The following is a 72,089-nucleotide window of genomic DNA, read 5'->3' as shown; positions in this document are numbered from 1 at the left end:
TTCAGCTAAAAATGTACTATGCTGCACTTGCATCTGCAGTGTCGACTCTGCCTGGGCACCTCCACATCCACATAACTGAGAGGAAGTACCAGGAGATAGTGCTGGGAATGTTTTCACTAAAACTGAATCTGGACCATTGTATCTAGGGTAATTCCGTTGTCTACTATGAATTAGACATCACAAGTACTCATCTCACCTCATTCTCCACTGGATGATAAAACTAAGAAGAGGGAAAAAAAAATCACAGAGGTAATTATAAACTCCAGCCAGAAAAGAGAAATAAACAAGTGAGCAAGTATACACCCATCAACAGGAGTTTAAATGCACTCCTGACTAAGTACAGAAATCACTCACATTCCACTCCCAGATAATGGTCATAATGTTACCAGGAACCAGTACCAATTTATCAAAATCTCATTATTGTCATGCCCATTTTTCAGTTTTCAGAGCTGCCACTGTAAATGTTGTTAATTAACTGCAAGATCATCATACTCTATAAATAACTGAAATCTTTCTACTTCCAAAGAATAGTTTCCCTTTAATTTCTTGTGACTGTTGGTGACACAGTGGTGGCTCTGCCCAGTACAGTCTCATGGCTCAGATATGTGCTGATGTATAAAACCATGACAGACTTAACTGGATTTCCGTTTTGTTTCTTCCCCAGTGCCAGTTTCATAGCATTACACATGGGCAGGTTCAGTGCATGTTCATTCCCTTCATCTCAGGTGGAAAGGAAATAAACAGAAAAAATAGAGTAACAACACCTCGGCTCCCCCCTTACAAAAGGACAGGCAATTGGAAAGGGCCAAAAGCAAATTATCTCCTCTTCCAGAATCCCTTCCTATGGCAGGCAGTTATTTATCATGACAACATAGAGTTGTCAGTTATAAAAATTTATCCCCTGAAGGATTTAGGATTTTAATATGTACACTAAAAATACACTACACTGGATATTTTGGTTAAAAAGCACTGATATGAATGATAATGCTGTTAGGAATATTGGAGATTATTTAAGATTATTAGGTTATTTAAGATTAGAAAGTATTTCCATGTCATACCCCTGTGTTCTGAAATGTTTTAAAAATGGTTTCAGAATACAGAGATATTTCTGTGACATTACAGGGATTGAAAAGCATCCAATTGAGACAGCCAAAGAATGTTTTCAAAAGCTGCATCTTTTGAATCTGGACCAACCAAAATACATTTCTTTCTCATATTTGATATCAACTTAGATGAAATGTTATGTAAATTTGTGGCATAAACTTTACTTTTCCTTTATATTTTTGAGGGATTCTGTGCTATTTATGTAGTCAAATTTTAGTTTTCCTGTTTTCTTACACAGAAAGTAAATTAGTTTAACAATTACGGATATATTATATATATTTTGTCATGATTTGTGGTAGGAACAATTCTATAATCCAAAATTTTTACCGGAAAGTTCAGAAATTATGGGGGGCTAAGCATTGAAAGGTTTACTGGTTTGATCATAGAATTGCATAGGAAATTAGGCTGGCACAGAAATCAGGCCACTATCTGGTACAACCATTTCTCAAATCACAGCTGAATTCAAAGTCTGATCAGGCTCCTTAGGGCCACATCCAGATGACTTTTGAATAATCTCTAAGGCTGGAGATTTCACAGTCTCTCTGGGAATCTTGGGCTACCATTTGATCATGCTGAACTTTCTTTTCTTCATGCAACTGGAATTTCCCTTGTTGCACTTCATCTCCCTCAGTCTTTCACTGTTCACCCCTGGGAAGAGTGCAGCTCCATTTCCTCAAAGATGCATCCATAAGGTAGTCAGAGGCAGCAACAAGAGCACTATGTAGTTCTCTTTTCCTAAGGCTGGACAAAACCTGTGTCCCACACCACACACCACATGCTCCACAGTCCCAACCCTGCTATCAGCTTTGCTCCAGACTCTTCAGTTTTTCAGTTCCTCTCTTCTACTTCAGAGCCTCAGGACACTGCATCTCAGATGTAGTTTTAAGAATACTACATGAAAAGGAATAATAACTCCCCTAGACCTGGTATCGTGATTAAATGCAGCTTTTTTCATTAGTCTGACTCCTGGAATAAATATAGGCCAAGAAGTATTTGTAGAATAAACTGCATGAACAAAGAATGGCCACATATTTAATGTCAGGGTCACGATATCAATGTGTAAATTTTTTAGGGCAACATATATGTTTTTAGCTCCATAATATCTAATTGTGACAAACCAGAATTATTGTACTGCAATTAATAGAAATTAGATTTCTATTACCAGTGCTCTGTGTAAGGAAAGAGAAAAAAATAACATCAAATCAAAGTAAGATAAAAGATGATACCTATATGTCTGACCCAGAAATAAAGAAAAATGTAAGTTATTGGTTAAAAAGGCCCAGGAATGTAATGAATGCAATTAACAGCATTGCATGGTAATAATGTACAATCATTAGCAATATAGCAATCTTCAACACAAATACAGGATTTTAAATTTCTAAATTTCTAGACATGCATTTTAAATTTCTATTTCTATATTTTTAAATTTTGAATTTCTAGATATGGAAACTCTGTTGTACAGATTGAGCTATCTTCATTTGTTGCTTTATCATTGGATCAATTATATTATCTATCTTCAGTGATTTACTTCCTGAAAGTACCATAACTGTGACTTATTTTATTGATTCCAAGGAAAGGTTATGTGAGAAGTCACGTGTATTAGCATTATTTCTCTTTAGTATATTTTCTATAGTCCTGTTGGTGAAGTTCGTCTGCAAAAGTTTGGAGTTTTTTCCCTTGAAAACTACCAATATATCTTTACCATTCATTTGTTTGCAAGGACCCTTTTCTCAAGTCACTGTTTTATTAGTTTTTAGAATACCCTTAAGAGAACTTCTCTTAAGAAAACCATCACAGTGCTGCCCTACCCCTTATTTAGCAAGTCAGATTTCCAATTCAACTCCAAGTACAATTTGAGTTTTTGGCTATGTATTAGAACTGTAAATAAATTTATCAGAACTAGGCTGTCTCCAGCTCTGTGATTTCAATGGCATCTATGTGAATGTTCTTATTTTAAGACAAACAGTGTGATAAATATTAAGTTTGATGTGGCACTGTTAAAGAAATCAAACATTAGTCTGCTTAATAAAAAATCAAAAAAGATATCATAAAGACAAGTGGGCATTTAAGGTGCAAAATAGGCAGGATTATTTTGCTTAAGGGAGAAATATGGAAAGTCTGTGCAACCTCAAAACCCATTTTTATGTAATTTCAAAACATGTGTCAGTGTATTAAGTACGTTATCATCATTTAGGACCAAAAATTTCTGTGTCTCACTCTAAACATCAAAGCCAAGGAGAAAGGCAGAGCAGGACAGAGTTCTGAAAGAGTGTCAGAATTTCAGAGCTATTAATTACTATTCACTGAAAATTTAAAGCTGGAAAAAAATTCCTAATAATGATATTTTTATTTTATTTAGCAGAAAATATCCCCAGACTGTTAAGTTCATAGAAAGTTCTAGATTTTAAAAAAATTATGTTTATACTTTTGCCTGATTTTAAGCTTTAATAAATGAATTAATTTAATAAATTATTTGCTACCAAATTGCTCCAATTAATGTTTTGTTTTGGTTCTTTTTTTTTTTTTGGGGGGGGGGGGAGGAGGGGCAAGTCCCCAAAATGTCAAGACTGTTAAGAAAAACATAAATCTTCAAAACAATATTTCTCGCTGAAACAATCTGGTTCCAATTTTTTTCTTCCTTTTTTTTTTTATTCACACATTTTTTGACTAAAAGGACCTGGTACACAGCTTGACTTTCAGTCTTGCTATTTTTGAGAATTCACAGCATCTTTTCTCTGTGTCTGTTGACACTGCAACTGAATGTGCCACTACAGGGGACAATGGTCCAAGGAAGCATGAAATACACTATTTGAAGATGATGTCAGAGTAGGAGAGGAACCAAAGCATGTGCCTCCGGTCCCCCATGCAGTTGCACAATCCATGATGAAGTCTGTGCAATCACCTCTTTCCTGTTTACCCATGGTAGCCACTTCAAAGCTACTGTGCTTATAAACTTGCTTATATTCAATACGTATTTATATTCCGATTTCTATTTTGCTGGATAAGTGCTCCCAGAGGCATATCGTTATTTGACAGTGCTATATTTTGTCAATTACTTATTTTTCTGCCTTTTAGGATTTGACTATTCTCACTATAAAATATACCTGATAAGACCTGATAAGTTTGGAGGTATTGCACATTGTGCAATTCCTGAAGTGGAGGAGGGCGGAGATGAACAGACATGGAGAATGATAAGAATTAGGCAAAGCAAACACTTCAGGACTCAGATCAACAGATAATGCTCAGTTTCAGACCACACTGACCTGTTCATCTGAAAGATCACCCTGACACAGAGCACATGAAAGAAAATTATTCGCTTCCATGAACTACTATGAATGTGACCCTCAAGCTCCTCCTACTTTTTCCAGTTCCATTATCCCACTGAACAAAGAAAATTGCAAGAAGAATGAGTAATTTCCATTTTCAATAACCCTCCTTTTACATTAGGGAAGTGACGATGTAGTTTGTCCAATGAAAAACCACTCTGTGCCATTTCTAGACAAAATGAAGGCAGATTCTTAGAGCTTCACAATAGCATTATTTGAGAAATAAGATATTCAGGATTACTGTTCTGATTAAGATATATGTTTGAATAAGATTCTCATTAAATATAAAGTATTTGTAATCTGTGGTCTTAAAGTATCCATAACAGCATTGCAGTATTCCATTCATTCTCAAAACCAGAAAGGTTTTGACACACAGACATCAACAATAATTTGATGTAGTGAGATCTGAAAACCTCCACTTGTAATAAATACAGACCTGCTTTTCCTACACAGATTAAGTATTAGTTTGTGCTAATTTAGTAATGCATTGACTAAGAGAACAATAGCTTCTATTAACTGGAAGCTCTTAATAAAGCAGAAAATATACTGCAATCAAACATAGGAAAGGAAAACTTTTCACAAATCTCACCTAAAATCCAGACAGAAAAGGTATACTAAAATTATAAATATTATTATATTTTGTCTCTGATGGAGGTAGGTTTTGTAATGGTGCTATAAAAGTATGAATTTCCTTTAACTGATAAGTAATTGAAATTAATTTTACTTAATTTGCTGTGTTTTAAACAAAATTAAATTTAATTGTTCCATTAATGCAAATATCAAGTAGGGTAAAGATATTTTATCTCACACCAAAAAAAACATTTGTATCTGAACATTTCAAGAAAACCAGCAGAAGAAAATAAAAACCGTCAAACCAAATAAATTTCATATGATGCCTGTCAAGTAAGAATTGAGTCATGTTTAAGACAGCTGGTGAAAGCAACGGACTAGATTTGATAGATCAGGAGGTCCCTTTCCATGTCAAGCCTTTATTCTCAGAAGCATTTGTTATCAGTACTGTATTTCCTTCATTCCTGAAGACTGAAAAAAACCTCAGTAAAGTGTAAATGCAGTTTGTAGATGTGCTTTTTTTTTTTTTTTTAATTGAGCTTATATTTACCTCCATATGCCATGGATACAGCAATAGCAATCTTAGCAGATCATCACCATTTACTACTTAAGACCACACTGGCTATCTTAAATGCCGGTCTCAGCACACGAAGGATTTCAAACTGATATATTCAGCAGCATGTGGGAATTAGAGAGTGGCTCAATTTTGTGCACACAGGGGTTATACATGAGCTGTGGATAACTGCACCTTGAAATTGCACTCATTTTGAAGATGAGGAGCTGCCTCAGTACTTGGAATCTGTTTCTTAACCTACAAGTGAAATGCTTCGTTAACAACACCCAGTAATTCCTTAGGACTTCTTAGTTTAGAACATTCCCTGTTACTATATAAAGAAATTTATACAGAAAAAAAAAAGTATTGTTATAAGAATTAACATGGAAATCCAGGGGGTAATATTTGGAACCAGGTTTGTTCAGCCTATTTTAGGTAACCCTCACAGCACGTCTATGTAGAGTATAAGGGGACTCGGTTTTGCACTGAGGCAGTTGAGCTGGTACCAGAAACTTACTGTGTACAAGGTCCGAATGTGTTTTACATGGCTTAGACTGCAAGGAAAAGTAACGTATTTGAAGCAGGAATTTCTACCTGCCCAGAAATACCACTTGACATGACAGAGAAGGGAAAACTTAAGAGTAGACTGAATGCCAGGAAAAGAGCTTAGCACAAAACCTGGATTGGGAGGTGCAATTTACATAATCTTCTGGATGTGGCCAAGCCCTGGGTCAAGCAGGAGTGAGTTTCCAAAGAAAAAATTATGCTACTGAACACATTCTGTCTTTCAGCTCTGGCACTATCATCCTTGGGGTGTTGATCCTACAAACAAATTCACAGCTGAAAACTTCAATGAGATGCTGACAGGCACATGGATGCCCTCGTGTAAGTCTGCCTGTGCAAGCAGACACCCAAAGTGAAAACTTTCTTGCTCTGGGGTCTTGAGAATCAAAATCAATCTGCAGCACAAACAATGAAGGGACAGACAGACACTGGAAATCTGTCTGCTTTTACTATCCATGCAGTATTAGTAACACATGTAATACTTTTCTTGTTGCTTAAATACATGGAGTGAAATCCTTGCCCCAGTGAATTTAGTGGGAGTTTTGCCACGGACTTCAATAAGGACAAAAATTTCTCCCAGGGCTGGTGTGATTTTCAGCCAGTCTTTTACCCTTTAATACATGTGATGACAAAATCCTGTACTTCCATTCCAAGGATGGATCAGCACCCTGCAGTAATTAAAATTGCTGTAGTATATCACACCCAGTATATTGTCTGAAAGACCATAGTGAAGAAATATTTTTTACTTTATGTGCTATAAATAACTAAAATTTACCAGAAAAATACCCTAACCCAAACAGTTTTAAGATATTTTAACTTAAAATCTACTTCTAAAGGAGTCTCTAAATGGATGAAAATATGTATGCAGGTATCTCAGTATGCAGCATGCTTCCTCTGTCTATCTGAAGGTAGGATTTGATCATTCATTAAAAAGAGAACTAGTGCTGAAGTCCAGACATACACAAATATGAACATCTCACATCCTAACATGAAAGAAGAGGTTGTGCTGGAAGCATGAAAAGCAAGTGTATGTAGTCATGAACATTGCTGAGATTTGCTGGGAAAGGGGAACCTCAATTCATTCCATTCTTATCAGCCAACAAAAGATGCCAAGATGCTGGAGAGCAATCACAGGTCAGCAGAAGAGCAGCTGAAGAGCAGCACAAAGGAATTTGTGCGACTCCAGTCAGTAAATCTGCTTCACCAGGGTCTCATTTTAAAGGCCTCTACGAAAATGCACATAGGACAGGAGGAGTAAGTAAAGAGGAGGAGCTGGAGATGTACATACAACTGCAGGCTGTGACCTCACTGGCATCATGGAGATATGGTGGGATGGGTCCTGGGACTGGAGTGTTGGCATGGAAGGATACAGGCTCTTCAGGAAGGACAGGCAGGGGACATGAGGAGGGACTGTCACCCTCTATGCCAATGATCAGCTGGAGCGCACAGAGCTCAGCCATGAGTCTCAGATGAGGAGCCACCCAATACTTCAGGGGTCAGGATTAAAGGGAAGGAAGGGACAGGTGACATTATAGTGGGAGTCCGCTACAGGCCACCTGACCAGGAAGAGTGAGTGGATAAGGTACTCTACAGACAGGAGCAGCTTCACATTCACAAACCTTGGTTCTCATGGAGGACTTCAACCACCCTATTATGTGTTGGAAGGACAGCCAGCAGGGCTTAAGCAATCCAGGGGGTTCCTGAAATTCATTGATGACAACTTCCTTCTCCATGTGACAGAGGAGCTAACAAGGAGAGGTGCTGTTCTGGACTTCATTCTCACCAGCAAGGAGAGACTGGTGAGCAATGTGAAGCTCAAGGGCAACTGGACTGCAGTGACGAAGAAATGGTGGAATTTGAGCCTCTTAGGGCAGTGACGAGAGTGTTCAGCAAACTCAGTACCCGGGGTTTCAGGAAAGCAGACTTTTTCAGGGAAGCAGTCAACTCTGATAAAATCCGACCTGGAGTCCTGCATTCAGTTTTGAGGCCCTCAACATAAGAAGGACATGGAATTGTTGGAGTGAGTATGGAGATGATCACAGGGGTGGAGCACCTCTGCTATCGAGACTGGCTGGGAGAGCTGAGATTATTCAGTTTGGAGAAGAAAGCATTGGGGAAACCTTATTGTGGCCTTCCTTGTTGTATACTTGAACAGGGCCTATGAGAATGAGGAGGACAAACTTTTCAGTGGGGCTTGTTGTGACAGAACAAGGGTTAACAGCTTTGAACTGAAAGAGAGAAGGTTTAGATTAGATATAAGGAAGGAACTCATTACTGTGAGGGTGGTGAAGCACTGGAACAGGTTGCCCAGATAAGCTGTGGATGCCCTACCCCTGTAAACAATCAAGGTCATAATGGACAGGGCTCTGAGCAACCTGATCTAGCTAAAGAAGTTCTTGTTTATTACAGGGTTGGACTAGTTGACCTCTAAAGGTCCCTTCCAACCCAACCTATCCTATGATTTTGTGATCTTTAAGGTCCATTCTAACACAAACCATTCCATGATCTTATTGTTTTCACTATGATTTCAGATTTCATACAAATGGCCCATGATAAATATCAGAAAAGAGTTTTAGAGAACTCATTCTGTTTGTAAACAGAGACAAGATGTAAAATATTTAACAAGCTGGATATAATGATTAACGTTGCAGTCTAACATTGTAAGGCTTTTGAGAAAAAGCTAATACTGGACTAGCTTAAGCCGTGGTTCTAAATCGAAAAAATTTTGACCCCTGCTAAAGTAGGAAATTGAGACATTCAACATTCCTGAACAGAAAGGCCTTTTACAGATTATAGACCTGCACTCTCAGATGGAAAAACTTAAAAATACCAGAGTCGTCTTCTTTTCTGACTTATGCTTTTACATTTAAATGAAAACTGTGCATAGAGATTCCAGGTAAGACTACATTCCTTAAACATTATGTGTCCAGTGCACAGATGCATGGACAGTGTCCTGAGCAAAAAATTATTCTTTTCTTGAAAGGGTGGTAAGTTTGATTTTCCTTGAATGTCTAAAATTCATAAATAGATTTAGTAAGATTTTAAGGGAGTATGAATTAGGACCACTCACGTGCTGTCAGATCTGCATAATCCAAGATGTGTACCTGCACAGACACGCAGTGTTCATTAACGTCTGCAAGATGCTGTGGCTTTTTCTTCACATAATAGCTGCAGGTTTGGGGCCAGAAGTTAATAAACTGATATGAACCATAGAAATGAATAATGTTACAAACCTGTAAGATCATTGAGTTTGTCTCTTCAGAGACAACTAGATGAGTTAGCAGATTTTGTTTCCATCTCTCAGCTCCTATTAAACAACCAAACTTTTTGATCTATAGATCTTCACAAAGTATTTGCAATACAAAAGGGAACTATATGAACCTGAATAATTGAAATTACTACAGTTCTATTCTGAAGATGGCTACTACTTTTTCCTATATGATCATTCTATTGTTCTATTAGCCCTACTCCTGCACTGCCATGCTGAAGAAAGGGGAATTTACCCATGGAGTACCTAAGTCTAAGCTTCCCTCCAAGGTGCTTTTACATTAGTTTTACTTTAGAACAGGAGGTGACTCTCCCTACCATTCCCACTTAGCCTGCTTTGGTTAGCACTGCAGCACACAAATTCTTTGCAATGAAACTATCTCAAATGCTAGCAGGCATGCAGGCCATGCGACTACACTAGAGCTAGTCTTAAATAATCCTCCCTCCCTTAAAACCTATTGACTTGGATATTGGGTCACCAGCACCACCCACTTAACTTTGCAGATGTGCTCTGTACAGATTGTGCCAGGAACTGTTGATGTGGAGGAGTCTCTCGTCCTGCACAGCAGACACAGGTACCAGGGCAAAACTGTAGTGCAGGGTTTTCTTAAGCTCCACTCTGCACTATGGGCCTAAATGATGTTTTGGGTGACAGAGTGATGTGAACTTACCCCACAGCCCCATTCATACAAAGTGCACAGCAGAGGAACTCATCTCACCACTAATGTGGGTCTGTATCTGCACAGCAGCACTGGTGTGGTATAATCTGTATGGCAAAACTCATCTATTTTGGAAGGCCCCTGCTAACAGAATTTCTACCTTTTACTTTGTCCCACTACTTAACAACTCTCACTTTGTTCTTTCATCTGTAAAATGGACACATCTTCTGATGCAAAGGGCAAACTTCTCTGCTCTGACACTTACTGTCACTGAAATGTGCAATGTTTATTTTAAGAAGCAACAGTAAGTACCTGAAGGGTGAAACTTGATGATCGCTCTGGTGGTTTTCTTCCAACCCAAACTATTCTATGATTCAATCATCTGCTACTGTAAGTGTTTTGTAAAAGTTGTTTCTACCCTCTGCTTTCTGATATGTAAGCTGCTGAATTACTGGCCAATTTCATATAAGTGATGATATTAACATAGCTTAAAAGATGTGGAGATGGTAAAACTGACCTGTGATTTAGTAAACCATCTGAAATGAAATCTTGACTGTGTATTGAGTAAGTAGGTGCTGCAAATAGATTGAAAATATTTCAAGAGTTACTTTAGGTTACCTGAAAACACTGAAAGTGGCTTCAGACCTTGTGATAGATGTGATGACCCCTCTGGTGAAACTCTCCAGCACATGCAACCTCATATCTCATGGTGGGTCAACCTGAATTGACCATTCCTGTGCTTCTTCCTTCTACCGAAGGAACCCAAGTGAATTTCCAAGCATCCTGCTGAACTTGTGGCTGCTCCTGCCACCTCGTGGCAACTGCTCAGCTTAACAGAAACACAAACTAAGAACATATCAAGGACACACTTTCAAAGACAAATTAGGAAAATGGGCGCAAACTTTTGTTTTGAGATGACTGAATCCCCTGGTTTTTCAAGTTTGTTGAACTTTTCAAATCTGTTGACTACTACAAAGAAACAGCAAAACTTTCAGACTGACTTCAGGAAAAATAAAAGTGTTTATATAGGTCTTGATAGATAGATAATAGAATAATATGATTATTTTTATATACCTAATTTATAACTGTAAATGATACTGTTTAAACAATTAAACTGGGGTGATCTGGATAAAACAACCCATTTATTGTGAGATTTATCTTAGGCAGAGGTGCCTTCACTCTTCATTTTCAGAACACTGAAATGTCATGAATTTCTGCTGTCACCACTCTGTCAGAACTCTGTTACCTACATCTCCCCTTTCAAAGCAATTAATTTAAAAGACAAACATAAATGCTATGACAAGGAATGCTGCAGTGCCTTTAAGAAAAGCAAATGGTTCTATACAATAAAAAATATTTTTGGCAATCAGGACTCACTGATGTATTTGTAGGTTTGCACAAGAATTAAGCTGAGAGTGATGGAACTGAGGCATGGAGTGTTTCCTCTTCTCATACACTTCAGTATGTCATGAACTAACCCAATCCCACAGGAGACAGTTTCAAAGTACTTTATTATGACAGACAGTCCTTCCTAAAAATGAGGAAGTGTAAGTTATATGTTTTAGAAACTATTTTGACATCAATATTCAGAAACAATCTTAGTAAAACTAAGGACAGATCCCAGAATAGTTTTGGTTTTTAAAAGTGGGATATTGGTGTCGCTTAATTCTTCTCTCCCTGTGGGGAATGAAAGCAGTTATGATCACTACATTATTATTTGTGAAGGTCAGGTGCTGTAAATGGGATTCATTTCAGTCAGCACACAGAACCAGTTCCAGCTCAGCTATTTAGTCACCCCAGAAGGAATCATTAAGGAGAAGATTAAGACCTAAACCCTTTCCTGTTTCTACACTGGGGAGATACTCTCATCCTCTTGTAGTTTGTGCCTCCTGCCTTCCTTGGAAACAGGTGTTTACCTGATTTTGGGGTTTTTTCCCCCACACAGAATTCAGTAAGACTCACTTTTAAAACAAAACTCTCACAGAAGAGAAGATGCTGATAATTCCTCTCCTCCTTTTTATATGGTATCCTACAGATTGCAACTTTTATCTGCCATTTTTCTACTGCTCAAATCAAAGCAAACTCATATTTACCACCTACCAAGAACAATTTAAGAAGTCTGCAGACTAATTTTGGTGTTTAGACTGGATGATGAATGTCCACACTATCCAAAACCCACCCTTTGGGTACTATTTTCAGTATGCCCCTAAGTCTTCACAATAAATAATAACTTTGCCTTATGTTCCCTGCCCTCAAAACCAGTTTTCCTAGATGTTGGAAGTTAGCTAGAATAGTGATCAGATATTACCTGAGTTCAACAACGTGCTCACTCACACAGTACTATGTTCTACATCCTGGCAGGCAGCTGGCAGCAGAGCTTCATTTATGATATTCTGAAGAAAATTTTTACTTTCTTAATATTATACTTCATCCTCCCATGAGCACAGAAGGCTTTTTTTCATTTTAGGTTTTCATTAGCTATTTTAAAGCATAAACAGAGTCACAGCAGAATCTTCCTGGTAAGAAAGCATTTCTGAGTGGACACAGATATATTTTGGAAGAAATCCTATTCAGTAGTTTGGTATAGACAAAGAACAACCTGAGGTTCACTTTTGGGGTTTTATCTTAGTCAAGATTTGTTAAGAGAGTAAAGCTTCATATAGCAAAATTACTTTTCAATTGCATTTATTTTTTATCAATGAAATATAAAAATTACTTACTAGATTTTGTTAACCTTTCATACTGGATAAAACAGGAAAAATATCTAACGAGTGCCTCACAAAAATAACAAGGAAGGAAAACATTGAGAATAACAACAACAGAAAATTTTCAAAGTTCAAGAAAGTGAAAAAGATGAAAACTCAGAGTTAGCCACATTATTTTCATAGTACGCAACACTGGGAAAACCCCCCGAGATCTAGTATTAATCAATGTGGATTGTGTAGTTGCAGCAGCATTTTAAAACATCTCCAATTCAAATGCAAACACTGAGTAGGTTTTGCAAGTTTGCTGAAGTTTTTGATAAGGATGTTCTGGGATATTGCAACACTGATTTCTGCTTTGGGCTATTGCATGCTTCCTGATTGCTTCCAGTGACCTATAGTCACGCTTCATGGCTCAAATATTATTGAAGGACCTAACTTCTGACATCTGGCAGTGTTTTATGCCTACTTGACACTTTCCAATGTGGTTATCAAGCCTGGGAGGAAAAAAAAAAATCATACATCTCCTGAGCAAAGTGTATCAAACACCACCCCCACTCCAGTGTCAGAAAAGACATGTTCTCTCACTGTCTGTAATTACGTAAATTTCAAATAAATTTTGGAACAAACTCATAACTAGCAAAAAAGTTCTTTTTTTCCTTTCAGAAAATGCAAGAAAGCTCCAGCATCCTAACGTACCTATCAGATGGTCTGGTTCTAACTTCTGTTTTTCCTTCCCCCCCACATCCCCATCCTACATCCCAGCACAACCTGAGGCAAGCTGGTCACGCTGTGCTCCACCATGAGTAACTGCCCATGGCTATGGCACACTGAAGGGAAATGGTGCACATTTTAAAAAGCAGATCAAGCTGTAAGATTACATTTCTGAGTGCTCTAACCAGAAGGTATTACAGCTGCCATCATCACTGTAATTTTAGTAGGAAAAAATGTAGGTGCCTTTAAAAAAGCAGTGGTAGCATTTAGGACTGACTTCAGCCTGAATTACCAGGAAAAACATAACCATACCCCACAGCCTGTTGTGATATTCTGTACTCAGAAATTCTAGATCGATCGTTCCTTATCTAGTACCTGAGGCTTCTGAACTGCCCAGTCTTAGGCAACAGTTTCCCTTCAGAGGGTACAGAATGCTAACACAATATAGAACCTTGGGTTCCAGGTTTGCAGTCTGACATTCCAATCTTGCAAGAATCTAACTTCTTCAAAAGATCTAGTTTTCTCTTCCCTCTCTTAATATGGTACAAATGAAGCCAAATCTTACAAAACTCTGACTAACTAGGCTATGCATATAAAGTCTGATCATTGACACCAAGCAAAATACATAGATAAACTAGACATTTTATCCAGAAACATGAAATTGAAGTTCCGTCAATGATAGCCTTCTATAACCTTTGTTCTAAGTAGCTCTTACAAATTCTTGACCCTGATAAACACGATGGTTTACCCACAAAATCAAATTAAGAGTTCCTGTAATTGTCAGGGTTAATCCAAGTAGCTACATACCACTTTAACCATATATTATACAAATTTTAATATAATAGTTGTCTTTGGGACACATGGCCAGAGGACTGGCCACAAAACCTGACAAATTATACTACACCAAAAAGAGCTAAAAGTGATGTTAAACTGCATTACCTCAAAATTATTGTGATTAATAATAATTTGCAAAAGTTAACACATAACAGTGAAAACCAATAATTCCACAGCTACTTACAGCATTGGGGATTTCTACATCTCCAAGTATTGCAAACCAGCTTTTCTCTCTTAACTTTGCGAAGTGTAACTGTGGTGCAGCAATGCTGACATTTTGAGAAAACAAAGCACAAAAACTTAAGACAAACCCTTACAAGTTATTATATAGAGCTGAACTCTTTCTAGAGTGCAGTTATGGACATACCATCATGTTGAGATTTACAGGATTATACTCCATATCAAGCTTTCTTGTTGAGACCACCTCAGCTTATACTCTTTGTAAAATAACCCCAAATAAAATAAACAACACTGCCTCCAACCCCCTCAGAAAAAAAAAAAACAAGCGAGGCAGCACTTCGCCCTCTGTTAAGATGTACTTTTCTCAGCCTAGAGAATTTCCTTCTGCTAATGGAAAAGACTAAAAGCTCTCGAATCCTCTTCAGGCAGCTCCAGCAACCCCTGTGAACCACGGGCACTGTTCTCAGGCGACATCCTAAAAGTACGACACCTGCACCGTGCACACACGAAGGAAAAACAACGAGAAGCAAGCAGGTGAACAACCAAATAAAGCACAACCGGAGAAGGAACGCGAACCAAGCCACAGCGCCCGCGGGAAGGCGGGACCGGGACTCGAACCGGCGCTCCCGGGACTCGAACCGGCGCTCCCGGGACTCCCCCGGGTCCTCCCGAGCCCCACGCCCGAGGCGCGAAGGCGCCGGGCGGTGCCGCTGCGCACGCGCGGTCCCGGGCAGCACGTTCCGGCCGCGCTTCGCGCCGCCATTTTGGGCGTGCGGCGCTGCCGGGTGTGGCTCGGCGCTGCAGCCCGCGGGCGGTGACGCGGCCGCGGCGGCTGCTGGAGGGTGCTCCGCTCCCCGACAGCCCTGGGCGGCCGCAGCCTCTGCCCGTGCCCGCAGCCTCTGCCCGTGCCCGCAGCCTCTGCCCGTGCCCGCCGCCTCTGCCCGTGCCCGCCTGCCCGTGCCCGCAGCCTCTGCCCGTGCCCGGCTCCTCTTAGGTGAGTGCGGTGTCAGCGCCGGCCAGAGCGCCTGCTTTGGAGCACAGGCAGCCTAACGTGAATTTCGTGTTTTGCATTTGGTTGCATTTAAAAGTTCTTTTGTTTTGGCATGAGTTGTCTTTAAGTTAGTGGTGCGTGATAGAAGTATGCATTTTGGTGGCTGAAGAGTTGCAAGCAAATACAAATGTGTGACCACTCCTGCTTAGGAAGTAGGTGGTAGGTGCTTGTGTGGTGTTCTTCTGATTGGTTTGGTTTCTTGAGCTGCAGTGATGGAAGTATAGCCAGAGCGTGATTTTAGCAGGGTAGATTCAGTTTTTTCAGTTTTGTAATTTTGTTTTTTGTAATCTTTAGATTGTAGTTCAACTAAGCGTGAGGAACTTTTCCAAGGTGTGTTTATCAGGCAGGAGAAGGATTTGGAGAATTGCAGAATGGTTTGTGTTGGAAGGAACTTTGAAGTTCATCCAGTTTGACCCCCCCTGCCATGGGCAGAGACCCCTTGTATTGGACCAGGTTCCTCAGAGTGCCATCCAGTCCAGGCTTGAGCACTTCCAGGGATGGGGCATCCATAGCTTCTCTGCATAACCTGTTCCAGTGCTTCACCACCTTCACAATAAAATATTTCTTTGTAGTATGTAATCTAAACCTACTCTCTTTCAGTTAAAAGACATTCCCCCCATTCCTATTTTACCATGCCCTTGTAAAAGGTCCCTTTCCATGTCCTTTAGATATTGTAAGGTCCCTATGGAACCGTCCCTTTTTCAGGCTGAACAACCCAGCTCCTTTAGCTTGTCTCCATAGGAGAGATGCTCCAGCCCTCTCATGATTTTTGAGGTCCCTTCTGAGCTTGCTCCAACAGGTCCATGTTCTTCCTGTGCTGGGGATCCCAGACCTGGATGCGGCACTGCAGGTGGGGTCTTGGTAGGGTAGGGCAGAGGGGCAGAATCGCCTCCCTGGACCTGCTGCCCAGGTTGTGTTTGGTTTCCTGGACTGTGAGTGGGCAGTGCTGGCTCATGTTGAGCTTCTTGTCAACAAACAGCAAAAAGACTTTATCTTCAGGGTTGCTCTCAGTAAGAGAAGTAGTACAAGAATTTAGGTGATGTGTATTTTTCTAATGATTTTTCTACCGTTCCTTCTCGTAGAGAGATACATAGTTGTCAATTACTGGGCTGTGTTTCCTTTAGAAGACGTGTTACTAATGAAGGTGGAAAGGTGAGTAAACAGGAAAAGGCCATTTTGTCAACTGTAGAAATGTGGCTGTGTCGCTGTGATGCTGTTACTCAGGCTATGATAACAGACAAGCATTAATGCACAGATTGTTTTATTTTGTTATGTGTTAGTGCAAATAGGGCATAGTTTCAGTGAAGGGGGAAAAAAAGGGATCAGAGTCAGGCCCCTTCTAAAGTTTAAGTCTCTGTAGTGATCAAATGTTTCTTCCAGGCAGACAGAACCAGTTCCTTAAGGCTGTTTTCTTTTATTAAAAGCACCCAGATTTTCACTTTCTGTTACAGGGGAAGGTAGGAAAAAGGGGCCATGTTTTCAAGGAAAAACAAGCAGGAATTTGCCAGATCTAGGTTTGATACTGCTTTTGCTGGGAGTGTTTTTTTTTTTTTTTTTTTTTTTTTTTGGTTTCAAGTGGTTTTCGGTTTTTTGGGGTTTGTTTTAGAAGTTATGCATCCTTCATCCTTCTGCCCTACTGCTTTACAGTAGGGGTGATCATTTATTTATTAGAGGGGGTTTTTGGGTTTTATTTGTTTTGGTTTTTTGGGGGTTTTTGTGGTTTTTTTGGGGGGGGTTAATTTTTTTTTGTGAACTAGAATGATAGGGATCAATATTTTTTTCTGAAGACAGGCTGTGTATTCACTAACTACTTCATGTATGGTTTTGATGAAAACTGTCATGACAGTTTCACTGAAGATTTTTTGCAGGCTAAGGGGACCTTGCCTTAAAACCTTGTAGTTGAAACTGAAAGTTTAAGTTCCAGCTTTACATAAAAATAAATAAATCAAGGTTATCTTTGTCCAGACTATCCTTGAGTATTTATCTACTGTCTTTGCATTTGATGTTGTCTACCTCAAATTACTTTGTTAGAACAGCAGTTCATTTGGTGGAATTGCTTGATTCAATTATGTTCATACACAGCCTTTTTAGACAATGTGAAGTCACAGATTCACTGAATCCTTGACATATGAATTAAACTAGAAGTTGAGCTTCAAGACTGAATTATAGATCAGAAAAGTATCTGAATGTTTTAAAGATATTTAAACTGTCAAAATGGGTGTGTTGAGACCATACGAAACACACCTGGCACAGTTGTTACTTGATGAGCAGTGCAGAAATGTTGCACATAGATGATAATATCAGTATGTCCTTGCAATTATGAGAACCTTAAATATAGTATTGGTACATACAGCCAGAGTAAACAGTAGAGCATGGAGCTCTAAATTGTCGGTGATTTGAAGAAGTTATTTAGACAGAAAATGCAGGGTGAGTAGGGGATGAGTCCTTGGTCTTTTACATATTAAATGGAAAGAGAAACACACCGGAATACCTAGGTGTTATTGTGGGGGCAACATTTTGGTTAAAAATTAATCTCAAGTGATAGAACCAGTCTGTTGCCTTGTGATTGAATCCAGAGGTACTTTTTTTCATGGTATCTGAGCATGTCTTTACTAAGAGAATTGTGTGGAGTGTATCCCAGTTGTCTAAAACATGACATTCTTAAATGCTTAGTATATGTTTTAGTCAGAATTTTAATAATATGCTGTTAAACCCTTTTGAAAACAAACATCATGTAAGGAATTAGTTGCAAAGAAAAAATACAGAAAATTATCAAGATGATGATACTCTTTTTCTTTGCAGACAAGATGGAATCTCTGACTCCTTCACCAGACTCGGTAGATAAGAAATTGAAGATAACTCATGTAGAATGCCATCCTGAGTACTTGGCTATTATGTTCCAGGCTCAATACAATGTAGGATGTGAGCTTGACTATCTCATACTACAAAATGAAATACAGCGTGTGTTCAAAGTAAAAGATGCTATCTGTGTTGGTGGATCTTGCTTGGTGGAAGACACAGAAGGAGAATGGCATAGAGGAAGAGTTCTGAGAAAGGAAGGGAATATCTGTGAGACTTTTCTTATAGACACTGGGCTTGTGTTGGCTGTTGAGGAAACACATCTTGCTGCTGCTAGTGATAAATTGTTTCAGCTGCCTCCAAAGGTGGTTTTGGGTGTTTTTGCAAGCATACTTCCTCTTGGAGAAAAATGGAGTCCAAAAGCCATTAACTATTTTTCATCTCTGGTAGCATTACAGATCACTGGTCATGTGAAGGCTGTTACACCATATCAGCTGTTGATTCTAGAAGTGCCTAAGATTATTACTGATGTTCTTGAACTGCAGCTAGGTAAATTTATTGATGGAGATTCATTTTGTCTTGTTTTAGAGACTTTAGGAACATTGCCCCAAGGAATACTTTGTAAGAGAGTGCCACAACTGTTGACACAGGAGCATCCATTCAGGGACTTACTTACCTTAAATAATTCTGAGAAACCAACAGATTTTTGGCACATTCCAGATCAACTCTTTCCATGTCTACCTGTTGGTAGTAAAGAAAATGTAAAAATAACTGGTGCAGTAAGCCCAAATAAATTTTATTGTCAGATACAGAAATGGCAGAAAGAGCTGGAATGTTTGACAGGAGCTATGCATTTGTACTATGAAGCTCTTGTTGGAGAAAATACCATATCTTGTGATAGTTTCGGGCTGCTCTGTGCTGCCAAGAGGCAAAATGGACAGTGGCATAGAGGAGTGATAAAACAACTTCTCTCTGACCATGTGGAGGTCTGGTTTATGGATTTTGGCATTATTGAAGCTGTGCAACCTAGTTGTATTTGGAAACTGAAAGCTGAGTTCATGACATTACCAATGATTTCATTTCCATGTACGCTGTCTTGTTTTGGTAGTCAGGATGAAACAGTAATAGAATTTCAGCTCAAGAAACTTACACAAGCCTTAATAGGACAAACTTCTGTGTGTGTCCAAGTTGATTTGTACAATAACACTGAACGCTTGTATTATATAACGCTGCAGAAACAAAATCTTGGAATTAATGCTGAGCATCCAGAAAACCAGAATGAGACAGCTGCACCGTGTGTCTCACTTTTGGAAACAAAAACCAGAAGTATTGCCCTAAACCACAAACTAAGTTCTGAGAGAAACAATTCATCTAAGAATTACTCTGGAAACAAAGATAAAAAAATCTGCTTACCTGAGTGGGACACTTCTTTCTTCAGCCACTGCAAGAGAGTAGAGATGCAAATGAACTCTTTTTATGGAGCTTTTGTAGTATATGTCATAAATCCATCTGACTTTTGGATTCAAATGTGTAAATACCAGAGTGAGTTTCATGCCTTGATGAAAAACATTGCCTGCACATACATTCAGTGTAGAGATGATGAGATGGTCCTTAAAAAGCCAGAACCTGGGTTGCTGTGCTGTGCCCGGTACAGCAAGGACGGGTGTTATTACCGGGGTGTTGTCACAAAAGTGTTTCGTGTTAGCATTATGGTTTACTTTTTGGATTTTGGAAATACAGATACTGTACCTTGTCACTATGTGAAAACATTGCTTCCCAAGTTTTCTGATTTACCAGCTTTAGCTGTGTGTTGTTCCCTTGCTTGTACATTTCCTGTTGATGGTGTGTGGGTTAAAAAAGAAACTGATTTCTTTAAAAACATGGTGTTGAACAAACCACTGCTACTTCATGTAGTTGGAAAGCAAAAAAACAAGTACGTTGTTAATGTGCAGTGTCATACTGGTTTCCTGCAAGGAAACGTTGCCACGTGTATGGTTCAAGCTGGTTATGCTGAATATCGGCTAAAGCCACCAGATTCTGTTCTAAAGGCAGCAAAAAAGCGGCACATTGGGAATCACCTCAAATGTAAAAAAGTAAAAATCAATGCAGAGAACACCAGTAATACTTGCAAAAATAAGGTGTCTGGAAATGGAGACATACTTCAGAAGGAAAAATCATTAAATGTGCCACCAGTGCCTAGAGAATCTGTTGTGCCATCCTGTTTAGGAGAACGTGCTGTCTCTAAAATGCAGAAATCACTATGTGAAGAAAAATTAGTTTATAAGGAGCTTGTATTTAAACCAGGAGCTGTTAATGAAGTGGTGTGTTCTTATATTTTTTCCCCAGCAGATTTTTCATGTCAACTGCAAAGCAAACTGCCTGAGCTGAATAACTTGATGGGACAAATTCAGGCATACTATAAAGATCATACCAATGCCTACAAAACTGGACAGGTTGCCTGTGTTGTTAAGTATCCCAAAGATGGGAAGTGGTATAGAGCAACTGTTATGCAGGAGGTATCCACAGATGAAGTTGATGTGGTTTTTGTAGACTATGGTTATCAGGAAAGAGTTTTACTTAAAGATGTACAGGGTGTTCTTCCAGATTTCCTAACTCTAGAGAGTCAAGCATTTAGATGTGGCCTTAAAAATGTGGTCTTACAACCTGACTCAATTAATTGGTCTGAAGAAGTGCATAGACAATTTGAAGACTTAATTTCTTCTTCTAGAGGACCACTGACTTGCACCATTTATGCTGTTGTTCTTGTGAACCCCAACTGTTTATGCAATGTAGTTGACTTACAGACTCCACTTAAAAGTGTAGAAGAATTCCTCAGAGAATGTGGTCTCACCCAGCCTGAATGTGTTGAACTAAGAAACCTTTCATCTTTGGGTTCTCTGTACAGTTTTTGCTATTCATCTTTTAATATAAAAATTGGAAGTGAGGAGGAGGTGTATATAACTCACGTAAATAGTCCTTCAGAATTCTATTGTCAGCTTAACCGCAACTCTGAAACTCTTGAGGCATTGATGAAGAAGGTTAGTGACGTAAGTAAAACATCAAGTAATGCAAATTATCATGGCAATACGCAACTATGTATAGCCAAATATGTGGAAGATGGTCTCTTTTACAGAGCTTTGGCTTTTCCTGTGGAATCAACGTCCTTTCTGTTGGTTGACTATGTGGATTTTGGAAATAGGAGTATGGTGGAGAGAGACCAATTGATGCCTATTCCAGATTCTGCCACTGACCTACTATTCACACCCATGCAAGCTATTAAATTCTGTCTGTCAGATCTTAGGGGGGCAGACTTTCCAGCAAAAATTACTACATGGTTTGTGAAAACATTCCTTGGTAAACTGCTGAAAGCTGTAATTTTATCCAGAGAACCAGATGGAAAGATTGTTGTGGAGTTGTATGATGGACAGCTCAAAGTAAGTCAGAAAATTAAAGAAAAGGTATTGGAAGAGTTGGCACAGGAAAGCAGTACAGAACAATTTAGAAGTAATGAAGGAGGGATATGTTGCATGAAAGATGACAAAGAAATTAATGAAGTCGATGTTAAAGATCCTGAAATACTGAAATTGAAAACTGAAGTGAAATGCCAAGCCTATTATGAGTATTACCAGGGAGATATTGGTGAGAATTTAGGATATGAAGAGCAAACTGCGTGTAGCACACCAAAGTTGTGTAGTGGATTCTCAAAACAGCAAACTTTACAGGCCAACAAAGAGCAACATTTTAGATACACTTTCCGTGCTCTTCTGGAGAATGGAGAGGAACCTTGGATTGGACAACCTGCTTCTCACTCCCTCTCTTATTCTGCTTTACATTCAAAGGAAATAACTGTAAATGCTCTCTCTGAATCTCAGAATGAAAGACCAAATTGTACAGGTCAACAGGAAAGGAGTAATAAAAATATACCTACATTAATCAGTCTTCCTCAACGTGATATCCAGGTGAATACCAAAGTAGCAGGTTATATTTCTCACATGAATAGTCCATCAAGTTTCTATGTTCACTTTGCAGAGGATGAAAACATAATAATAAAACTAGCAGATGATTTAAATGAAAGCTTGGAGAATAGAGGTGGGGAAAATTGCTTAAATGAACTCATGGTAGGGGATCTCATTGTTGCAGAGCATGATGCTGATTGTTTTTACTATAGAGCAGTTATTAAAACTCTGAAATCAGGAAACTCCTATGAGGTAGAATTTATTGACTATGGTAATGCTGCAGTTGTAAGTTCGTCAAAAATCTGCAGGATTCCAGAAAAGTTCTTAACTCTGCCAAGGTTTAGTGTTCATTGTTTCCTTAGCAGTGTAACAAGTGTTCCTGGGGAAAGCTGGACTAAAGAAAGTGCTGCATATTTTGCAAGAAAAGTAAGTGACAAGCCAGTAGTTTGCAAGTTCTTACAGCAACATGGGGAAAAATGGGAAATAGATGTAATTTGTGATGGAGAGTCTTTGTCTAACAGCCTTTTGCATAAAATAAACAGCATAAGGTGGAATAGCACATGGGTATTTTCTTTGGAAAATAAGCCTAAACAAAATGGTAATCCTCGAAAGTCTAAGAATAGTTTAGGTGGCCAAAATAAAACCAAGGCTGCTGGTATAAAAAATACTTCTGTAAAACCCTTAAATCTCCTTCATCAGGTTTTAAATTCTGGACAAGTAGAAGAAGCAGAAGTAGTTAATATTTCAAAGAATGGAGAATTTTATGTACAGTTAGTTAAAAATCTGCAAGTACTACATGACTTAAATGTAATGCTTGACAAAGAAGCACAAAGAAGTGATTCGCTTAGAGTGGATGACATTGAACAGGGACTGGAATGCATTACACAATCTGAAAGGAACTTAAAATGGAATCGATCAAAAGTAATAAAGAAATTTGTTAGGGAAAAGTTAATGCTAGTTTTTTTTGTGGATTATGGCATGTGTGAGATGGTGTCCTTAAATAATGCAAAGATGCTCAGTAATGAGATTAAAAGTATTCCTAAACAAGCTGTTTATTGTAGGTGGATTTTTTATAAAAACCTGAAGAAAATTCACTTAGACCATGTAGTAAATGCACTGCTAGATTGTGAAATAAGGATCTTGTTTTTGAGATATTTGAAATCATCTGATATCTGGGAGGTAGATATTCTAGTAGGGGAAGTTACACTTCAGGAGTATTTGAACCAGCTCTTAAGTCGTTGGACAATTGCTGGACCAGAAAAATGTAGTAATACAAACTGTAAGGAGTTTGATACATCATTCAAGATAAATTCAGTCATGTGGATGCTGCTGCGTAGTGGCAGAACATATCCTGGGTGTGCAACTGCAGTTACTGATCCTTCAAACTTCAGCATCCAGTTTGAAATCTTCTTTGACTGCATGCGAAACTTGTCCTTGCTGCTCTCTGACCTTCCTGACAACTTGCCAGCTCTGCCAGAAGAACTTGTGATTCCTGGTGCTAACTGCTTGATCGAGTTTGGGCAGGAAGCAGAGTGGTACAGGGCAGAAATCAGTGAAGTAATAGGTCAGTCTGTTGTTCTTACATTTATTGATTATGGCTTTCTGAGGACCGTACCTTATTCTGATATCCATAAACTTAAAGTTGTTCCAGAAAGTCTGTTATACTTGCCACGTTTGGCACACTCTTGCTCTTTGCATGATACAGTTCCTGGCAAGGGGGAACACTGGAGTGAGGAAGCTATACTTTTGTTTCAGCAGCTTCTTCATAAACCAGATCTGATATTTCATTTTATCCACTATGGCTCTGAAATGAAGCTAGAGGTGGATGTTATGTGTAAGGATAGCAATCTATCTGATGCCTTAATTGCTGCAGGCCACGCAGTCTGCTCTCACAGTAGGTGCTGTCCCATTGCAGTTGACAGACTCTAATCAGAAAAAAGAATTGCAAGTGAAGTGGCCAGATTCTAGTTAATGTGCTTCCCTTTACAATTCTGATTTTGCTGACAGAAGTCGGGCAAAGAAGAGAAACAAAAAAGCCTTTTGAAGCACAGCATTAGATATAAAAAAGTTTCAAAGAAGACAGTGTAAGTGTAAGTGGCTGCTGGAATATCATTAACAAAGGATCTGAGTTTACAACTCCATATCACTGAAAGGAAGGAAAACCTACAGAAGATGGACAGTACTGTGAAGATGGGATTTTCTCAGCATTATGATGACAAGAAAAGTAAAGTCATAACACAAAGTAAATCTGCTACCAGAAACACTGGCTGAGGCTTGTGATTCTGATCTTCTACAGTCTGGAAAGACAGTGTGTGAAGTTACTGTCAAAGAATTAGTTGAATGATCAGTAGATTGCAGTTAGAAAAGCACTACTTCAAAGCAGAATAAACCAAACAGCCTTTTGTTGGAATGCTCTTGAAGTTTTTGTATGTATATTTATACTATTTATTTGTAGTAATATCTGGTTTACAGGGTGATGTCTCCATGTTTTGGATGTTCAGAAAACAAAGATGCCAGACATTATTTTCTTTGGTTCTGATTCCAGAGTTTCCACGTGAGAAAAGTTTCAGTGTTTACTATGATTGAGCCAAAAATCTGGATCTCCATTTATGGGAGAGACATGCATTAAGTTGTTTTCAATTAGTTCTTGATGTACAGATGCTATTGCCCCTTTTGAAGGTTCTGTTAGTATCTGAGTTGCGTCATTTTGGGATTTTTCACTCTGCCTAGTATGTGTGTTCCACTGATACTTCTTCATCTTCCTCCCCATCTGCCAGAATGAAAAGAGGGAGTTTTCTCCAGGTGCTTAGTCAATACACTGTAAAGTTTACACAAAATATTGTTTATATCTTAAAGGGAAACATTCAGAACCTTTTATTTTTTTTCTCCTTTGTGGGAGAAGGAAATTTCAAAATTGAAAAGTGATGGTAATACTTAGACGGGTAGTTTTCTTAGAAAGGTAGTTTTTTTCAGTATCTAATCTGAAATGGTAAGAATTTGTCAGCTGTTTTTTTGATATATTTGTTTATTTATTTTATTTTGTGCCTTCACCTCCTTCCTCCCTTGTTGGGACAAAGTATGAAGAGTCCTGAAGCAATGAGGGGTTTCCTTTGTAATGCTCTGTGATTGATTGAATTTCAGTGAGAAAATGAATACAACCGTAATGGTAGAAAACATACCTTATGGATCTCTAGAAGTAAACAAGATTTAACAACACACATGCCCTTTGGCTCCCTGTCCCCCCCTCTCACCCCCTGAATGTCATGATGTATTTATATGAAAACCTGAAAGCTTTATCTGGAAAACAGATTTTTTTTTTTTTCCGGTAAGAGAGATATGCCTGGGAGAGTCAAATAAATAAAAGGTGAGACAATGCCAGCTGATCTTTACAAGGTTCACTCTGCTGGTGAATTATTCTTGAAGCTTTTAATATTTTCATCATACAAGTGAAAAATGCCCATTACTAACAAATCAGAAAATGTGTAAGATAAAATCCTCAAGTAAATACTATTAAAATATCAGTAATGTTATGTTAATATAGTGATTAGACTAAAAGGGGTGGGGGTTGTAACCATTTGTGATTGTTTTCTTTATATTGTATTGTTTCTTTATATTTCAGAATTTCAAGGTTTTCCTGCTAAAATTGTAAGCTTACCTGGCACATTCTTTGTCAATAGTTAGACATACTGCTGGCTGTTAGTATAAAACACAAAGGTTGTATTGTGCAGCATTACTCATGTTGAGTGATGACTTTACACTTGCTGTGCTGGTTCATTGTAGTGCCACATAGAGGCACCGACACTTACATATTAATTAACACTGATTCTAACTTCTGGCTGTCTTTCAGTTGGAAAAGCAGGATCTTGGGAGTCTGTTCATTTTAAAAGTCATTTGGATACCCTAAATGCAGACATGTTGTGTACAGTAATACACAACTTACATGTTTTAAGTAGATGGTTTTTTTGCTTATGTATATTGTGCTTTAACTTGTATGTCGTAGTAGAATATGGCTTCTCTAATGTTACAAAATGGAGCCTAGAAATGATGTATGAATAAGAAAAAAATAAACGTCTGTGTGTACTGTTTTTATGTTTTGCAAATTGCAAATGTTAGATTTATTTGCAAGAACGTATGTTTTGTTTTCAACTTGTAATGAGACTAGCTTGTGATAGTAATTCTTTTACTGAAGGTCTGATACTCAAAATGCTTCAAGTAAAAATCAAATAATTGAATGTATTTCAGGATTATACTGCATCTGTAAATATAAAGAATGTCTTGTTGCCACTGTTAGTGCAGATTCTCAGAAGTGCATTACAAGGATGTGTTACGATCGTTAGATTAAGTTGCTGGGAGGCCTGGCTGTGTATTTTATGCCCAGTCTTCTTTGGTGTGTACATCTGCTGTTAAAACATTTTTCTTATAAGAAGGAGAATCTATACTCAGAACCTAGTTGGAAGAAGTTGTCAATTATTTAGGATGTAGAAGTTTAGGTGTGTTTTCCTATTTGTTCTAGCATGAGCGTAATGCTGAACAAATGCAGTACTTTCTGTAATAGTAATATTTTTTGCTGAAATTTAATTTGAAAGTAATGTTTATCTTTTTTTATATTACTGTATTTATACTGTATCATTGATGACTGTGATTATTTTTAATACACAAAAGTTGTAGAGAACCAGTTTCATTTGTTTGGAATTCAAAACGTTCATGTGTATATTGCCTTTTTTTCATAAATAAAATGAATACTAAAAATAATAAATGCTTATCTCCTGTGTGTAACTTGCCCTGCCTAATACATTTTGAAGTTTTCTGTGACCTTTGCTGTTGGTGAATGCATTGGAAAATATCTGAAGCTGTATAAGTATGTGTTGTGTGGGACTTCTGAGGGGAAGTACCTCTTGCTGATTTTGCTGAACATTTTTGGTTGATTTAGGAGTAACTTTGCACTGCCTCCAGAGGAAACGTGCTCAGACTTGAGCCACTAGAAACTGTGGGCTTGAGAGTTGGGAGACAAGATCCTTGAGGATTTATGTAGGAAGAGAGGCAAAGAAGGAAAGGCTTCACTGGGGGTAGGAGATGGGTGGTTCAGGTGGTTTGAAAGGGCTGAATGTTTGTATGGGTCAGGCAGCATAGAAGTGTAAGTTTTCAGGCAGAAATTGAGGCTTCAGTGCTAGACTAGTGTGTTAAGATTAGTTTTCAGTAAAAATTTAGGAAATTAAATGGGAGTGTAGTGTTTGAAGTAGAGCTTCTAGAAACTAACAAATTATCACTGGTTTCATAAAAGCAAATTCAGGAATGGAAAAGAGCCTTTGACCGTGCTTTTAATTACATGTAATGTCTACAGAGGACTGTGTGTCTGTGCTTGAGGGTGTTGTGTTAGCTGCAGACAGAGCTCTGGGGACACGTTTCACTCTCCACAGACAACTGCACTTCCTGCCCTTGCTTTATCTTTGCCCTGTGCCTTATCTTTGCCCACATTCCTCCCAAATGAACAGCCCGTCCCAAATGTAATGGAGGCATCTGGCCATGATGGCTGCATCTGAAATAGTGGACTTGGGTCCACAGACAGCACAATAGCCAAGGGCTAATCTGAGCCACAGTGCAGGTCAAGGCTGGACTCAAACCAGGTTTGGAAAAAACTAACTGCTGTCATGCAGGTAAGACCTTGAGTCAATTATCTCACTCCATAAGTAGTGGAAAGCCCAGGGCCTGTTGAGGCTGTGTTCCAGGATAACCTCTTGAGTAGGGACGTCTCTCATGGTTACTCCTTGAGGCTGAGAGATTGCTTCCTGCAGCAGCTTCCCAGTAAGTGAATAATAGCATGTTAAACTTCGGAATCTTAGCTATATGATACAAAGGGTTGATTGTGCACATGCAAGCCTTTAGACATAAACCATTGACCAAGGCTGAGATTGAGGCTGGATCCAGCTACAGCTAAACTCCCTTCTGAGAGGGAGTTGGAAAACTGGGGGGTCCTTTCTGAGGCTCATGACTCAGCAGTAGGATCTCCTGTCAATTTTGTCTGACTCTGATTTCTATGCAGTAAATAATCAACTGTATATTTCCATCAGATTTTGTTAAACCACTCTTAAATTATCAAATGTTTTTTTATCTGTAAACATTTTATTTCTGCTTTCTTACAAGTGAAGTGCATCACTCTATCTGCAATAAGGAAGCAATGGAGTATTTGCCCATGAAATTTGCATATTATACAAAGTTGTAAGAACTAGCTGATTCACCTTAAGGACCGCAGGCAGTAATCCAGAGGGAGAGGCTGGAGAAACAGGTCAGTAGAAACACAGTGAATTGTAACAGGAATAAATGGCCATAAATTAAAATGAAAGGTTTAGGCTGGAAAGCACGATCTTTTCAGAATGAGGACAGTCATGTGTTGCAGAAAGTTGCCTGGAGAGATAGCACAGTCTCCATCCTTGGTACTTACTATCACCCAGCTGGATAAAGTTCTGAGAAACCTGGTCTGACCACACAGATGACCCAATTCAGGGCAGGAGGTTAAGGGAACTCTGGAGGTACCTCTTTTCACTTGAATTTCTGTGTTACTGTTGCAACTCCCCTTTGTACCTTAGGAATATCCAAAGCCTTGCTTTGACTCTCAGAAGGGATCAGGGTACTTCTTCCCTGGCAGATTGTGCTTACAGACAGCTCCTGTGTAGACACTGCAAAGTGTATGTGCTACGTGGAGTTACAAGAAGAGGGCAGAAAAGACTTCTTCATCAGAAAGCCAAGGAGTTGTCTCCTGATCCCTTCTGAGTAGTCCTGGGGAACAGGGATTCCCAAAATAACCTAGCTCTGATAATGTAACAAGCTTTACTTGGCTGATTTGAGAGTGGGAACAGCAGAGACTGGGAAATCCACTCCAGTTACAGCTGGGAATAATATTTAGCATCCAGTGTGTGCAGGGCAGCAGGAAACACTTGACATGAGAGAAGTTTGTGATGCCAGCTTGACTGCTCTCCTGATTGCCCCGGGAGGTGTGTGTATGGTGGCAGTGTGCTTAAAAGCACACAGAGATGTGCTCCTGCCTCTGTGTGGGAGGTGGATTGTTCTGATGGATCCTGGGAGCTGCACTGGTGCCTGCTGGCCCTGTGCATTCAGGGGTTGATCCTGGTGTACCTGCAGGGGTCACTCCAGCCTTCAGTGTCCTGTAAGTGGGGCTCTCTCTGCTCATGTTCTGAGAAAAGGTGAAACCTGGAGCAGAGCATCCAGCTCTCCACTCTTCAGCACAGGAAAGACGTAGGCCTGTTGGAGCAGGTCCAGAGGAGGCCATGAAGATGCTCAGAGAGCGGTAAAACCTCTCCTGTGGAGACAGGCTGAGAGAGCTGGGGTTCAGTTTGGATAAGGAAAGGCTAAATGGGAATTTTATTGCAGCCTTCCAGTACCTGAAGCATAAAAATGATCAGGCTGGTGAGAAACATTTTAGCAGGGCCTGATACAATAGGCCAAGTTCTAAACTAAAAGAAGGTAGACTTAGAGGAGATAAAAGGAAAATGTTTATTGTAACAGGGGTGGTGAAACATTGGCACAGTTCGCACAGAGAGGTGGTAGATGCCCTGCCCCTGGAAACATTTAAGAGCAGTTTGGACATGGCTCTGAGCAACCTAATCTAGTTGGAGATGTTCCTGCAGGAGGATCAGACTAGATGAGCCTTAAAGGTCTCATGATGATTAGGCAGAGTAGGAGAAAAAGGATGGAGATGCTATTTTAGGGGACACCTGATATTAGAATCTGTTTGGTGGTGAATTCCTGTTATCTGCAGAGAAATAGATGCTGAATATGCAGGCTGGTTATTCAAAAGCACCTAAAAATGCACATTTCCATTAATGCCCTCTAAATTTCTATTTCTCAACTGTTTACACATAGTTTAAAATCTCGTCCTTTTTTTTTATTTCTCTTCAAGAATCAATTTTTCCATCATAATAAACATCGTGAAACAAAATCATGGAAATATTTAGTCAGCTCTGAACTGACTTTAGGGACAGCTATCTTGATTCCTGCAGTTTTAATAAGAAAGTTTCTAGGGCTACTATGTCTAGATCTGCATAATGAAGGAATTAAAATGGTGATTGCAGCATAATTTTTTAGTGAGCAGTAAACATTAGGAATCCTACTGGGTGACCCTGAAATATAATTAGGCCTAGTTCTGTGAAATTATTTTCCTGCAAATATAAAGAAATAGAATAAAAGTGGGGTTTAAATGGGTTTAATATTCTTTTTATTTTTATACTTTAAAGGAATACCAAGGTGTTAAGAGGGAAAACACTATTTGACAGACTTTGATTCTGATTAATTCTTTAGTGTTTAATCACCTTGATTTCATAGGAGTTTGAACTTAACACATAATATATGATCAAGCCCTTTAATTATGTTCATTTTCTTTTAAGCCATGGAGCCATTGATCTCTAATCTGACATTCCATATAACATGGAATTCCACTTACTTTTGTATTAAGCCAGTATTCCCCCTTCTGCCTCCAAGGGTTCAAGCCTTCATCTCTCATTTCCCACCTTCAAGCTAAAAGCTTCTTGGTACTCACCCCCTTGAAGCTGTTTTACTGTACTAAAAAGTATTAAAGAGCTGTGATATGTCTCTCTAGCCACAGGAGTCAAGCCTAGTAACTAGACAATTTCTTGAGAAGGGGAAAACCTGTGCTCCACTTTCTCCTCAAAGGAATTCTTAAGCATTTTTATATGAAAAACTCAGTGATGAAACAACTGTAGGAGCAGATATTAGGAGTTTCATAATCCTGTCATGTTCACCACATTTTGCATCTTTTATTTCCCCTAATTAATCTTGAATTCTTTTCAGCTAAGCAGGACACCTTCAGCAAGAGAGAGGAAATGGCTGATAGCTCTTGGATTAAACCACGCACCTGAAAGAAATTAAAAAGAAAAGTAAGAAAAGGGAAAGACCAACTTTGGTCTGAAATAGAGAATTAACTTTACATTTTCTTCACTTGGATTGACTGTACCAGCCTACTTCATGATAGAATATATCCTCATTTTCTGTTTTAAAGGATAAAGCATAGTAGAGTATGAGGAAAATTAAGCTTTAGTTTTATGAGGATCTACAGGATGGTGAATGAGTGGATGGAAGAACCTCCCTGCAGCATAAGTTTGCTAAAGAAGGGTGGCCACTCAGGTGCCTCTAGGCAGTGTTTCTGTTTGGCTGATTTGAGCATTTCTCCCTTTGAACTTATGAGTCATTAAGAGAGTATCCCAAAACATCTGTCCTTTGCCATGGGCTGTGGAATCTGCACTGATAGCCAGGTGGAAAAGCTAAGTGAAACTTAGTAGGCCTTATTTTGTGCCTAATGAGGTGTAATGCCTTTAAAAGTTTAAGGCACTAGATCAGCAAAGGGCTTGTACAGGATCTCACATTGAGGTTTTGTGTCCCAGGCACAGAAACCTTTTGGGAATAGGAAGGCTTCCTGTAGTCTATATGGGGGAAAAGTCTGATCTCTCAATGTGGGATTTAAAACAGTCTACATATTGGTCATAGAAAAGCATGAGGATGAAAATGTGTTTTAAGTTTTGCACCCTTCCAGAACAAGGTGCTTTGTGTGGGATATAAGTAGGGACACCTGTCTATGAAGTCTTTCCCTGATCTGCACATCTGAAAATAGCTCATGTAACACAGTTAACAGTTGTTCATAAAACACATCCACCAGTTAAGAAGATAAAGCTCATTTTTCATACAGTGTGTGCTGTTTACATCACTTCCTCAGCTGTTGTGAGTTCCAGTAACAAGTTCCTACTAAACTCATGGCCACAATACAGAGAGAGCCCCTATAGACTAACAGAGAACAGTTTCCCCTTCTTTCTGAAGCTGTGCAGCAAGGCATTTGGAATTTCTTGTGCAAAAGAGGAAAGGGTATGATTTGGTAGCCTAGCTACTAGGGTACAGAATTAGAGAGATAAAGGTATGTGCTCTAAATGCTTGTTCTCTGACCTGTTCATTACTTCATCTACAGTACAGCTGTTTCAAGAGGAGTGAATGAAAAGGTTACTTATGCCTTTATGGCTTGGTGATGGAAGGTATGTTTTTGGACACTGTCAAGCTGAAAACATCCATTGTTTTCTAGGTGAATGATTGAACTGGTAAACTGCTGATTAGTGTTTGCTACCCTCTGTCAACTCTTAAAAATAAAAAAATAGGTTAGGAGCTCTAGCCCATGTTTTATGCAAAGTGGTCTCTCAGAGAAGCCTTTTCATAACCAGGAAGCCCTGAGGAGCAGAAAGAACATCTGCTTTTTGGTACCTGTCCCCTAAAGGATGTTAGGTGAAAAAAGCCCGTGCTTGGATTCCAGCTGGGTCTGTGTGGGAGCACTGAGTTGGTGACACTGAAGTAGTCCAGGGTGTGCTTGGGAGTATAGTTCCTGATGCCTGAGGAACTGGAAAATCAGATAGGGAGCCGGCTTGTAATTGCAGGTGCCTGTAGGTGCAGCAGCTGTTGAACAAGTTGTTTTAAATAACAAGTTTGAACCTGGACTATACAATTCCGCTTAATGCTTGCTATAAGATTTCATTACATTACATTTAGTCCATGCAACCTATTTCATGCAGTTAGTTTTCTTCAAAAATATTTTAGTGTATTTTTAAAATAAAACTGACTGGTGGTGGGATTTTTTTCAATTGATACTTTCTCATATCTGAGGATGGATTAGGAAGATTTAGCTAGAGACCACTTTTGAGCAATGTGGACACACACACGGACAAGGGAGGGACACTTACAATGTATAAAAAGCAAAAATCTTTTTGGAATCATAGCAACCCCATACAATAGTACAAGCTGGGAACTGGCTGGCTGGAAAGCAGCTTTGCAGCAAAAAGGGAGGTGTATCCAAAATCAGATGTTTGTGCTTCTGACGGATGATAGGTTGAATGTGTGTGAGCATTGTGTCTGTGTGGTGAGGACTTCTACCCATAGACTGGGCTGGGTTTAATCAGTCTTTAGTTGCTTAAACTGAAGGTACAGAGAAAACAACCAGACTCTTCTCAGGAGTATGCAGTGGAAGAACAATGGGCACAACTTGGAGTGAGGAAAATTTCAGACAGATGCAAGAAAAACAATTATTCCCAGTGAGAGTAGATAAGCACTGACACAGTTTGCCTGAAGAGGCTGTGGCTTTTCCATATCTTGGAGATACAAACCCTTGACTGAACATGGCCCCTGGACAGCCTGTCCTGGCTTTGGAGTTGCCCCTGCTTTGAGCACAACTTGCTGTCACAGATTAGCCTGGCACGTCGAGCAGGAGTCACACCAAATGGCCTTGAGAGGTCCAGTCCAATCTTGCTTACTTTTTGATAACTAGTATTTTCTTGGATTAGGCACAGTGTCTTGTACACAGACCTGAACTACTTTTAGATGATTCAGTTTGGGAACAGATGGTTTCTCTGTCGTAAATAAGCTTGGTCCCATTTGGACAACTGGATTAGTGTTTAGTACCAGACTTTATATTCTTTTCAGGCCAGCTGCTTCACATGGTGATATAGCACACAGGTAGTACAGACATACCCAGTTACCTCCCGTGCCACTCTCCAGGTACAGACATCCTTTACCAGAACTATCAATAACAAGGAACCATCATTATGTGGTTGAACAATATACTACAGTATGAAAAAGCCCTTTTCCTAGCTTATTTCTTTCAAATTTACACATCTGTAGTGTAATGGCTTTTTCCCAGCACGTGCCTTCTATAGATCTGTATGATTAAGAGAGTAAATAAGGCTGAGCTAGAAGGGTTTTTTAATAAACAAGTAGCTTATTTTGACAATGACTCTTCCATCTAGACAATAAGAATTTGCACTGAGAATTTTTCCCTTCTCTGCTATTCTTGCACTCCAAGTATTTTTCAACAAGGAGGTTTTCAATTCAAGGGAATGGACACTCACCGAATGTATCTTCTTGATACTAATAACCCTAATTTTTGAGCGGGTCATGTTTATAGGATACCTTTCAACATTATTATGCTTTATATATATCTATATCTGTTCCTATAAACAATAAAATCTTTTTAGTCAGTTTTCACTTTGTAACCTTTCAAGAGAATTAAATTAGTTTGAAAAAGAAAACCTTGTTGAAGTTAGTAAGCTTATTAATGATAGTAAGGGTTAGATTTTTACAAAGAAAAAGTACTGTTTACTGTATTTCAAAAAGGTTTTACTGTATGAAGAATAATATGATATATATAACTAGAAGTAATGGGAGGAAATTAAAAATAATTTAAACTTCCTGAAAATGAGTTCTATTAGACTGTAGAATAAGTTCCCAGGGGAAGCTGTAGAAGGCTCATTATATGGCTTATTTAAAACTAGATTAGATGAAATGCCTGAAGGGAGAAAGCTTGGGCTGTTTCCTGTAAGGCTGAAGGAGATTACCTCAGAGGTATTTTTTGCTTCTGAAATATTTTATTCTGTGATGTGGTCTTGGTAAGTCCTATACATTTGTATGTGGGAATGTTCTGTAGGTACTCCTCTTTCTACAGTACTTCTGTGTGATTTTAAAAATTAACTTTTTTTTTTCATGTTGTAGGAGTTGATAGGTCTTTGTACTGATATGTATCACACTGACTGTGAGTAAAAACAATACTTTTTTAAAATACAAGATCAGGAATAACTTGGCAAAGTAGAAGTGTGTGGATACTTCCTTAATTTTTCTTTTAGCATTAGAAATTTGCTGTTAAGGTGGTTGTCTTTATAACCTTGACTCTGCATATCCATGAGTGGTCTGAAAGTTGTGATTGTGATGCTTTCTCCTGTTCATAGGGATGCAGCCCCTGGTGAGCCCAGTGTGTGTTTTGTGTGCTGGGGGTGACCTCAGGCCATGGCCAGGGCTGAGACACAGTTCCTACGGGTACATGAAGGAGGTGACAGTGCAGCTGCTCTGTAGAAGGCCAGATCTATCTGTTTGATCATTCTCTGTGTCAGTGCTGTATGGATGTTCCATACCGAGTGGAGCAGCGCAGAGTGAAAGGATGTGGAAGAACAAATGCATAGACATTGCTGAGTGGCTGTCTGGTTTTCTCACCTGCTGTTCTGGAAAGAGCAGGACTGTACAGTTTCAAAGACATTCTCTGTCCATTTTCCATGTGTATACATGAAAACTCTTCAACTTTTTTTTTTTTTTTAATTCCTAACTTAGTCTCCATTATAAACTCATAAGTCACATGTGATCTGAACTTTCCTTATTTGTATTTTTTCCTTACATAGAAGGAGAAAGTTTCTTAAACAGTGGCTTTAGGAAAGATTTTGTACTAAACAAAAGAATTTGCTGGTCTTTATAGTACTGTATTTAAAATTTTTTGCAAGTACTCAATTAGGGTGGAAACTTAAAGTAACTAAAGAACCAATGGACTATAAATTTACAGTTCTACAGTGTGAATCCACAGTATCTCTTCCAACAAGTTATAATTTGATAGCTGATGCCAAAGGGAGTGTAGACATTCATTTAATTTTGGATCATTAGATCCAAAGCTGTCCTGGTGGTTATGGCACGCTATTATTTTTGTCCCTGTCAAAACCAATGAACAGTGGTACTAGTGATTGGCTTAGCTGACCAGAGATGCTCAAAACAGAAGATTAATGATGAAGAGCTGAACTGTGCACAGAATGTTTAAAGGGGAAATTAAGTTTTAGTTTGAAATATATTAATGTAGAATTTGCATTAATGTTACAATATAATCTCCATACTTTCATAAAGAAAAGCACCTGTAGTTTATAGCACATCTAAACAATTCATAGATTATTTTTTTTTTACTTAGAATGATTTTCTTTGGCCAATAGTTATGTAAGTTCAGTTCCTGTAATACAAAAATATCTTCATCACCAGAGACTATATTGTCATCTACTGCATCATGCATGGCACATGCACAAACAGGTTTCCTTAAAATTGTGATTAAATCTCACCACTTCCAGTGGTACTGCTAGGTGAACTTTCTGATTATACTGGGTTTCCATGGCAGGGTTTTGGTAGTGGGTGAACTACAAGGGTGGCTTCTATGAGAAACTTCCAGAAATTCCCCCATATCCAGCAGAGCCAATGTCAGCCAGCTCCAAACAGGACTCACTGCTGCCAAGGCTGGGCCACTCAGGGATTGTGGCAGCGCCTCTGACAGAGTTAAGGGGAAAGAAGTTATTGCACTCTCTCCTGAGCCAGGAGAGAAGAGTGAGAATTAGTGAGAGCAACAACCCTGAAGACGCCGAGGTCAGTGCAGGAGGAGGGGCAGGAGATGCTCCAGTCCCAGGAACTGAGTTTCCCCTGCAGCCCCTGGTGCAGCCCCTGATGGAGCTGTTCCCCTGCAGCCCACGGACGCCCATGAGGAAGCAGAGATCCACCTGCATCCTGTGGAGGATCCTGCCACAGAGCAGGGGGATGCCCAAAGGAGGCTGTGACTCTGTGCAGGATCTGTGACTCTGAGGGGGACCCATGCTGGAACAGCCTGTCCCTAAAGGATTGCATCCTATGGGAGGCACAGACCCTGCAACAGTTTGGGTCTAGCTGTAGTCCATGGGAAGGACTCCTGTTGGAGAGGTCCCTAGAGGACTCTCTCCTGTGGCAGGGACCTCTCACTGGAGCAGAGGAACACTGAGGAGTCCTCCCCCAGAGGAGAAGGAGCAGCAGAGACAACGTGTGAGGAACCAACCACAGCCCCCAGTCCTCACCCTCCTGTGAAAGAAGTTGAGGGTGGAGTAGAGATGTCTAAAAGCTTGGTTTCATTTCTGATTATCCTCCTCTGATTTGATTTGTAATAAATTCAATAAATTTCCCAAGTCAAGTCTATTTTGCCCATGATGGTCACTGCTGAGAGATCTCTCCCTGCCCTTGTCCTAGCCCATGAGTCTGTCATCATAATTTCTCTCCCCTGCCCAGCTGAGGAGGGCAGTGACACAGGGGCTTTGGTGGGAATGTGGCAACCCACCAGAGTCAACCTACCACACTGAGCTTTATTTGAACAACTCTCTTCTTCTTCTAATTGCTATTTTCTTTTAATTTTTCTTTTAGGTCAGAGATTGTCCCATTCCTTATCAAAATCTGCTATGAATTTTTTTGTTTCTGACAGAAGATACTTACAGAGTTTTTAAGTTTAAATTGCACACTACCCTGTTAAATCCTTCTCCACATTTTTCTTTACCTGCTCAGGCTACTTTGGGATTGTGTGTATTAAAACTGTGTGATCATAACAAGACACTGGCAAAAATGAAGATAATCTGTGCAAAATGACAAGCCTGGGAGGTACAGATGAATAGTGTTGTATATTTACTATATTAATGATAATGTTTCTACAACCCGTTTTTGCCCTCTGTTTAATGGTAACAACTAAATTTGAAGCAATGGCTTGAATGAGTAGGAAAGAGATCAAAATATTATGTTGACCAGGCAGCAAAATGTTTTGATTTCATTAAGATACATCTGGCCACCAGGTGGAGACTTTGCTTTAACTTTTCCTAAACCAAAGCTGCAAAAGAAGATATCAGCCTAAGAAGCCATTTGCACAAAAATAAAATAATCCCATTTATTTTCCAGGTCTTCTTTTAGATAATTCTTGCAATGAAAAGTTTCCCAAGCTGATCTGAGGAGGCTAAGCCTTAATTCTTTGAAAAAAAGAGAGAAGCATAGATTATAATATCTAGCAATATATTGCTGAATTGTTTCATGAAATAATGGAATTTGCTAAAGTTAAATATGTTCTATCTGCTTGATTCTTCTTTTTAAGTGGCAGGGAATTGACCAGTCTCAAATTATTGTCATTAAAAATGACCTAGTTATAAAAACTCTTTGGCCTTTAGAATTTGCAGTAGGTTTAAATAACATTTATCTTTGTGTAGCATAGTTAATAGCAAAGACATAATTGCATGCTTTTCTGTAAGTGGAAGTCCTTAAATGCCAATACTAATAGACGGTGTCATCTATAACAATCTGCAAATTTATGGAGGAAATTGGTTTTCCAGGCTAGCTATTTATTAATATGGAGGAGAGTAATATTAAATTGGAGCTCCACCATATTTCTTTACATTTTTATACAATGAAGAGGCTTCAGAAAGAGGTGAGGACCCATTGCCCTGTAACTAATCTGTCTGCAGAGTTTCAGTAATGGGGCAGGAAAATAAAGCATTTTTCCTTTCTGATCAGCAGTAATAACATTTTTCAGTTACAGACTAGTTGGAAAAGGGAGATATGTGAGTAAATCTGCTGGCTGAGTCGCAAGTGAATAAAGGAAATAAAAGGCTGGTATCATGAATCAGATTATTTTGTGCAGGAGTGTGTCCAAAAAAAAAAAAAAAAGGGCGAGTTGATCTTGGATAGGTAAAAAAATCCATATAGATGTGGTTTAAAAGGGTGCATGTGACAGCATTGATTGACAGAGCAATGAAAGCTGCAGTCAGGTGAGGAATGAGGCTGGTGGCAGGTAGAGGGGTCTCAGGGATTCCAGCACTATTCTGCTATTCTGCTCTTTGGTGTGCTTAGTTTATTCCCTGGTTTTCATCTTGAAGACCTTTGGGCAAAAGAAGGGATGCCAATCCTGTTGCTGCTTTTGGCATATTCCATCAGCAGATACATCTGAAAAATGTTTATTTGAAAGAAAGAACAAGTGGAATTAAAGCCTAAGCCAGGGCTGGTGGCATCTGCTTTGGGCCTGGGGATAAACACAGTATTTGTCTGTAACAGTGAGAGGGAGTTGTGGAATGGAAAGAGATGCTGTTGTAGAAAAATAGTTACTTTTTTAAAAGAAAGGGAAATTATATTAAAATAATTAAATGAGTACTAGAAAAACAGTTTTAAAGACCCCAAAGTACTTTTAGGATCAAGTAATGCATGGGAGTTGGACTTCTGAGGAATTTTTTACAGGTTTTGATTTGGTATGAAACCTGCAGGTCCTTATAATGCTCTGAGGCTACCCAGTGAGTTCTGCTGTGATTACTGCTGCACCTAAATGTGTCTCTAGGCCACACTCATCCCTTGTGTGCTGTGGAAAAGATTCAGGGTGCCTTAGGCAAGCTGGTCTGGGTGGACTTTCAGTTTTCAGTACAGAACTACTTTTTTTCCCCCCATTATCCACATCTATCTTCTGGGTTTTGTTTTTTTTTTTTGAGATAGAGAACAAATTTTGAAAAGGTGTTTCATCTTAATTTGAAGTCATCACATTAGTTCATTCATCATAGATAATTGACCATGTGTCATTAGAAATGTGGATCTTTAGTTTTATTATGAATTTGCCTTTTTTTATCTTCCAGACATTGGTGGTATTTGGTGCTCCTGTTTGGCTTTCTAGGGAGTTCATTATGAATCATTAGAAAAATGATTCACAAAGAGAAAAAAAGAAAAAAAAGAACCCTATAATTAATGATCAAACTGTACTTTAGTGCTGTTTGTACATGAGGGATGTGTGGAACTCTGAGGGCAGGTTCTCCTGGCATGGACCATTTGTTTCATGTGGACTCATAGTTCCATGTGGTTTGAAGGAGAAGAATCTAGCACTCAAAATAAGATCTGGAAACTGCCTGATGTCCCTCATTTGTGAAAGGCAGTTCTTTGGGTGCCACTGTTAGTATGAAATATTAAGTGGGGGAAAGCTGGTGCTCACATCTGTAAGGTTCATCCTCATTAGATCTTCTACGATGGTGCAGTCCACAGTTCTTCAGAGTAAAATTTTGATTATACTACTGAGATTTGGTTTATAAAAGAGGACTGTTATATAACCTGCAGGTTTAAATGTGTGCCTTAATATTTTCCTTTCTTTCTGAATTTATATTATTTTCTTCTATGCATTTCAGAGCAAAAGGGTTTTAGCCAGTTCTTTAAAGGGCATTGAGGTTGCTAGAGCTTATTTAGTGATTGGCCATTATGCATAAGCCAAAGAATAGCATTAATTGCAGCAAAATATTAAGCCCCTTATTGAGATTTTTTTTAATACAGCGTGGAGATTTGTTGAAATAAATCAGACTAACATAGACTGTCATGGACATTATTTGCATTTGATCAATTCATGTGCTGGCCTAAGCTGCTGAACTACTCAGGCTGAAGGTTTTCACTATTGTCCTTGTTCCTGTAGATATCACAGAGGAGAAGATTAAGAGCATTATAACTTTAACATAAAACTCAGAAGTAATACAATAGGAAAAGATAGTCTACATACAACAAAAGGAAAATTTGCACGGGCTTACTTTTATCCAAACATTTGACTTCCGGCCTAGATGGCTTAAAAATGAAGAAGAAAAACTTGTACCCATTTGTCCTGCTGGAGTAATCTGAAAGTTAACACACTGGGAAATATTTCTACCTAACTCTGAACTGGATGTGCAAAATTTTTTTTTTTTAATTAAAATCTGCTTTTCTCATTCCAACCCCGTGATGGCCAGCCTACTGTCCTGTTGGAAAATAATAACATTCTGCATTTATTCAGCATTACTCATCAAAATATCTAGAAATCTGCCTTTCTGATATATCAGTTGTTTCATTGTTCAGATCTTCCACGGGCTCTTTCTGTAAGCAGCACTGAGTTTGAACTGTCTTCAGAGCACTTGACAGCTCTGTCTCTGGTTGTATCTTGGATCCTGTGTTCTGTCAAGTCCCCTTGACCTGGCTTTTTAAACCTCCCTGAGGTTCAAACACTCATTTTGCCGGTAACATCCTCACAGTAGTTTATGATTTTATCATGCTGTCCTTCAGGAGAAGAACATTTAGAATTTCAGCTCTTGATATATATACTAGAGCTGAATCTATAGCAATATAAAGTAAACTAAAGCAATTCTTAAATCTGAATCCCTCTAAAAGTCACAAAGCATAGATATATGCCATTTCAAGTTGATAGAATTTAGCTTTATCTGATTGTGATGAAGTGTCCAGTGCTGAATACAGAATTGATGGTTGTGGAAATCACTTTCAGCTGGGCAGATGTTGCCACCGGAAGGTTAGAGGCACCTAAGGAGAAAGGGGGATTGAAGGCATCATTTTTTTTGTACATTTATTGTCTTCAGTGTTTTTAATTTAAAGAAAAGTTTCAGTTCCAAAAGGTTGGCTCACAATTTTATGTAAATTCTTGTATTCAAATAATGGTACTGCTTGATTCAATAATTATTGTGTTAAGTAAAGAAAGTTCTGCAGGTGTCTAACAAAAAGTACCAGGTGGCAACTTGCCATTTATCCTCCCTACCCACAAAATTGGATCTTCAGGGATTTTAATGTGCTCACCTCATTTCAATCTCTGTTTGAATCCATTATGTATTTTATATTTCTTATTCTGACAAATCAATCAGACAGAATGGGAATGACATATTTAAGGCTGGTTATAGTAGCATTTAAGGCAGTATAAAAAAAGTGAGCTGGTCTGGCTACTACATCATTCTAATAAAGAACAGTATTGCTTATTTTTTATTTTATAGTCTCCTGAACAATAACAACAGTGGATTCTCCACTATTTTCATTTTTAGTGAAAGCAAATGTTCTGTAGAATAAGGTGAGAAAAACATCAGAAATATTGAAATAATAATGCTAATACTCAAACCAATGATTTGCATGTCACTGTTACATAAAAATGCTTCCTTCTTTTTCTGTTTTTTTTTTTTTGTTTTTTTTTTTTTTGGGTTTTTTTTTTTTTTGGATATAAAATATCTATCAAGTAAACAGGAAAGGAAAACTGTCTTTTTCTGAGTGGTTTCATTTCCAGTGTTTCTTCAGCTTCCCCTCAAGGGTCAGACTCAATAAACAGCTGTGCACTATGTGTGAATAAAATCAATGTTGCAGAACCGCATAGCACACCAACAGAAAAGGGGTTTAATTCGTTTCTTTTTGAGTGTAACAGAGACAATTATGAGTTTAACGTTTCCCATTCCAGTATTTACTCTTGGTGCTTGCACCAAGGAAGAATTCAAAACAAGAAACAGCTGGAACTTTTCTTTACATTCCACCTGCTATTCACATCAATAACCCTTCAAAACACAAATGTGCTGGCAAGTCACACACAATTTTCACTGCACCCACTTTTGTATGGAGAACAAAAGTAGCTTCATCATCTCAGTCAGGATAATAAGTATTAGAAATCTGCATGACACCATTTTCTGGAAAAACTCTTATTTCCTGTGTTATGGGACAAAACCTGATTCAAACAGAAAGGATATTCTGATTTATATTTTTAAAAAGATACATGTATATTCTTTATTTGTGTGCATGATTTTTTTTTCTTCTTGGATCATGAAGAACAAGATACACCTTTTAATAGGCAGGAGACACAAACAACAGCAGTTATATATGCAGAGGGTCTATTGTTTATGAGCCTCTTCTTACTCAGTGGTTGTAAAACCTGGAGAGAGGTGCTTGACTGCACCACTCTTGGCTGACATGGTCTGCAGTGAACAGTCATGGAGGAGAGCTTGGGTCTGTGGCAAGTTTTGCCAGCAGATGTGATAAAAATATTGGCTGTATAACTGTCTATATAGGCTCCAACATTGCTTCTCAGGTAGTTGCCTGAGGAGGCCCTGCTAATGGGGGCAAGGACAAAGAGGTGGATGGGCAATGGAGTGTTACAAATCCTCACAGATTTACTCTGGGAGACGTAGGAATTTCAGAGGAGATTCTGTATTTCATTCTGTGCCAGGCTAGCCTGCAAACATGGACTGAATGAATCTTCCTGAGTTTTCAAATTAATCTTCCAGCTCTTTTGAGTAATCCAGAGAAATGGGAACAGTTTTGCACTGATCTTGCTGATGTACTCACAATGGCACAAGAAAAGTCTTCTCTTCTTCCTGTTCCTATAGGGTCTAATGTAACCGAAAGCAAGACTGTTTTTAAAGTCCTTGGAAGCTTTTCAGGGTTTTTCTGCAAGTAAAACAATAGTATTTTCTTTACGCACACATCCACATAGTCCACATGGAATAAAGTTTTCTCAATTGCCTGTCTCAGAAATGAAAACTGGGGTAATGGTGGTTTCATTTTTCATGGTCAGGATTTGTAAATAGAACATATTCATTCTTTCATACATGTAATGATGTGTGGTATAATATTACTTGTCATACACATGTGAGGTGTTGTTCTGACATAAGACAATTTTGAAAAGTGAGCTGCAAGACAGTGTTCTTACTTTCAGTAGAGATCTTGATTTGGCTGTGATAGAGGGTACAAAGGGAACAGAACCACAGCATAGCCATTCAGGTATTGATTGAAACTGGCCACTGCTCTGCAATGAATCAAAGTAATGTGATTCATGTAGGAAAAGACTTACTTGTTGCCTGTCCATGTCAGAAAACTCTCATGAGTTGTAATCTCAGGAATGCCAGTATTTCTCTTAGGGCGACATACTTTGAGATATACAGAAGAACTTAACTGACAACTGAGAAAACACAGGCTGTTTCTTTTGGTTCACATTAAAAAATAAATAACCAGACACAGATAAATTAATAGGCAAATAGGAACTTTAGTAATACTCATAATGGTCCAGTCAGTGCAAAAAAGTGTCATCTTTCTTACAGTACCATGCTTCTGTATTAACTTATATAGCGTGATATATGAAATTGGGAAATGGGAAATGGGCTAAGACAGCTATGATGACTTTCACCTCCCTGAAACAGGCTCATTCAAAAGTTATCTTCTCAGCCAGTGGAGACAAATAACACATCTAGGGAAGTATTTCATCTCATGGAATAGGTGTCCTGGGAGGTGCTTTAACTGTTTTGCTTTTGTGTGTGGACCATAGAGGTAGTTTAGAGAGAGAAAACCTCCTTAGATGCTTTAAGTTAGGGTGGTTGTATCCTATCTCTAGCATACAGCCCTGAGCTGGGCAGGATAATTACACCGTTGCTGCCCTGCTCCATAGGGCTCCACAGTGGGAGTACAGGCTATGAGGGCTCCCTTGGAAGCAGCTCTACATTAAGAGCCCAAGATGACTAACTCAGATTTTCTGAACCATAACACTAAATCGTGGTGTGTCATTTTTGGGTGTTAGTCTGTTTGAGTCTGACCTCCAGCCTCTAAAGTGAAAAAAATGTATCAAATTTTATTAATTTATCTATTTAATTGAAACTGGAAATTAGTTTCCTTGTAGCTTGAGCCTTGAAGGAGGCAGGCACCTTAGTGTGAATTGTCAGTGGCTCACAATAAAGTAGCAGGACTCTCACTGCCAGATCTGTCTGTGCACTTACAGAGTATGCTCAGGGACAATTTCTTCTGCACATTTGATGGTTTGATAGACATGATTTTTTTTCCTGATCCTTAGAAGAAACAAAAAGATTTTTTACACTTCCTAAAGATGCTGATTCCCAAAGCTCTGCATTGTGAGTTTTTTATTAAAGCATTCCAGTGTCACAGCATCCGGACTCATGCTGTCCTAGTTGATAGTCAAGGGGGATGTTTGCAGGACTGACTGCACACTGACCTCAGGTTTCCAGCAGCAGCAAAAATGCTTCAGGGAAACTCAAAAGATTTATCATAATTCTGTTTGTTTATAGGAACTTTCAGGTACAACAGAGACTAACAAGTGCCATACCACACAGCTTAAAAAGTAAAGAAGTTAGCAGTAACAATATAGAAAGACAGGCAGTCCAATATTTACATCATTTACAAAATTTCTCTCTGCTCAATGATGTTAAGAATTCCCGAGAGCGGTTTTCCTTGATATGCTGATGTTGCTGGGCCTACAGTTCAACACACTGTACTCGGTATAAATTCACAGGGCTTTTTTTCTCCCTCTCTTATTCCTTAAGACCAATCAAACTTTCCATAAAGTTAAATGTTTTAAGAAGGATTTGGCTTCATAGACCCATGTGATTTTTCAGAGGCACTACCCATGCCTTGTGATACAGAGGTAGAATAAGATCATGAAAACTTGCTGGCTACAGTTTGGCTTTTCTGTTTAGGTTGTGAAAGGGAACGGTAAAGCCCTCACTGGTGAACTGAAGAGCTCATTAGCTGTAAGGCAGATTCCAATTAGAGAGTCTCAGTTTTTCTTTGATGTAAAGACCTTGCTTAGGTACCTACATCGTCCATTGCTGCGAAATCTGAATAAGTCACAGAAATATATTTTTCTCCTAAACTTGCCATGTGAAAGAAAGAGAAATGTTTGTATCCTGGCTACTCAGATAGTGTTCTGAGACTAATGTCCCAGGCCATAGACCTTTGTGCAAAAGTTGAATTTTACGAGATTGAAATGAAACTCTGAAATTCAAGTACAGAGTAATTAAATTTTTTAATACCCCAGGCCTTGCAACAGGGTGCCCAGGGAAGTGTTGGAATCACCATCCCTGGAAGTGTTCTAAAGGCTTGTGGATGTGGCACCTGGAGACATGATTTAGTAGTGAACACAGTGGTGCTGTGTTAATGGTTGAACTCCAAGATCTTTGAAAGGCTTTTCCAACCTTAAAATTCTATGATCTAAATATACAGTTTTTTAACTTGAATGGTTGTTCAGGTCTTAGGGTGGGATGAATCTCTCCCTGCATATTCTCCACTGGCCAGAAACGGAGCATCAACTGCCAGATTAGAACAGGCACTGCCTTGCATGGCTCTGAAGATGCACAAGATTAATTTAGATCTAAACAACTAAGCCCCCAGAAGGCACCTGCTCAGGCAGCAGTCCCACCTCGGTGTTTGCTGTTGGGTGCTCGGGTAGCTCTGGGCTCAGCACACATCCTTGGCACAGCTACTGATGCTCCCTGGGCTGTAAGCACCTAAAAATATGGCAAGAAATTGAATGTAGGTCACATACCATAAGGTTCCTGAATTCAAGATAGGAAATTATTGGAATATTTTTCTTTCCAGTAATTTCCACATACATTTGGAGAACTTTTTTCAAAATATTATGCAATCATCAGGTAATTTTTTTCCTTTTTTACTTTTAACACTCAGGGCAACTCAGATTTCAGATCAGATTTAATCTTTACAAATATTTCCCTCAGGTTTAGTTAATTTTTTTTTTTAGAAAAATTGTTTAATTACTGCTTTTACATTTGTTTTTGCAGAGTTTTCGTTTTGTTGTTGAAACGGTTATTATGTCTTTACCTGCAGGTGATACCACCTTTTTTAATTCTGTGAGTTGAAAAATGCTATACCTATGCAAGTTACTACTGTTCATGAAAAATAAAATAGAACTGTACATGAACAGAACATTTCAGAGTTTATACTCTCCCAAGCAAAGAAAATAATTTAATTTACAGGGTGGATGACAGGAGCATAAAGGATAATAAAATAAATAAATAAATAAAACCAAAAAACAAAACCAAAAACAAACAACAAAAAACCCAAATCACAAACCAAACACAAAACCTGTAATTCAAAAGTCAAAAATTTCAGGATTTTTATATATAAAAATATATATATGCACACATGAGTGTGAAAAACTAATGCATAGTCTTCTGATCAACAACCCTTGAAATAAACCATAAGCAAAAAGGACACATAAATGACACTTATGGCAGCTTATAATACTCTCCAAAGTCACTCCCCCACTATTGGTCTTACAAATTGGTGATTGATTGAAGTCTAGACTGCAAACCACATTGGATTGTGCAGCTCTCAAACCACACAAGAATGGAAAGTATTATAGCAGCTGTTACCATGGACGTTGACAGAAGTCTGAAAAGTGCAAAGGATAAACATAACAAAAAATAAAACCTTTCCAGATGGCTGTACAGCTCCCTAAAAATATACACTGCCACTGAAGGCTGGCTGGATTGAAAAGATATGTTGTCTAAAATAAAAAAGCAGTAGAAGCTGCTGTATGTAAAAAAAAAAAAAAAAAAAAAAAAAAAAGTAGAAAAAGATATTGCAAGATGTTGGTAAGTAAATTTTTTTCAAGCTGCATATGGGAGATATAACTAATATTAATACATGGATAATAATGTAAGAACCATTGTAAAGAGCATGGATGGATAGTTAAATAATAAATGCTATTTGACTACATTTTGATAAAACAATATTACTGGAGTAGGAAAAGCAACTAATCCCACTGTTGGCAAATCTCTCTGCTTCTTTTCTGTCCAAGTCTCACCACGCATGTCCATGGCAGTGTCACCTCAAGATTAGACTAACGTGACTGATTTATAAGAGTGTGGTTTTGGTATGTGGTCCCCAGCAAGTAAAAGAAATGAAGCTGGAACTCATGCATGGGAGCTTGTCAGTGTCTGCAAATTGTACTTCCCCTGAATAACTGCCTGCTGTTTAAGATGAATGGCAATTCCATATATCATGACACATGGTGAACACCATTAGCAGATTTATATCTGGGTGTCAAAGTGCGTCTGATTACCTTCTACTTTCAGAAACTTTTGTCAGTTTGGCTGAAAGTTCCCTCACCCATTTTTCTGCAGGAAAAAGATAAAAAGGAGATAATCATCACAACTCCTCCCTTTTCAGGACTTAAAGGACATAGGGCTGCATTTCATGTGATTAAAAATGAGAAGCCAGTCAGTGTTTTGCAGTGTTTCAGCACTGAATTATTTGTGACAGATTTCCACTATGATGATCTCATACCAAGATTATTCTTTAATTATAAATAGTTATTCCTTTCTTTTTGTTGTATCATCTTTGATACATTTCTAATCAGCTTCTACTCACATTTCATTTGACCAAACCAACCAGCCCTCCTTTACTTACCTCTCATGAAATCTGTTCTCCCTCCCTTCATCAGCCTTCAGCCAGAGGTGTGGGTGTGACATTCTGGTGTTTGTCGTGCATTGGGAAACAAAGAAAGGAGCAAAACAACAGCCTGATGCCTTAACTTAAGAGTTGTAATTTTTGAGCATTTAACTGTGATGTCTTAATGCTATCTAAACATTTTTACTAGCATAGAGGCACATGTAGGGCATAGAATTTAACTGTGATGTCTTAATGCTATCTAAACATTTTTACTAGCATAGAGGCACATGTAGGGCATAGAGTGATATTTCTGAAACAACTGTCTTAATTTCCACTAACTGTCAGTATAATTCCACACTCTATTGCTAGTTTTAATCTAAATTGCTTCCTTTCAGGCCTAAACTCATGCAATCTAAATAATATATTAAACATGAAGGATCCAAATGAAGCCTGGCAGTCAGTCAAGGTGAGATTACAGGCTGTTTAAAATGAGCATGTGCTATTTTAGAGGCAGGTGTCTCAAAGGTAATTGTCATCATCTTCTCCTTTGGATTATTCCAGAAATCATCAGGAAGATTGTGTACTTCCATTAGCCTCGACAGCTGGTTCTGCTGACGCCAGGATTTCATAAAAAGTGTGGTTAGAGTGATGCGTTTCTCATGGAGAGCACATGGGTACACGTAAGAAATGCTGCTCTGAAGCAGGTATTTGTCTGAGTGACTCCTTCCTCCTGCAGGATAGAACAATCACAAATTATTAAACTTGAAAGAAAAGATGCCATCTGAGATTCTGTCCCAGCTTTTATAAAGTGCCTTGGATGCAACATCCAGATACAATTTCTTACTGTACAGTCCCTCACAAGAAAATGGTACAACAGACATCTCTGTTCAGATTATGGGCTCTGCTTTCCTAACCACATTTCCTCGCCAATCAACAGAGTAATAATTTAAAAAAAATATTTAAAGCATGCCTATGATTTTATGAACTGATGGACATTTTCTTCATTCTGCACTCTCTATATTATTCCACAGCTAAATTCGGAAGTTACATCCTGGCTTGGTAAAGTACTCACATAAAGAACAATTATTTGCACTATTTATCATGGTTGCTTAGGTGTTCCCTAGCTGTTTTGATTAATTAAGCCTCCAGAAAGCCTCTCTTCCCCAACTTTAGCAATTCTTGTTTATTAAAACCATTACAATCCTTTCTCAGGGTCTTCCTGTTGAGCTGTAATTTCATTATCCCAGTGTCTGGCTCCACTGGGGTGTTTCTGTTTGAATGCAAGAAGATTAGAATGTTAACCCTTTGTTTTGTACATTGTACATGGTCTCTGATATAATTATAAATCAGTCATTATAACTGCTCTACACTCAGTAGTTCTAAGCAAAGCAGGAGCAGCAGAACAGAGCTCTAAGAAGCAAAGATTAGATTGCTAAGTGTGACAAAATCCAGATCAGCTCCATTCTAGACTGCTGAAGGAATCTAGTGCAGGAAATGCCAAGTCCAGCAGCAAGGTTTTTTAATGGATTTTAAGATTGTATGATTAGAGAGTATCAAAACATTAAAAAAAAAAAAAAACAACCCTACCTCCTTCCCCATAACCTCTGCTCTCTTGCTTCTCATCAAGACCAGCTCAGGGCTTCTTAGATGAAATTTTGCCACTGCATGCATGAGCATCAGGGACATTTATTTATTTCTTATTGTTCTGGGGTGACATTTCAGTTTTGTCATGGAGCAAAGAAAGATTTCGGGAGGACAGAGTAGGCAATAACAGGCTTGAAGAAACTTTTAAAAGTTCTTGTAAAGTTAAGACAAATGAAAGAGACTGGTCTGAGGGGCTTTTCCCCCGTCCCTACCCTGCCAGCCAAATCTCTGGTGTCTCTCAGAGAGAGCCTTCGCCCCATAGAAAGGATGCTGGCCCAGGCTCAACACAGGCCACATACTCAGGACATAGATCCCACTTTGCTGGATGTGGGAAGTGAGGACTACAGTTCCCAGGCTTGTCAGCTCCCCAGAGCTGCTTCTTTTGTTCCCACTTCCTCCCTCCCTCCCTTAACCCTTTACTTTCCTCCAGCAAAAGATTTATTTCCATAGGATGGTTTCCTTCAGGCTCAGTTTCTCATTCTCCAGTCCATAACAGGAAAAGACAGAGTCTCCTACACCACTGTAATGGCGTCCTTCCCAGACCTTGGTCCTGCATGGAAGCCCCAACCGGCCAGTCCATGGTAGCCCAGATAGCTTGAATTCCTACCCACCAAATGACGGGAGGAGACCCAGAGCGCTGCTGTTCTTGTGGGTTTATTGTAGGTGAAGCGAGGAAAAAAGGAAGCAGGAAAGGATCAGGGAGACAACCCCACAAGAGGGGAGCTCACTCGGAGAACCCACCCCCAGAGGAGGAGTCGGACATTATACCTGAGGGAGGAGAGGCGGGGTCAGGGTACAAAGGACCAATAGGATAGGACGGGGTGATCAGGGAAAACCAATGGGAGAAGGGGAGAGGTGTGGCTTCAACCAGAGAGCCAATAACAACACAGAGAACAAGGAACTTTCTAGAACTGGGGATGGTACAACGGGGTGATGGACATTAACAGGGGAGGATACAACCGACGGCAGACATGAGGAAAGGCGGGAACCCTAAAGCAATTACACTATTGCAGTATCCCAGGGCAGCCCTGTCGGGTCTTCCCCTGGGCTGCCTCCCTCCCTCCCTCCCTCCCCCCTTTACTTTCCTCCAGCAAAAGATTTATTTCCATAGGATGTTTTCCTTCAGGCTCAGTTTCTCATTCGCCAGTCCATAACAGGAAAAGACAGAGTCCCCTACACCACCTCTAAAATCACCTTCTCGTTCTTTTCCTCATGTCAGGAGAAGGATTTGCACCAGTGTCCACACTGGAACCCTCTCAGGTTTCACCCTGTTCCCCGCCTTCCATTCTGCTGTGTTCTTTCCTGTACCTCCACCCATCAATTGGGATTGAGAGCTGAAGCTGGTCAGACAGTGGAGGAAAGGGCTGAAAGTGACACATTTTTCTTCTCCCTTCTCTCAGGTCCTGCTCCCAGTCAGGGAAGTTGTCAGGGGAGCAGAAACAAGAGAAAATGTGGACAAAGAAAGCAAGCACCAAAGCTGCCCTTGGCAGCTGCCTCCCAAGATTATGCTTGAAACCAATCCTGCTACTAGTCAAAGTATTAAAAGATATTTTGAAGGAAAATATAAGCTTTATATAACATTACCTGTTATCAGAGGTATTTTTTTGTGTGATCAGTCTGTTATCCTAGTTTTATTTAGTTTAGCTTAGTTTTGTTGGTTTTTTTTTAAGGTGATACAGTGGCTTTATCTCTTCAAATTTTAGAAAAAAACACTTTCTACAATCCTGTGTAGAAATTTGGTTCTGCAGATGGAGATGATGGCAATTAGTAGAGAATGTGGGGTGGATTGAAGAGCTGTTAGAAAAAGAAAATGTGTGGAAGGGGATACTGGGACAAAGAAAGGCTACTGTTAGTATCCTCAAGGGATCAATCTGTAGCAGATTCTATTTAATGTATTTGTTAAATAAATTTAGAGAACTAAATATGGGATTCTGAAATTCAGAATTGATCATAAATCTGGGATGTATGGCTGAAACAGAGGGCTGGGGAGGGAATCATCCATTAAAAGAAGGCAGGGTGGATCAGATGACTCAGGCTACTGAAATGAAAAACATGAGATGAAACTTGAGAGTTTCAAATTGCAATACTTGGCACTCAAAATACTCAATAGTATTTTTTTTTCTATAAATAGAGGATTTCTAAATTGGAAATAAAAAAGATCATTCATTAGATGGAAGATGACTATGAGCTGCCAAGGAATTTACTTGGCTTCAGGTGTTTTTCATTGTAAAAAGCATTATTTAAACCTTAGTTGACAGAATAAAAGATTTTGCCTTTTTAACCTTACCTACTGAATGTCAAAAGGGATAACTTTTTGCAGATACTTTTGGAGAACAAATATCAAACAGGAAAAATTTTCTGAAATTAAAAAAATTAAATCTGATCTTCATGAACTGTAGGGTAAAAAAAAAAAAAAAAAAAAAAAAAAAAGAAAAGGGTGAATTACTGGAATTATGTTCCAAACAGCCAACTGGAGAAGGAATCTAAATTGTTTTAAGATGATGTTTGGTAAGCTACTGAGAGGGATTGCATATTAAAATAAGAGAGTTTAAGGTTACTGTGGATGAACAAGTCCTTGGATGTTTGATGCCTCTGACACGAGATTATATCTTGATCACTTTATATATTAATGATCTCCTTCTGGAGGTTGCTTGCTGGTATGGAGGATTTTTCCCTGCCGATCCAGAGAGGACTAGTGAGGATTGTGTAGGGAGATTTGCCTTCCCCTGATTGTTGTGCAAAACCAGAAATATCCACCTCCAGTTTTTCTGGAGCCATTGCATATTCAAGAGACTGCAACAGCTCAGGCTGGCAGATACTAATTTTAACCTACTCTTCCCCGCTGTGGGATGTGCTTGGCATTCTCAGTTCTTGTGCTTTGTCTGAGTTTAACAAAATGAGTTAATCTGAGGGCAGCTAGACAGAGAAGGTTGAACCTGAGTCACAATAAATCTTTATTTAATAAATGCTACATAACAATAGTGTTGTAGGGCATTGATAGCAACTCCATTACATCAGCTGCATTCAGTAGCTCAGGTGATCCCTTCCAGTGCCATGTTCCTGTTTAAAATTGGTTGAAACATGAAATCTTTATTCAGCAAAACTTTTCTTAGAACTGTACTGAAATTTTATTTCCCTTGAATATTTTTTCCTCTGCAAAGATTCCCTGCTCTCTTAAACATTTCTTTTCCCTAAATGGCAATCCATTCCCATTAAAAAAAAACCACAGTGTCTCAATAATGTACAAAGTCTCTAAAAATTTACCAAGTAGAACACATCTCAAATAATTGTAAAGAAACCTAAGGATAAAGGAAGGCACTAAGAGATAGGAATAGATAATTTTCCATTCCTATTATCAAATAGCAATAAATAACTTTTTTCCCTCCCAAGTATCCACCAAAACTTATTTTGTTAATATCTGTGTTTTACTTTAAAAAGAATGAGTAAGAAATAAAAACCCAGAAATGATAGTAAGGACAGAATGAAATATTACTGTTCAAAATAAAGGAAAACATTTTCATTTTGGTTAAAAGCAATACTTTTCAATAACTAAAAAGTAGAAATGTACTCAAATATGTTTCTAGAGAAATATTTTTCACTGGGATGTGGTGTTTGTTTGGGGTTTTGTGTGTTTGTTTTTCTTGTTTTGTTTTTTTATTATTTATTTTTTTTTCCTTAAACCTGTAATTATCTTTATTTAGTTTTATAAAACTCCTAAAATTAAGTTTGATTCAGACACAGACTGGACAGAGAAATGGATAATGAGAGCATTCAATACACTAGTGATTAAAGTGATCCAGAAGATGCATTTCCAAGCATAGCCCAAGGAGGTTACACTATTTCAAAAGAGAAAGTATGTCATGATTGCCTTGTTTTGTGTATTCTTATATATTTTTAAAACTAGTTTTTGCTGGCATCTGTGTATTGAACCACAGAGACCACAGAGACCACCAACCTAATACAGCAACTCTTTTGATCATAACTGAGTGATTTTGAAAGACATTTTTTAAGTATAGATAGACTTGAGTTCACCATGGTTTGAGGAACACAGGTGATTTAAATAGTTTCCTTTTAAACAGGATTTGGGGAATTATGTGTATTGCAGAAGTTTTCTAAAAAAATCTTCTTTCCAGGCCCTAGTCTGGTAGTGTGATTCTAAATATGACCTTCTCTAATTTTGTGTGAAGAAAACTAATGCCTGCTAACTCTGATTCCCCTGAGCCCTATTCCTTGTTCAGGTACATCTTGTGTGAATAAACATTTCCTGATAAACTTTTTTTCTTTGTGAAAGCCTGTAATTTTTGAGACCTCTGAAAGCAGAAATGAGGACACACCTTTTCACTCTGAAGAAATAATTTTGAACTCTGGGATTTATGGTTAGTCTGTCCAAGTGCTTGAACAATTCAAGGTCAAGGGAGCAGATACTGTAATTTGGCTGTCTGTGCTGTTGTATGGGACAAGGATTCTTGCATGCCTCTGGCCTGAGCTATCCAGTGCTTTTCCAGGCTACTCCTAGGCATGGTCTAGGACTGAACTTGTGCCATGGAGCATTCCTTGTTGGCAGTTTAAATGTGTTGGAGAGCAAGGGAGCATTTTTATCGTGGGCATGGAGAGGATTGTCGTGGGTTGGTTCATTAATATTGCAGAACAATATTATCCTGTGCTAGAAAGGTAGAAGACAGAGTTTCTCCTAGATAAATCACAGAGTGCCTACCCATGGAGACATGTAGGTGTAAAACGACTGGGTAGCTGAGAGTGCTGTAGAAAACATGACCAGGTCAGCTGTAATGACAAGTTCATATTCACCAAGAATATCAAAGTAGAAAATGTTTCTGTCAAAAGAAACAAAATAGTTGTAGGGCCACAGGAAGTGTGATTGCAGATAAAAGTGCCACTACATAAAATGTAGGTTATGTGGGAGTAGAGGTGATAGACTGAATCTTGGAAAGACTTTCAGAATTTAAATAATTTTTTTTTCAAAAGGCAATAGAATTACTGATGGAAGAGTACAGCAAAGGAAAACATCATTGCAATGTTTGAATAGACCATTAAATAGTTTTTCAGGGAAAATAGAGAAAGCCTTGCCAACCACAGATTGTACCACTGTACTGGTTTTAGCTGATTGAGTTAATTTTCCTCATTGTGGCTTGTATGGTGTTATATTTTTTATGTCTAATGAAAACAGTGCTGATAACACAGTTTTAGTTATTAGTGAACAGCATCAAGGTATTTTTTGCTTCTGACTCTTCTCTCCCAGCGAGGAAGCTGAGGGTGCACAAGAAGATGGGAGGGGACACAGTCAGGAAAACTGACCCCAGCTGACCAAGCACCATAGGACATCATGCTCAGCAGTCAAGGCAGAGTGGGGGGATTTTGTCAGGGCTGCTGTTATGTGGGAACTGGCTGGCATTGTTCTGCTGGAGGAGGGAGATTGGGGTTTTAGCACAGCTTTTTTTTTTCCTTGGTTTTGTTTTTCTTTGCTTCTTTTTGCCTTTATTTTTAACTTTTCCCATTGAACTGTGTTTATCTCAACCCACAAGTTTTCTCACTTTTACCCTTGTGATTCTCTCCCACATCCTGCTGCGGGGGAATGAGCGTGTGGCTGTGGGTGCTCAGCTACTGGCCAGAGTTAGCATGCAACCACAACTAAGCTGAAAAAGAAGTAAAAACTACACTGCCTGGAAAATTCTGCCTTGAGAAGCTGCCAAAGACAGTTAGCATGGTACATTCATAGCATGTGAGAAATACAGAGGTGAATAAGCTGAACCTCAGAAAGTTAAAAAACCTGCAAGATTACTACTCCCAGGCATGTTGTCTGGATCATAAGCAAAGAAGTTATTAATTTCGTTAGGCTGTATGTTGAGAGTCATTTGATATTGAGGGATAAACTACTGCAGATTGCATAGAAAGAGAAGAGAGTGCATTAAAAGAAAAATTATAATGTTATGAAAAGATAGTTACATTAATTTTACAGATATTCTCACCTGGTGTAAATCAGCAGACATCTTTTGCAGTGACCATTTTGGTGATTTATAAACAGAGGAGAACTTAGCTCACTGTGTTCCCGTGCTGTCCTTGTAACACTGTTTGGACCAGAAACATTCACACCCATGTTTTCCAGAATTTTTAGATGCTAGGGTTTGTGAAATGGTTGGCAGCTTGCAAAGTGCCATCTAATCACTCTTGTTAACTTAATGGAAAAGATGTTTGACCACACCAAATACCTTACAAAAACAACAAAATAGAAAGTGATTTAAAATTCCAATGAACAGGAAGATGAACTCAATCTTGAAAGGTACAAAAAATGCATTCCTTTCCTTGGAAGAGAATAGGGCAGATCTTTCATGAAAGAAAGAAGCAATTTCTCTAGGGCTTATGCCTAAACGGAGCTGAAAATCTCCAAGGAAGTGTTGAGTGCTTCAGATTGCCACTGAATTCTTATGATTTTGTCCTTCCTTCTCTTAAGGGCTTAAAACAAGCATACAGCATTATGTTTCTAAATCTGGAGACTGGTTTGGTTTGGGGTTTTTTTGTTGTCATAATGATGTATTGTTTTATTTTAATTTCAAAATACTTGCTTTTAAAAACTCTAAAAACTTGTGCTTTATCTGACAAAATGAAACTAATAATTTTGTTTGCTGTTAGTATCCTCCAGGCAGTAATGTGAACTGAGGTATCAAATATTTAGTACTATGCAACACTAATATGGATATGGTGATTTCTCATTAATACTAACAATTTTAAAACTAATTCTCATTAGCTTGAAATAATTATTTAGCTGCTTAGCAAGTGATTAAATTCAAGCAGAAGTATATAATAGTTTGCAAAAAAAATGAATTTGTTGACATTACAAAATCTTAATGGCTTTATTCCTTAAAATTTGTTATTGGATTGGTCTATGCATTTAAGGAATATTCTTAAAACTGTGTGCTGCCTTTTTATTTAGTGCACAAATTGCATCCAATTTGGAAAAGCATTTTGGATCTACCAGCTACAAATTAAGCAACAATCACAAAAATAATAAAGCCCCAAATAAACCTTAGAATAATGTAATTCAGATTTTAATGGAAAAATAAAATTATTTGCCCATAATTGTTTGACTAAGCTTGTTCCTATTTTCCCTCCATATTTATAATGTTGTCACTTAAAGGTTGGAAGTAGAGTAGCATAAAGAAATAATTTCACACATGCAGAGCCCAGAAACTCAACAGTAGGAAAGGCTAAGCCTCCTAATGCAGACATGAATTTTGGGTGGGACAGTGTCTGATATCTGAGCTTCATCCCACTGTTTGAAAGCTTGGGCCTTTTTGTTTGGAGAAGCCTTTTGTGCATCTTCATTTAACTGTCAGGATTTTTAGAGCTATGTGATCAGCAGTAAGGAAAAGGATTGAGAAGCAAGTGTGAAAATGGAGTGGTGAGAAATGTTCTCTCTGTGTTATAGCTTCCATCTTGGACGGTACACAGGGAGCTTAAGTGAGGAGCTCAGGAGCAGATGCATGGATGCTATTAAAGCTCATGTGCCAAAGCATTACAACTAGAACTGTTCCTCTCCATAAAGGACAGAAAAAAAAGAGAGGGCCCTCTAGCCATAAATTCACTGTATCATTTGGCTCAATAAAAAATGCAGCATGTGGCAAAATTTTAGACAGATAAATGTAATTAACACAGAAAGGCAGATGGCAAGGAAAAGGGACAAAGAAAGAAAAAAACCCATAAGGGTGGGATGCAGTGACACACTCTAACATTAAAAGTGCATTAGGAATTCCATCCTCATAGAGGACAACATTTAAATGCTTTCTTAAACAGAAGAATATGACGCAGATTTTGTTCCTGAATTAGAGCCTAAATTTTCAAGTGAGGATCAGTGCATATTGATTTATGCGTTCACTGTAGTACATTGTTGTTATCCAAAGTATAAATTTCAAGCATCCTGGTGTTAAGAAATGTGTTTAAGAGCAGCAGTTATGCCATTTCTTAGAGGTATGATAAGAAGTGTCAGTGCCCTGCATAACAAATCATGTTTATGTTACAGTAGAAAGTAAACATTTGCATTTCAAACCCACACAAAACATGGGTAATATGTTAAGGTTGCTCTAAGTCAGCCTTGCAAAAAGTTCTGGAGCTTGAGTTCTGAGCAAGACTGTGAATAACTACTATGTATTCATATCAACCTGAGCAACCCCTGGTTGCAAGTGTCACACAGTGGGGGGTTTCCAGCACTTGGACTTAATGGAGAGATAATGGCAAAGAAGAGGAAAAAAAAAAAAAAAAAAAAAAAGGAGGAGTGAGGTGGAATTAAACTGGGATTTTAAAAAATGGAAAATCAAAGTATGAGGTTTCAGGCCTGTCAAAATGTTTAATTCTTCTTGTTCAAGCTGCAGATGGTTTGAGTCATCTTGTGCCAGAATTAACTTGGTAACACAGTAAAATAACCTTTCAGAAATACGTTTCCCATATTTTATTCATTGTTGCACTTTAGCTGAACCTATTCCTTGCATGAATAAGGTATTTGAGATCAGATGCCCTCTTCATACTTGCTTGGTGGGAATTAGAATGTGACTTGTTAAGAGCTAAGCCTAATTATGCAATGAAGGCATGAAATGTTGCTTTTGCTTACATTGTGTTGTGCATCTTCATCTGTCTATGCAAAATACTTATGAAGTGTGCTAAAAACGAAACCCTTGTGTCTACATCCTGCAAGCAATCTGGAATGCCACCTTCTGTTATATAATAATGCAGACTTGTCTATAGAGAAGAAAAATAAGCCACATGTAAAACTTGTATGGTCAAACCGCCTGTTTGATTTATGACAAACGGGTCGTTTCTACCATTTGGATGGTTCTTCAGATCCCAAAACAGCAGACAAGAATAAAGTAAAAATTAAGGCGTGGCCAGTGGAACACTCCTGGAGGTTTAGTAGGGGAAGGAACCAACTGAAAAGCTGGGAGTGAAGATCAAAAATTGCCTGTTTCAGAGATGGCATGCTTTGTCCCTTCTCCCAGGCAGGCAGTTTACGGTTCTGCCAGGGGCAGTGTAGAGCAGAGAGCATTAGAGCAGAACTCTGTGCAAGGTCTGAAAGCTGCCCTCGATATCTCAGAGACAGATTTTGAGCATGTTTTTCACATTGCTTGAATCAATTTTGCATAGTGTAATGCTTCTCTTTGCAATGGAATCTAGTTTTTTCATGAGCATGTACTCGAAGAATGCCATCTGCTTTGAACCCTGAGTATTATGGGCTCAAATAACAACTAATGGAATAAAATGAGCATATATGTTTTTACAATGCACATACCTCATTATAAAATTAATTAAAAGATGTGCATATTTAGTCAATGCAAACTGTGTACATATTTAAGTGATCTCAATAAAAGAAATATTCTGAATTTTAAATTAATTTTGGATTTTTTTCTATATATAAAAATGTTTTCTGTGCTTCAAATTTAAAAAAAAAAGGATTTTATTCAAGCAGATGACATCTTTCAAATCAGAAGCAGCATTTTAAGTTCAAGTGCTACATTTTGGTCTGAGGCAGGTGATTACTTTTATAAATCAGCTGTAAAAGGTAATCCTGAAAGCTCTCCATAAATAATAACCAAGACTGAAAATTTCTGTGTAGGGTGTGTATATAAAGGGACAAAAATAGAGATGAGGGAAATGGAGTTGAGTTTAAATTACTTTCTTCATGTAGCTAAATGGGCATTTCTTCCACAGAAATCAAGTGAGGGGTATACATATGAAAGAGGGCAAGATCTCATACCAGCTTTGCAAATGCTTCAAAAATTATGCTGAGCAGCCCAGCCTGTTACAGCTTTTGAACAAAATCTGGAGGAGTGTTCATAACAAGTATAGAGCAATTTACATTTTTTTCAGTTGTCAGACACTGTGTGCCACAAACTAACAGGGATGACTGGGTAGTATGGAAATCTGCTGCTGAAAAATTGTCCAGATAGATTTCAGTTCAGCATGTTCTCCCATTATTGTCTGGGAACATTTGTTCAAGTAAAACTTTCTTTAGAGCTGGTGAAATGTAAACCTTCACAAAAGGTTTATTTAATTTAAGTTGTTATTTCTGCCAATGTGAGAAATAGTTTAGCACAATTAGGTCACATAGTCAGGAAGCAGTAAAGGTATTTATTGCATGATATGGATAACTATTCATGAAGCTGCAGTAGTGAAGTCTTAGTTTTCAAGCTGATAGAGCCAACCATTGCAATTGCATACAGATCAAACAGCCTTTGGAAGAAACGTCTCTAAATTTTAAGGTGATCTACTTCTGGAATTCTGAAGAACGCTTTCTATTTTTCTTGTACCAAAATATTATCAAATTGTTAATAAAATAATTGAAATAGAATCATTAGGGCTTGGTGTCATTCAACTGTTTTACTGAGTAAGTATGAATATGGTCATCTATAATCTTTCTGACCACTTCATTCATGAGCATAAAGGCAGAACTTATTAAATTAATAATTTTCTGAGCAAATATTTCAGTTATTGCTTCTTCACAATGAATGTAATGTTTCTCTTTAAAATTTAAAGAGATATATGGAAGTGTTGTGTTACCTGTCATGTATATATGGATGCAGTTCAGAATAAATATAAGTGAAATCTTGACCTACCTCTATAAGTATAGCCTTACAAAAGACCCTCAGCAGAACCATGGAGAAACTCCTACCACTATTATATAAAATGTTATTTCCACACCAAAGACAGTGCTTTCTCCTTCAGTTAAGGTATCAGCATTTTCCGTTTCCCCCTGTTTCCATCTGGATTTATATTAGTAGAAAGATCCAGGAATGATACAGAATGCACATTTTCATGTTGTAGAGACTAATGAGAAATGAAATGCTTTTTTTTTAAGCCACAGGATGTTCCTTATTAGGACTGATAAGAAAATGAAAATTATTTCCCTTGAAAAAATGTGTTAAGAAAATAACCCCTAATCAAAACAAAATCTCAAGTCTACAAAGTTTTTGTGGTTAAGAAATGACGGGAAATTCCATTTCAGAAAACTCCAGTGGAATTTTTCAGCTTTCCAACTGTTGCCATGGAAACGTTTTATCAACTCGGAGAAAGGGAAATGGCCAGGAACTTTCCAGAGTGGAATCTGGGGAGTCATCATTTTGGTTTTTCTTGAAGGAAAACGATAAGAATTTTTTTCCAATTGCAAGTTTCAAAAGTGCTTTATTTATTATTGTGGCAGTCACAGCTCAGAATTCCTCAGCCACTCTCAGAATTCCTCAGTCACTCTAAGGGATGGACATGGATGTAGGTTCATTTTCCAAATTACAATTAGATTTTCTTGGTGTGTTACATTCCTTATTGTGCAAGCCTTCAACAACATGCAGTTTTCCTTGTGTTCTCCCCCTTTTTAACTCTTTAACTATCTGTTTTTCATTGTTTTGGTCACCACATTTGTGTAGCTCATACTTTGTAGATATTTCAGTTGTAGTTTTCTTACTTTGCAAAGGTAACAGCTTCACCACAGCAGCTCAAAAATATGGAAAAAGACCATAAAGAATTTTCACTGTGGTGAATCATGACGAGTTCCACAGCATTTAAAATAATGGCCAATCTTAAAACTCTTTGTCGTCATCATAAAAGTCATTAACTCCCTTGCAAAATGCAAAAAATATTTTTGTCAAATTCCAAAATTATCAACAAAGGTTAGTTATATCTATGGCCCCCAAAAGGTGGTATTGTTTAGTTAGCAGTTTTTAAAACCTCAGCGACAAACTACTTGAAAGTTATAAAAGGTTTAAGGTAAATCCACATTAACAGATTTAAACATGAGTTAAGAAAGACAAAGTAACATAGAGATATCTTAGTAAAATTTGTTTTAAATTATTTTTCTCTCTGTAAGATCATCTTTTTGGTGCATATTGATTGGAGGACTTATTCTGTCCACATAACAATGTTATTTTCTTGTTTTAATGTCAGAAATGAAGTTCTAATGGTTTGATTTCATAGTTTCACTGTCAAATCAATGCCTTGTATCTATCAGATGTCAAAATGATGACTAAAAGTATGGCATATTCTCTAATGCAATTATTTTGGCCAGCATCTTACTCTTGCTCTTTTAATAGAAGCCACTGGTCATAGATGTAGTAATTCAGTGCTTAAAAAATTGGATATCTTTCTGAAAAACTCATTTAGGAGCTTGCCATTTTTCATGCTGGTATGTATCTGAGAAAATAGTATATTTGAGCAGCTGATACAATTCTTTAAATGCAATTCCTTCAGCTGTTTTTGACTTATAGGTTTTTGACTTACAGGAAAGAACACTTTTCCCATTGTTTAAAAGTATATATAACTACATTAAAAAAAATTTGAACAGAATGGTAGCAAAATGTTCAAAGCTTGAAACTCAGATCTTCACACATAAATTCTTTTATAGAAAGAATCAGTGGTTTTCTTAGTTTGAGGGAAAAATAAAAATAGTCATACATGATTGAAAGGCATTTTTTGCTTGCCTAGTTTAACACAAAGCTCACAGAAAATGTAAATTTACTCACTAACATTCAACTCATTGAAAGAAGAACTTCAAAGTTGAACTGGAACATTTAAAAATCAACTTGCTATGCAGGGGCTCTTCCCCTCGCTTTTCTTTTTCTTAGCAGGGGAACAAAATACTTGGTAATCTGCTGCCATTAACTTTTAAATTCCCTGCCAATGAAATGTTAAAATACAATACAAAAGAAAGTTTCTAAAACTATTCCAGCTTGCTTTTTTCCAGTCAAGTATGGTAGATTTTTACTGCTTTTAGTGACAAAACACAGCAAGTAGAGCTGTTTTGGGAATCAAATTAAATTTTGATTAATCTTTAATTGGAAAATGGCTTCTTAGGCTCAGAAGGGAGTCTCTCATCAAAAGGAGACACTGACTGCACAGAATAGCCAATAGGTCAGAGACTGAAGAACATGCACTTTCAAGTCTTCAATGTGCTTGGTTCAAGCTCCTGGTGGGGACAGGAGCAGGTTCATCTAAGTTAAAGCTCCAATCAATCTTACTGTCTTGCTTGAGTGTGTGTCTGCCAGTCTGTTCTCTCTCCCCTCCCTTCCTCACATAATTTTATCTTGTCCTCATATGGAGTTGGAATGTTTAAACTTGTGGAAGTATTCTGTGGCACAGGAAAACAGTTTCCAGCCCAGCAATTAAAATGAAAATTAAACAATATACATGCTCTCTGCATTAACACCTTAATATCATATTAACAGCACCTTTAATTTTTTGTTTTGCTCTCCACGGTCATGTAGAATACTAAAGATTAAAGCACATCAGTATTATAAATCACATAGATTTTCCATAGAAGTTAATAATCACTGGAAGAATTATGATTATGGTGTACAATTTCAGTGTCCACAAATAGAAAATTATCTTTTCTTCACTCATGGTCCTTCACCTCAGGAGACTGGGCAGCCCGAGATCTGTCAGTATTATTAAAGACTGAGGAAAAAAACCCTTTGAACGCCTCCACTTTTTATTCATCCATATTTTTCAGATGACGCTCTTGACAGGAATCAGTTCAATGTTTTTCTTTCACTATTAAAAAAGGATTGAAACTTTCTGCTGGTATGGAGTAGGACTGATGCTGTGAGGGGACACATGATAATATTCTTAATAGTCATGGTGCATCCTGGACAAAAGGCCCTAAAATCGTTTATGGTGCTTGTGTAAACCTCAAAGGACTATGAAACTCCTGAACTTTTCCATGGCATGTGCTGGAAAAATTAACACATTAAGGAAAAGTATTTGAATATATGAATGCAGACTTCATAATTTATCCTTCTGTGGAGTTAATTCTACTGAAATTGCGCATGTGAAGTGAATTCTATATGTACAACTTCACATCTGGCACACTGAGTATAGGTTGAACAAATGTAGTCAGAGTCAAATGTCTACAAAATCTTGACATTGTCCAAAAGCCGTTCTTGTGTCTTGCCTCACGTGTGCTGTGGCAAGTCACCCTCCCTTGGTATTCATACAAGGAATTTGCTGCCTTTGGTGCTGGTAGCCCAAAGATAGAAACACAAGCTACTGAAGTGAGTGTGAGGCACTTGGCCTTTTCTCAGACTGTATCTGCTTATTGCTGTGAGGATAGAAACCCTCTGGAAAATAATGAGAAACAATTAATCTATTGCAGTAAGGACTCAGGGCAGGAGACAGCCAACTGTTGCATATCCGCAGAATCACCCAGCCCTAAGAAAATATGTCTTAATGATTTAATTACTTTTCTCATCTGAGTGGATATTGTAATTCTGATTACAGAAGCTGAGGATGAACATGCTTAAAACTAATAAATACAAAGTGCATTCATCTGAAATGAACATCATCAGCACTCACAATGAAATTTCATTTATGGGCATTGTTTCATTAAATGTAACCTCTAGCTTATTACAGACACATTATTTTTAATTTTTTATGCATGATGTCATTCCTTTATTTAAACAGACCATGGTAAATATTTTATGAAACAATTAAAGGAACAAATAATATTTTTTTGCATTAAAAATGGATCTGTGAAAGTGTCTGGCAACTAAAATGCAAACAAACAAATAAACAAAAGGGTGGAATTATGTTGCAATCTGTCATAAATTCTCCTGGAGTTTTATCTGTGATTTGCCCACTGTTACTCTATTTCTCACTCAGTTGGTCCATTATTAGGAGATGTGTAAAATGGTAGAAATATGCGAGCTACCTTGCGGTAGAATATGATGATCTTGTTCTACCTCAGACTTTAGAGGATGCTAATTGTAGCTGGGCTTTTTGTGTACCCAAAGTCCTGTTTCATGTACTTAATTACAGATTTTTAACTTTAAGGCATTTGCCATGCACACTGGCAAGTATTTTTAAGAACCATGTCCTGTGTACTGAGGCAATTGTGCAGATTAGCTAAAAGAGTCATTAAGCATATCTGCTTGCACAAAACTGTCATAATCCAGTCTCCTAGCAAATTTTTACAGCTGCTGCAAAAGACAGGGTACATATGGGCTGTTGAACTTTCAGCTTAGCGCCTCCTAAGAATCCCACTGACTTCAGCAATAGCTGAGAGAATTCTTCAATTTGAAATATCTGAAACACAAACGATAAAAAATTAATACAGTGGCAAACCCCACATTATTTATGCAGTGGAGACTCCTACTAAATGTACTGAGAGCTCAATACAGTCCTGCTGAAATCAGGAGAAAGATTCTCCTTGACTTCATTAGGAGCTGGATCAAGCAACTCATTACTAAAGATGTGATTCTGCAGGAAGAGGAGCCAAATCTTCATCTCCCAAAAGGAACGGTTGTGGTGATGGTGGGAAAAATCCACTGTACTCAGCAGTGCTGCTCTGTGCTTGAGAGATTTGAATCTTAAATGAATGAAACTCAGGAGACATTTTCTCCCTGCCCCAGGAAAAAAAAAAAAAGAACAATGACAGGATCCTAAATACACAGATCTGAGTTTTAGCACTAATGTGTCATTGCCAGATATTAATTTTCAATTTTCTCCTTGCAGAAGGAGTAGCTTTGTCAAGGTCGTGCCACACATAAATCATTTTTTCTGTTTAAGCAAGGTCTTGCTAAAGCAGCTGTAATCAGGACCTTCTGTAAATTAGGGTTTCTTTCTAAGGAATGCATTCTTATTTCAAATGACCCGTTGCCATTTTTTCCCTTTCTTCTTTTGTTTTTAACATCTAAGTGATTTGCAAACTTCTTGCATTTCAAGGACATAATTAAGAATGCTGATTACATTGACATCACTCTGAACTTCAACACTGAAGAATGTGAACAGGAGTGCACTCACTGCTTTTTAAATACTTCTGTCCCATCCTCTACAAATAAACATAAGTGATAGAACTTGAGAAATAAAACAGGTCATGGCCCCTCCTCAAAAGGTGCAAAGCTGAGAATGTAGATCTTTATGCATCAAGAAGAGAATGTAGCTGGTAATAATTTGTCCTAAAAAAAAAAATAACCTGTGTTTATGACAAGGCTCAGGCTTGATGAGATTAAAAGGATGCTTCTCTAATACCATTATTCTTTCAAAGTACACATTAATAAATTTTATTTTTAAATGCAAGTCATGGCTCTCATTAATGCTGTTATTATGAATTACTAAGACCTCCATCCATTAGTTTGGTCACAATGTTCTTAATTAATAAGTGACCTATCTTTAACCAGATATCATATTTTACATAGATTGTCTGGTGATAACCTGAGACAAATACCAATGCATAATTAATTTTTTAAAAGAATAATTCTCAATATATGATTCTGTATGGATTCAAAACTAGAAAGGTACTAATTAGAATTTTTTTAATTAGCCTTGTATATGCTAAGTGTATTCTGCAGTGCTCAGTGCAACAGAATTGGTGATCAGAGGGATGGTTTAAAACTCCTGATGAGGTTAGAAAGACAGCTCAATAGTCATGTGATTCCAGTGCTGCTCAAGAAGGGTAACTGGAGATCCATTTTTCCATAGCTTTTTCCTGTCTCACAACAGTGGTTCTAGAGGAGTTTCAAATTAGTAAAGAGGTTAAGCAGTGGAGATGGTACTGTAGTGATCTCCAGCTGCCAAGCAGTCATGGAGAGCAAGTACTGCTTTATCCAACCATGACTGAGCCTTCCACTTTCAAGGCACTGCAAGAGCTTCTCTGTGTTCCAGTCTGTGAGTTTGCATGGTAGACAGTGAAGTTCTCTGTAAGGACATTTTGCATCAGCTGAATGCCCCAGGTTGATTGTGGTCAACATTGATTGTGGTCCTGCATGTGACAACAGAGGGATTTTTTTCAGAAGTTGTGAACAGCCAACCCAGGTCAGGTGGCAGAGCACCAAGCATGAATCTGAGTAACAGATCTGAGGACCTTCTGCATATCTTCCAAATTTTTGGTTTTTTTCCATGTCCCTTAATTCTTTCATTTTGCTTTCTTTTGTTTTCAAACATTGATAGGAACCTGAATCATGGAAAATATCACCTTTAGCAAGTTTTGCACAATTGCTCAAATGACAGTATTCTTCCAAGGTTTTGCTTCTGTATTTCCTTTCAGAAGGAAAATACATACTTTTTAATTTTCTGAGGAAACAATTGATAGTGACTGAGGAATGGTAATATGAAATTTTCCTTTGGGTGACAGCATAAACTGTTTAACCAAAAAAAGAAAATTATTTGTTTAATGACTATGCTTTGGAATTCCTATTTGAGAAAAAAATAATTTTCCTATTTACTCTCAAACAGATTCACCTGTTCTTCTGTTAAGTGATATTGCAGATAGCAAGGATAGCATAATATAAGTCTTTCTGTGTCCATTAAAATTTATCATACCAGAGCCAGTGGAGGAAAGAAAGATTTTTTATTATGATAGCTTTTTGTCAAAAACCAAAACCATCATCAGATCCAATTAATAAATTTTACAGTTTCTGCTTGACCTTAAAACAATTCAGTGTGATAACACATATATAAATATATATACCGTATACCATAGGCCCCAGCAATTCTAAAAACCTTTTTAATTGTGTACCAGAAACATCATTACTGGCATTCTTTTTTGCTTGTAATGTGCAACAGCTTCCAAGGAAAGCAGTGTGTCAGTTCTGATGCAGAAGTGCATTTCTCTGTTCTCATTTTTGTCAGAGAAACCCCCATAATATCATAAGTTTGAACAGCAATAGGTGATCATTGAAAGGGTTGGGTTGAAAGGGACCTTAAAGGTCGTCCCCCTGGCACAGACAGGGACACCTTTCCTTACACCAGGCTGCTCAAAGCCCCATCCAACCTGGCCTTGAACATTTCCAAGAATGGGACATCCTCATCCTCTCTGAGAAGCCTGTTCCAGTGGCTCACCAATCCCTGTTTGTCTTTGTAACATCATTCTAAACCTTGTCTCTAAGTTTAAAAATTTTGCCTTGTTCTATCACTGTAATAGGAAAATATGTCTCTATAGTCATGTTGCTGCTGCTTTGCAGAAAGACAAAGAGAGAAGGCTGCCTTTTACCTCTCTATTTGATGTTCTGCACTGAACTCCAACCTGTGGATCAGAAAGCTTTAAGGACTTGTTTCTTTGCTGTTGTGTGTAGTGGCTGCACTATAAAGCCCTAAAAATTCCCTCACCTCCTGGTCAAAAACGTGTACATTTTGTCCCCATGAATCTTCTTGCTGGCCCTTGAAGAGGACAGCCACCTCTGTGGTAGGCTAGGAGGTGATAGTCTTTGACTTCACAGGTTCTTTTCCTTCTCTCTGCTGTGCTCTCCATGAATATGTGTAGGAATGGAGAAAAATGAGTCCATAACCTGAACTTTGTCTCACCTGAGGCTTTTTAGAGGACATGGCAATGTAACTCTTAAGATTGGCACAATATAATGGCCAACTGATGTCCAAAACATGTAAGTTAGATGTACCAGTCCAGTTCTGAACTCAGTTACATAGCCAAGATATAATGATACATAATTTTTCAGGGGTGTGGAGGAGTCCAGCACCTTATTGCTAACATGCATCATGCAGATTAACAGTTCCTGTTTTTGATTATGAGACAGAATTGTACTGGAGACAATGATGCAGCAAAGTCCAAACTATTCTTGTTGATTATGCCAATAATATTTTGTTTTAATCCATCCATTATATTTGAAAGTAATAAGAACAATTTAAAATTATGAGTGATTCACCAACAGGAAATAAAATTCTAAATTGAGTGTTGGGTTTGACTATTTGCTAAGCAGAGGAAACTGTCTTTTAGTATAAAATAGCTATCCTGTTCAGGTGTCACAATAAATTTTTCAGCTCCAATAAAATGTAGAAAGTATTGTTTTTCTAATATTAGTGAAAGATGATGTCCATTTAAATTAGATTTTTCATTCATTTCTAATTGGCTTAAAATCTGGTTTAGCTACATGTCTTTCATTCATAACTTGTTTAAAGGATTCTAATTCTCATAGATAAATAGGCATCCTGATGTTTTTCATTTTCATCCATCATTAAGTTTCTTATGGCTGAGGTTACTGTTTGTGCATTGCCTTTCTGCTGTGCTATCAACCTATGAAGTAACTGAGTTCAGATTGGATCCATTTATTTCATTCAGTGCCTTATCTGCCTCTTTCCCCCACTTTTTTGAGCACTGCTGAGGGTCATATTGAAAAACTATCTCCAATTCCAACTGAAATCAACCAGGAAATGGCTTTATTTTACTTTTAGCTGCAACCAAAATCAAATAGGGCTGCATCATTTCATAAAATGGTCATTTACAATGCAGTAGCATGTATGCTATGTTAAAGCACCCTAAATTTCTTATATATGCCTGTTTTTCATTTCATTCATTTGGAATTGCTTAAGAAATAGAAAATATTGTGAAAAGTGCTGGTTTTGTCTAAGTAGACAATTTTCTTCATAGTAGCTGCTACGGGGTTGTTTGGGTTTTGTGCTGAAAACAGTGCTGATAACACAGGGATGTTTTCATTATTGCTGGGCAGGGCTTCCACAGAGTCAGAGCCATTTCTGTGCCTCACCCCACCAGTGAGGAGGCTGGGGGTGGACAAGGAGCTGGGATGGGACACAGCTGGGACAGCTGACCCCAACTGACCCCAGGGATATCCCAGACCGGGTAGTGTCATGCTCAGCAGATAAAGCTGAGGGGAGGAGGAAGGAAGAGGGGATGTTCTCAGTGATGGGATTTGTCCTGCCAAGTCACTGTTTCACGTGAAGGGGCCCTGCTCTCCTGGAGATGGCTGAACACCTGCCTGCCCATGGGAAGGGGTGAATTAATTCCTTGTTTTGCTTTGCTTGTGTGCATGGGTTTTGCTTTACCTATTAAACTGTTTCTATCTCAATCCATGGATTTTCTCACATTTACCCTTCTGATTTTCTCCCCCACCCCACCAGGAAGCAAATGGGGGGGGGGGGGGGTGAGTTGCAGGTTGGGATTAAACCATGGCAATCCTCCAGAGAGGTTCGGGTGCCATTAAAAAAAAAAGTATATTTTTTGGATAAAAGATACATTTCTGTATATAGGAAAGAAGGGACTTTAGAAGATACTTAGTAATAGGCTCTGAAGGGCAAAATAAATCAAAAGAACATTCATTTCAGTTGCACAGAGAGACTGAAAGAGAATGTCAGACAGTAGAGGTGGAGTGTGTGTTTAGATGCACCAGTTTCAATAAGAGGGAACACTAAATGGGAGATAGGGAATTAGAAATTCCCTATACTTTGCTTTTATTTGCAAATGCACTTTTCCAAAGGCTGCTTTCAGAGGCAATTTCTAATATGTTTTCATTCTGCTTTAATCCTTACACATGTTTTCAGTGATCCAGGAAAATCATCAGGGTGACTTTTAAACTGTGGCTTGTTTTTGTAGATACAGGGCTTGTTTTTGTAGATATAGGGCTTGTTCTAGATTTGTAAATATCTAACTTAATGGTAACTTTTACAAGAGTGAAGAGAATGGAGTGATGACTGCAGGATAGATTTTCCTGATGCTGTGGGACTGCAGGAGGTTAGGAATTGTTTTTCAATATTTCATCTGGTTCTTGTACTCCTTGTTTTGAACTTCCTGTGGTAGTTATTGATAAGGAGAGCATAGAAAATGTGTGTGGGGAAACTGTAGCCATTTTTGAAATTTATGACTTATAAAATGGGCTAAGTTTTGGCAATGCATTTTTTTAAATGAGGCTGGTGTTATGCATAGATATATTAGACATGTCAGTCTATTAAATAAACTAGAAATCAATCAGTTATATTTTATAGCAGCTTCCATACATTCCTCTGTTCCTTGCATCTTTATCTTTACTTATTAGTGGAACTGATTTTGTTAAAAGGAGATACTAGGAAATTGCCTCAATTTTCTTTTACGAGACATTCAAGAATGGGTATCTAAAGTAGAAAGTCTTATGTGTAGGTCTGTTAAATTAACAGAAATGGTTTTAATATTTGTGGTAAAGATCAGACTCCTATTATGAAATGTAGAGAGTGAATATTAATTCACTGAGTGTTGTCTCAGGCTGTTTTCTTGTTAACAGTCTGCTAAAGAACATGGCATTTCCCATCTGCTCATGAAATAGTCACCAGGTCTACCTCAGGAATGACAGCTGGCTCACTGTGCTCTCTGAAATGTGTGTCCTGGATACAAACTGGCTCACGACTCTCTGACGTTTTCATTGTTGGCATTTTGAAAGGTTTTTCATCCTATACTTGGTGTGTTCCTTATACTCTTTCGCTGAGCATCTGGGGCTGTAAGGATAGAAAGAATGTTGACCTGAATCTCTACTGCAGTTCATGGCACCTCTCCAGATTTTTGGGCATTTTCTGTGTGTGCCAGCAGGACATAAGCATTATTTCAGTGACAGGGTGCCTTTGGCAAGGGCTGATATCAATATCCTTGTAGCCCATCTTTAGGGTCTCCAATATGCAGAGTAAACCTAGCAGAGAGCATGCACTCTCTGCCATCATATCAAATATCCTCAGGATCAGAATGAAGGATCACCAGGGCTGAATGCAAGATGTCTGACAGCATGTGCTACGTCTCAAATAATTCCAAGATGCTCATATTGGCTCCCAGCTCTCTGCGTGCAACTGTGTGTTGGTGATGATGAAGGAGAGGAGGTTGGGATAGGGTAATATAATTGTTTTCTGTGCATGATTTTCCTTCACTCATCCAATCCTGCCCTTCATAAGCCATGAATTCACAGACATTTGGCATGAGCTCCTTGATGTCTGGCAAGGGGGTGGCACAGAAAAAGGAAAGATGAACGGAACAAAGCTTGAGATTTCATAAGTGGTTTACAGAACATTAAGGAGAATATTTTGTTCCAGTAGATTTTAGAATTCCTTGCAAATAAAGCTGGAGCACATAATCAGTACATTTTAGGTTTTGGAGATTTAGACCCCTTAACTCTTTTTACTGATTTATTGGAATGAATTTCAGATTTTAAATTGCATCTCCGATAATGATTGAATGCACTTTCTGTATAGCCAGTATTTATGGTGCAGCTGTTGGCAATGTTAATGTGAAAAGCACATCTCCTGAACATTGTCAAGCTCTTATTGTCACCTTTAGTTCCCTGGGAGATGGGGACAGAATTTTATTTCAGATTAAAAGGGAGAAAACTGTTACCTTTCAGGGAAAACATATATTTATGTTTCTGGATGTCTCTAAAGTGACTCAGACAAGGAGACACATATGTGAGTTATTGTTACTAGATTTCATTATGCCTGGTGCCTGGGTGGCTATACTATATTTTATGCTGCAAGGTTTAGAGTTGTTTTGGAAGGGTAGAGAAGGGAAGCATTTTTTGGATCTTGATGAGGATGATAAAATGTAAATTCTAAGGGCAAAATTCAGAGGTGATGCTGTTGAGAATGAAAGTTCAATTTTTCATGCATGACAGTCATTTAAATTCAGGCTTCATCTTATCTTTTCTCTCTTTTCCACCTATTTCTGCCTGTTTTTCAATGAGTAAGTATGTCAAAATTGGTGAAAAGTAGAGGCTGGTAGCCTATAGGAGATATGAATTAAAATATGATGGTAACAAATCTAGGCTCAAACCCACCCCACACACGTATCTGACTTCATAATATGTTTTAGATGTCTAATCAGTAAGTCTTCCTGAGGTAAATGTTTAAA

The 72,089-nt window shown here is 38.2% G+C and overlaps 1 protein-coding gene across 2 annotated transcripts; it reads left to right on the top strand.

Annotated features, from left to right (window-relative positions):
• The first annotated feature begins 15,430 nt into the window (after positions 1 to 15,430).
• TDRD15 (tudor domain containing 15) lies at positions 15,431 to 24,259 on the top strand. 2 transcript variants are annotated; one of them, XM_068183353.1, is made up of 3 exons: positions 15,431 to 15,467; positions 16,607 to 16,676; positions 18,327 to 24,259. In XM_068183353.1, exon 3 carries the CDS (start codon positions 18,332 to 18,334, stop codon positions 24,206 to 24,208), a length of 5,877 nt encoding a protein of 1,958 aa, XP_068039454.1. In that variant the 5' UTR covers positions 15,431 to 15,467; positions 16,607 to 16,676; positions 18,327 to 18,331; the 3' UTR covers positions 24,209 to 24,259. The 2 variants fall into 2 exon arrangements, with proteins under 2 accessions (XP_068039454.1, XP_068039455.1); XM_068183354.1 differs by lacking the exon at positions 15,431 to 15,467 and adding an exon at positions 15,553 to 15,676.
• Positions 24,260 to 72,089: the final 47,830 nt, after the last annotated feature.

Source organism: Anomalospiza imberbis, chromosome 3, assembly GCF_031753505.1.
Source record: "Anomalospiza imberbis isolate Cuckoo-Finch-1a 21T00152 chromosome 3, ASM3175350v1, whole genome shotgun sequence".
Classification (NCBI taxonomy): Eukaryota; Metazoa; Chordata; class Aves; order Passeriformes; family Viduidae; genus Anomalospiza; species Anomalospiza imberbis.
This window is presented reverse-complemented; position numbering and strand designations above follow the sequence as displayed.

Excerpts from the sequence above, each read along its gene's own strand:
- TDRD15 (XM_068183353.1), top strand. The coding sequence starts at position 18,332 with ATGGAATCTCTGACTCCTTCACCAGACTCGGTAGATAAGAAATTGAAG.